The sequence below is a fragment of the Budorcas taxicolor genome, chromosome 19 (genome assembly GCF_023091745.1).
Source record: "Budorcas taxicolor isolate Tak-1 chromosome 19, Takin1.1, whole genome shotgun sequence".
Lineage (NCBI taxonomy): Eukaryota > Metazoa > Chordata > Mammalia > Artiodactyla > Bovidae > Budorcas > Budorcas taxicolor.
In genome coordinates, this window is record NC_068928.1 from 38864791 (window position 1) to 38934558 (window position 69768).

The 69768-nt window shown below is 56.7% G+C and overlaps 1 protein-coding gene across 1 annotated transcript; it reads right to left on the bottom strand.

Annotated features, from left to right (window-relative positions):
- Window positions 1-201: 201 nt before the first annotated feature.
- On the bottom strand, window positions 202-58444 carry SRCIN1 (SRC kinase signaling inhibitor 1). Its single transcript, XM_052658381.1, has 19 exons — window positions 58321-58444; window positions 34340-34641; window positions 31200-31298; window positions 24543-24566; window positions 20427-20622; window positions 19628-19826; window positions 19103-19196; window positions 17737-18587; window positions 16592-16684; window positions 16297-16340; window positions 15808-15995; window positions 14501-14676; window positions 8092-8222; window positions 7827-7974; window positions 7263-7509; window positions 6582-6816; window positions 4637-4791; window positions 4186-4338; window positions 202-954 (listed from the first exon to the last, which is right to left on the bottom strand). Exons 1-19 carry the CDS (start codon window positions 58442-58444, stop codon window positions 202-204), a joined length of 4212 nt encoding a protein of 1403 aa, XP_052514341.1.
- Window positions 58445-69768: the final 11324 nt, after the last annotated feature.

Genomic DNA, 69768 nt, shown 5'->3' on the forward strand with positions numbered 1-69768 from the left:
CCCTTGAACAACTCCAGGGACCAGGCCTGCCCCGAAGGGCTTTGGGGATCCAGAAGCGCAGGCAGAGAAACCACAGAGACAGAGAAAGTCAGACAGGAGAGGAGGAGGGGAGTGTGGGGATGGAAAAGGGGGAAAGAACTTTATTTGTTGGTTTACAGATACAGAGCAAAGGGGAGAGGCCCTGGTCCCCACCAGCGCTGGTTAGGCTGATCCCTGGGCAAGCCAGCTTCCCAGCCTGCCAGGGGCTCTGCTTGCAAACTCAGCCTGGCACCAGGCTCCCGGAGGGCGGCAGGGCTGAGAGAGGCTAGAAGGAGGAGGGGGGCTGGCGTGGTGCTCCTGCAGCCCCCAGCTCCCTCCAGCTCTGAAGACAGAGAGACTGGAGCGGCAGGCAGCCACCTGGGGACCAGGGGGCAGAGGTGGGGGGCTGCCAGGGGGCCCCGTGGCAGAGGCCAGGCCCATCTGGCTCAGAGTGGCTTCCAGCTCCCGGAGTGTCTCCTGCAGGCTGTCTGTCCGCTGGGTGATGGCAGCACGCTGAGCCTTGCACTCCCCACTGCAGGGTGGGGTGTGGCGACCAGAGTCCTTGCGGGTCTCCTCTGGGGGCATCTCCGCAGTGGAGGGTTCTTGGGTCCGCTCTGGGGCAGGTCCCAAAGGACTGGGGATCCCGGCTCCTCCCCTTTCTGGGCTGCAGTCCCCTGTCTCCAGTGTCTTCAGGGCCGCCCCTTCCTTCTCTAGCATCGGGCTGTTGCAGGCCTGGGAAACCACAGCCACCATCCCTGGCGGGGCCGGTGGATTATCCCGGCCCAGGAGGCCGCTGGCCAGGGTCCGGGGTCGTGGGGTGGGGGTTGTTCTAAGCCCGGGTTCCTCAAGCCTGGTCTCTGGTGGGGAAGGAGGGTTGGGGGCACATTCCGTCAAGATGATCCGGGGGACAGAGAAGGGCCTCGGGTCTGCAGCAGCCTGAAGGGAGAAGAGAGATGAGGAAGGGTGTGATTCCTGTAACCAAACACCCCCGCGCTGGGAGGGGGGTGCATGTGGGTGAGCCCAGTCCCTTCCTGTTGCAGACGGGGAAACTGAAGCAGGGGAGGGTCCTGACTGAGTTCACCCAGCAAGTTAGAGGCAACGCTGGACTAGAACTCAGGCCTCTTTTCACCACACCCTATCGTCTCCACCTCCTGGCAAAGATGCCAATTTACTTAGAAGCACAGATCCGTGCGCGCTAAGTCACTTCAGTTGCGTTCGACTCTTTATGGCCCTATGGACTGGCAGCCCGCCAGGCTCCTCTGTCCGTGAGGATTCTCCAGGCGAGAACACTGGAGTGGGTTGCCATGCCCTCCTCCAGGGGATCTTCCCAGCCCAGGGACTGAACCTGAGCTTCTCATGTTTCCTGCATTGGTAGGTGGGTTCTTTACCACTAGCGCCACCTGGGAAGTCCCACTATACATGTTTACTTCTCAGCAGGCATGTTAAATTCTGGGAGCAGGTCTCATGGTTACTGCCAGGAGTTTGCCCATCTGTGCGATGGGGTAACAATGACACAGGGCTGGTGGAGGATGAAATGAGCTCACGTGGGCATGTGCTTGGAACAGTGCCTGGCACGGTGTAAGTGTTTGATAGATGTTAACTATTCGTTACATAGAACTGAATGTCCAAGACCCGCAGCCCCATGAGGGTGGAGACCAGGTGTTGGCCTCTGACCTCAGAGAACAGGTCTGACATCCTCATCTTAGGCCAGAGATTCCTCGTTCCCCCACCCTGCTTCTGGAGCTTTCTCTGAGGGCTTCACAGCCACAGTGGGCAGGGCTCGGCCAAGTCCTCTGCTGCTCCAGGTTGGGCAAAGCTAGAGCACCCGCCTCTGTATGAGCGTCCCTGGCTCTGGCTTGTACGGGGGCACAGAGAGAGGCCCCCAGTCACCCCTACCACAGCTGAGTAAACTCTGATCTAACTCAGCGGAGTCTTACACCAGCAACTGCCACATATGCCTTCATCTTTAATCCTTTCTGTTCCCCATGAAATGGCTACTATTTTCACTTTACAGATGAGCAAACAGGTGTGAGGGGGTGTCCTGTAATTTACTCAAGGTCACTTACCCACAGCTAGCTAGTGGCAGAGCCAGGACTTGAACCCAGGAAGTCTGACTCCAAGTCCAGTGCTCTTGCCAATAAAATGAGCCATGGGGAGATATGTGGGGGGCAGCAGGGACCCCCAGCCCCCCTCCCAAGGGAACCCACCCAACTCTGCCGCCTGCTTACCTGGATGTGGGAGGTGCAGAGTGGGAAGTCAGTGAGGGCGGCCCACGCCCACCCGGCTCCACTGCCTGCCGGCGCCGGATGCAGGGGGCAGCCAGCCCGAAGGGCCAGTGGAGGGGCTCTGCCCGCTGGGCCCCTTCAGGAGCTTCCAGGGCCAGAAAGGAGTAATGGCTGGGTGCAGCATGCCCAGGTGCTGAGGGCACAGCAGGCCCAGTGCAGCCCTGCCACACCACTCACCCCCAGACGGCTCCTTGGACTGCTCCATGCCCATCCTCTGCCCAGCAGACAGCCTGTCTACCTGTTCACTGCCCATCTGCTCCCCCTGCCAGGGAGCCAAAGCACAACCAGGCCTCAAGCCAGGCTAGCGATCAGGTGAAAGCCAGCACTGTGGGCCCAGAGAGCCACACAAGACAGGTGACCAGGTGTGTGCTTCCCCAGACCAGAGGCCCTCCTGCTCCAACCTGACTGGGCAGAAGGAGAGATGCTCAGACCACTGCCCCCCGACTCCCCCTCCCCAAGCAAGTCCCCTGGGGTGCAGACAGTAGGTTACCCGCAAATTCCCAACAAGGAATAAAAAGGAAATAAGTGCAGCAGGACAGCAGCAAGGACTGAAGTTAGAGTGAAGGTAGAACTTCCCAATGCTGAAAGACAGAACCAGCAGCCAAGGAAGCGCATGGATTTCTTCCATTCCAAGCTCTCTGACCAGGTGGGGCCACGGGGTGGGGAGAGAGGCTGTAAATGAGCCTTCCTCCTGGGTGTCCTGGCCCCGGGCACAAGGCATAGATTCTACGGGGAGAAACAGAGCCCCCGCCTGGCACAGGCAGCAGAGTGGGGAGATGGGGGCAGGGACTAGGCAAGAGTTCAAGATGAAGTCAGGTTTTGAGTTGGGCCTAAAGTCATGTAGCAAGCAAGATCCAAACTTCAATCTTGGACCCAGGCAGAACCTGGGCTTCGAGCCAGACCTAAAACTCTGGCTGTAGATCAGAATGAAATACCCAAGCCACCAGGGACCAGGCTCGGAATCAAGCCTGTAAGGAAATGCAGACCCAAGGGGCCACCAGATGCCAGGCTGCTGGAGTCTCGAGAGGGAAGGAAGGGTGATGCCCCTGTCCTGGGAGCGGGGAGCGGTGGTCCACGGGGTGCGGCTGTGGCAGTGGCGGGACTTGGGCACATGACACATTCTGGCGGGTTAGCGTGAGAAGTGAGGAGAGGAAGCGTGGAGGCACAGGCAGAGAGAGCGCTGTGAGAGGTGGGGGGCAGCCCGTTACCTTCCATGTGGGGCCCGGGGCTGAGCCCCTGGGGGGGCCCAGGTCCGGGGGGGACAGCAAGGTGGGGATCGGCTGGCGGCGGGGCGTGGGGGGGAGGGGAGACACTGAGCTTCTCTCAAACACCTGGGGAGCAGAAGGTGGGGGCAGGTTTGGAGGAGGGGGTACAGGAAGGAGGGGTGGCCTGGGCGGGCACGGGGACCCTAGCCTCACTCCTTGGCCCGTCATCACGGCCACTGGTCACTCTGCCCTGCGATTCACCTCTTCCCAGAGGCCCTGGTGGTCCAGGTCTCCAGCCTCTCGGGGAGGGGCGCTGAGAACACTTGAGCCTGGGGGACTCACAGCACTGAGAGCGGCTCAAGGCACACGGATGGAGATTGTTAGAGCTTCGTTCTCAGAATACTAGGGAGTGGGGCTGCAGAGCAGAGGAGGTGTCTGGGCAGTAGAGGGTCTCAGAGATTGCAATAAAAAACTCAAACATGCAGGGAGGAACTTACACCCCCTCCCTCATTGTACAGTGGAGAAGAAACTGGGGCAAGAAGGACAGAATCCAGAACCAGCCTCAGTGGGGAGTCGGGAATCCAGCCCCTCATCCTAGCCTGAGCACCCCACCCTGAGATCCACATGGTAGGGAAAGGGGGGAAGCCTGGCTGATGACATGGCGACTCCTGACCCACCTCCAGCTCTGCGATGATGCGGTCCTCATCGTCCTCATCCTTGATGGCAGAGGCCATGATTGGGGGCGTGGAGGCCGGGCGGGCCACCTCGGACACAGTCCGGCGCAGCTTCACCTGGGGCTTCTGCACCTCCAGCTCCTCGGACTCAGCCTTCTGCAAGGCCCAGGTCTCATTAGACCAGGCTCTGTCTGCCTCCAGCCAGCTCACCTCTTAGGTCCTATCCCTTCCAGACCATCTCCCACTTGCCCACCTAGCTCCGCATTATCTGCCTGGCCCCTTCCCATGGAGGAAGCACAAGCCAGAAGCAGAGTCGCCACCAGCCAGCCTCCTTTCTTTCCTTCCGCTTCCTCTGAGAGAGGGGACCACTCCAGAGGGTCTCCAGAGGTCCTCTCAGGCATCCCTCCCACTCAACCCCACGTACCTGTCCCCTACCCAAGGTCGGGGGTGGTACCTTGATGAAGGCCGAGTCCTTCTTGCTGGTGACCACGACCTCTCCAGTGCGTGTGGTGGTCAGGCCATGGGAGGAGGGGAAGCTCCGGCGGGGAGGGGGTGGTGGTGGGGACTTGGAGGGCTTCTCGGTGCGGTATCGGGGCACTGTCAGCTCATCTGTGGGCAGCCAAGGGGCTGGGGTCAGCCCTGGAGTCTGTGCACCACATCTGACTCCAAGGTTAGGGTAAACCTGGCTTCCTCCTCCAGGGAGGAGGAGAGGGGAAATCTCAGGGAAAGGACACAGGCCCTCTCCTCCTCACCTATGTCCCCGTGCAATCCAGCCCCAAGCCCTGTCACTCTTCCGCTTATAGCACTCATCCCTTCTACTCAAAGCCTGGTCCAGGGAACAAGAGCACTGGCAGCACCTGGAGCTTGTTGGAAATGCAGAAGCTCAGGCCCCACCCCGAGCTGCTGAGTCAGAATCCACATGCCAGCAGATCCTGGGTGATTTCACATGAACATTCAAGTCTGAGAATCGCTACTCTAATCCACCACTTTCCCGCCCACCCCTCAGCTCTGCTCTAGCACAGATCTTCATCCTTCCTCCATCGAGAGAGTAGTTAGGACTATTGCAAGAGTCTGACCCTGCCCACCAGGCTCTCCCTGCCCCCAGTTCTTCCTTGGGGCTATTTCCTGGGCAATCTGCAGAAAAGTCACCCAAGCCTGACATTCCTCGCCCTTTGATCCCCCAGTGATTCCCCACAACCCCCAACCTCTGTGCCTGCCAACCTTTCAGCTTCAGCTCTGCTTGCTACTCTCGGGCCTGGACCCAGCTGAGCAACACCAAACACATACCTCCAGGCATTGGTACATGATGTTTCTCCCTGGAATGCCCTCTCTCACTGGCCAGGGAAATGCAAGACTCCAGTGAAAAGCCCCCTCCCATGGGAAGGACTTCCTGCCCTCTCAGGGTCTCCTGTAGAACAGCATTTAGCAGCTGCCTCCTATTTCTGGTTTACACACTGGGTATGGCCTGGGACAGATTACTTAACCACATGGAGCCTTAGCATCCTCATCTGTAAAATGGGAATAATTACTGTATCCACCTCCTGGACTTGTTGCAAAATTATAAACATTAATACACAGAAAGCATTTGGGGCTGTTTTTGCCACACAGTAAGTGCCTGAAACACAGATGTCAGTATTATTCTCCTACTACATTTTAAGCTCCTTGAAAGTAGTCATCTCCTTATCCCCAGCACCTAGCCCATGTGTGTGTGCATACTAAGTCACTTCAATCGTGTCTAACTCTTTGCAACCCTACAGATGGTAGCCCGCCAAGCTCCTCTATCTGTGGGATTCTCCAGGTAAGAATACCGGAGTAGGTTGCCATGCCCTTCTCCAGGGGATCTTCTCGACCCAGGGATAGAACCTGTACCTCTTATGTCTTCTGCACTGGCAGGCAGGTTCTTTACCACTAGCGCCACCTGGAAAGCCCTAGCACACAGTGGACACTTAACAAATATACAGGTGGCAAGAACAAATAAATGAATGAGTGACAACTGCCGTTTCCTATTTGGGTTTCTGCTTCCCCTGTGAGCTCACAGGCTTGGGGAGCACAGGAACCCCGTCCACATCACTCAGGGCTGCACCCCATCTCAGCACAGCCTGGCTCCTGGCACACATGCTTGGACAAAACGTGCAGGGGGATGACCCTCTGGCTGAACTTTCTCATCCTCCCAGTGTGGTCCTCTCAGCAGTTGTGGGAAAATCCCTGAATGCAGTCCAGCACTATCCCATCCATCTCGGTCTCCCCTGAGTGACCAAGGGTCAGGCCAGCACCGTCCTTCTCTAATAGCCCACCCACAAAGATTTTCACTCCCAAGCACCTCCCTCATCAACCTGAGAGTTCCTGAGGCTGGGGCTCCCCTCCTCTGGGCTCTTTGCAACCCCCTACCTGCCCCATACCTGAACCTCTCCTCCCACTGGGCTCCGTCCGGGGGGCTGCCTTCTGGCCATGGGGGGTCTTGGGGGGTTTGTGGTCCGGGGTGGGGGCTTGGCCTGGGTGGGCCTTGCTCGCACAGTCTAAGTCAGGGATGGCCTTCAGCAGCTCCGCCTGGGTCTCCTCCAGCAGCCGGTTGATGTCCTTGGCGCTGTACTGGGTCAGGGCTGCCCGCTTCTCCTCCCAGTCCCGCTCAGCAGCCTGGAGAGGAGGGCCAACAGTCAGCACTGAAGCAGCTGCCCTGCTCCTGGACTTCTGGGGCCTCAGTCACACATGCAAGGAATGCAAAGGAAGCCTCCCATTTGATCCAAGCCTCGGGCTTCTCTTGAGTATTACATGCCTTTGCTGCGAGCCTGGAATGCCACTTCATAACCAAGTACTCCCAGGAGAAATTTAGACCTGCTTTTAGACATTCTATTCTGTTTCATTGAGCACATAATCTTTTCTTGTGCTAACCCCGTACTGCCTTGATTATCATAGGTTTATGATATGCTTTCCTGCCTAGCAGGACTGATGTCACCCTCAGTATGCTTCTCAGAGTCCCTTGTCCCCCAGGAACAAGTCCCCATGTGTCGGCACTGGCCAGCGTAGGTCAGTGGTGAGAATGTGTGAGCCTAGCTCCGGCCCCCCCATCCCGGGCCCAGCACCTCAACAGACACAGCCTTGTCCACGCTTCTCTTGCCAGGAGCGTCCAGGCCTTTGGTGGGGTTGCCCGCCTTGGGGGCTGGAGGGGCCCCCTCAGTTGGCCCACTCAGCTCGTGGAGGTTCAGCGGAGGGCTAGGGGGTGGCATTTCGAAGTCTAAGCTCTTGTTGAAGTCCGTCTCAGCCGTCATCTTCTTGGGGGACTGACTCAGGAGGTTGCTGGGGGGTGGCCACACACCCTCGTCCACTTGCCTGGGGTGGGAGAGTTGGGGACAGCTGTGAGGTCAGCAGGGTCGTGGCTCCCTGGGAGGGAAGCCTGGCATGGGGGAGGCAAGGTGTGAGGGGGGCTCTGGGATCTTGCAGGACAGATGGAAAGGCCTGGGGAGGGGTGACTGCATCTGGGAAATGGGAGCGCCAAGCCTGCAACATGCAAGGGGTCACAGGTCAAAGTGCAGAGCCAGTCAGCACACCGCTGACCTCTGTGGTGAGTCGGGATAAGGGATCTGGGCCGGGTGTGTGACCCCATGGGAAATCGCAGGTCAGAGATAGGAGGTCAGGGATAGAATGACCTTCGGATCTGGGCCAGGGTGTCCGTGACCCCCCGGCACCGCTTGAGTAGCCCATCCAGGCGCTGGGGCTCCTCCTTCAGGAACTTCACCGCCTCCACCTCCACACGCAGCACTACCCGCATCTTGCTCTGCAGGCCTGGGAAGTGAGCTGAGGCGAAGGGAAGGAGTGAGCGGGAGGAGGGAGCAGCTCTGGACAGTGGGGAGGACAGGCAGTGGGGTGGGGGTGCAATGCCTGGGGTGGGGCTGGGGGTGCCCCCAGGCTCACCCTTGAGTTCGGTCAGCGTCTCCCCGAGCTGCTTCAGCACCAGCGCCTTCTCTTCCAGCTCGGGCCCGGGCACCAGTCGGTGGTTGTGGGACACATCCCTCTGGATCTTCTCCACCGACTTCTCCAGGTCACTGCAGTCACAGAAAGACCTTTTCAGCCCCTCAGGCCCCAGCCCAGCCCCTTGAAACTGAACAGCTGGAAACAAATCAGGCCACTGCTCAGATCAAAAGTAAAAGCCATCCACCAGGCCACAAGCCCAGGTAAAATCAGAAAGCCAGACCTCAGAGATGAGACTTCAGAAGCACTCCGTAACAGGTGCCCCAGGTCCTCGTGTTGAAGTTCTCATCTTTGGCAGTATCAGCCAGAATCTCCCTCCCTAGGACTCACACCCTCTGATTCTCATTAGCCAAGGACATAGCAGAGAAATTGGCAGCTTTTCAAAGAACTGGAGGCAGGTGTGTGTGCTTTTTGGGGAGGCGTCCACCTTTTCTCAAATGATCCAGACACAGCCTCTTTCCTCAATGACAAAGCTGCTTCCTATTTTCAGATGGCTTATGCTGAGCTTGTGTCATTTTAACACCCTACATCTTTCTGAAATGTAAATCAGACCAAGCCACCACCGCCTGTGTTGAACCCGAAATGGATCCCGACATTCTGAGGGTAAAATCCAAACTCTTTAAGTGCAGCCACAAAGGGCATGGGGGTAGTAGCTGAAAATTTGGGTCTGGAGTCAGACAGATCCACATTCCAACCTGCACTCTGCGTGACCCAGAAGAGATCTTGGAGAAGTTACCGACTGTCTCCAGATCTCAGCTTCCTTATCCCCCAAAAATGGGGATGGTAAGAGTTCCTCCCTCCTGGGGCCACTATGAGGATTAAATGAGCTGAAAAGCAATTAAATGAGCTAATGCGTGGGGTCAGTCCCTGGGAGCTGCTCTTATTTCCTCTCTAGCCACAACCATTTCCTCCCCATCTGGTTTGCTTCTGTTTCGAACCATCCAGAATTTCTCTGAGGTCCCTGTATGTGCTGCTCTCCCTGTTGGTCATTCTTGTTGTTTGCCACGCTAGGTCTCCATTGCGGCACGCAGGCTTAGTTGCCTTGACCAAGGATCAAACCCAGGCCCCCTCCATTGGGAGCGTGGACCTTATCCACTGGACCACCAGGAAAGTCCCTCTCCCTGGACTTCTATGATGCCATTTCCTCTGCCCAGAACACTTCATTACCACCACCTCCCCACCCCCCCCCCCACACACGTGTGACTAACTCCCACTCATCCTCCGGTCCCAGTGGGAAACTCTCCCCTTACACTTGGTGTTGGGGGTCTGCTTCCTGCCTGGAGCTCCTGTTTGCTGGGCTAAGCAGTTCTAGGCAGAAAATAAGATACCCTGTCTTTCTGATTCCTCTCTGATTCCCAGCACCTGGCAGGGTGCCTGGAGCAGAACAGAGGTCTGGTAAGTAATTATGGAAGGAATGAATAAGTGAAAGAAGGAATTACTGCCCAGGTAGGTCATCCCAGTCCTGCATCTGAGTCACTGATATCCCTGACCCACATGCAGGACATCACATACATTCCTGTCAAATCCCATCTGCTGGATTTCAGCTCAGCAGTCCAGGAAGGAACAACTTTTGAATCTCAGTTCTACCATCCAACAGATTTGCTCCCCCTCAAAGCTCTGTGTCATCAGCAAATCTTATCAGCATGCTTTATATATCTTCATCCAACTAGTGGGTGAAAAAAACAGACCACACTGGAGCCAAGGCCAAAATCCTGTGTGTCAGCACTACCAGTTAAAGAGGTATCTTGTACTAAGTGCCTACAGCATGCCAGGCGCACATTCAGCCCCTCACTTTATCCTCACAACAAATCCTGGGAGTGGGAACCATTGTTACCTCCAGTTTACATACAAATAGTAGCTCAGAGTAAGAAATAGAGGAAAACAATAGAATGGGAAAGACTAGAGATCTCTTCAAGAAAACTGGAGATACCAAAGGAACATTTCATACAAAGATGGACACAATAAAAGACAGAAACAGCAAAGACCTAACAGAAGTAAAAGAGATTAACAAGAGGTGGCGAGAATACACAGAAGAATTATACATAAAAGGCTTAATGACCCAGATAACCACGATAGTGTGGGCACTCACCTAGAGCCAGACACCCTGGAGTGCAAAGTCAAGTGGGTCTCAGGAAGCATTACTATGAACAAAGCTAGTGGAACAAATAGCTCCAGCTGAACTATTTCAAATTCTAAAAGATGATGCTGTTAAAGTGCTGCACTCAATATGCCAGCAAATTTGGAAAACTCAGCAGTGGCCACAGGACTGGGAAAGGTCAGTTTTCACTCTAATTCCAAAGAAAGACAATGCCAAAGAATGCTCAAACTGCTGTATGATTGAGTTCATTTCACATGCTAGCAAAGTTATGCTCAAAATCCTTCAAGCTAGGCTTCAACAGCATATGAACCGAGAACTTCCAGATAAAAGGTAGAGGAACCAGAGATCAAACTGCCAGCATCCACTGCATTATAGAAAAAGCAAAGGAATTTCAAAAAAAAAATCTACTTCTACTTCATTAACTACACTAAAGCCTTTGACTGTCTGGATCACAACAAACTGTGGAAAATTCTTAAGGGGATGGGAATACCAGACGACCTGACCTGTCTCCTGAGAAACCTGTATGCAGGCCAAGAAGCAACAGTTAGAACTGGACATGAAACAATGGATTGGTTCAACATCGAGAAAGGAGTATTTCAGGCTGTATACTGTCACCCCACTTATTATTTAACTTACTTGCAGAGTATACATCATGTAAAATGCTGGGCTGGGTGAATCACAAGCTGGAATCAAGATTTCTGAGAGAAATATCAACAACCTCAGGTATGCAGATGACACCACACTAATGGCAGAAAGTGAAGAGCCTCTTGATGAGGTTAAAAAGAGGACCGTGAAAGGTGAAAGTCAACTCAGTCGCGTCCGACTCTCTGCGACCCCATGGACTATACAGTCCATAGAATTCTCCAGGGCAGAATACTGGAGTGGGTAGCCTTTCCTTTCTCCAGAGTATCTTCCCAACCCAGGGACCAAATCCAGGTTTTCCACATTGAAGGCGGATTCTTTACCAGCTGAGCTATCAGGGAATCTCTTGATAGAGACTGAAAAAGCTGGTTTAAAACTCAACATTCATAAAACTAAGATCATGGCACCTGGTCCCATCACTTCATGGCAAATAGACGGAGAAAAAGTGAAAACAGTGACAGACTTTATTTTCTTGGCTCCAAAATCACTGTGGATGGTGACTGCAGCCACAAAATTAAAAGATACTTGCTCCTTGGAAGAAAAGCTCTGACAAACCTAGACAGCATATTTAAAAACAGAGACATTACTTTGCCAACAAAGGTCCATATACTCAAAGCTATGGTTTTTCCAGTAGTCACATATGGATGTGAGAGTTGAACCATAAAGAAGGCTAAGCATGGAAGAATTGATGCTTTTGAACTGTGGTGTTGGAGAAGACTCTTGAGAGTCCTTTAGACTGCAAGCAGATCAAACCAGTCAGTCCTAAAGGAAATCAATCCTGAATATTCATTGGAAGGACTGATGCTGAAGTTGAAGCTCCAATCTTTTGGCCACCTGATGCAAAGAGCCTACTCAATGGAAGAGGCCCTGATGCTGGGGAAGATTGAGGTCAGGAGGAGAAGGGGACAACAGAGGATGAGATGGTTGGATGGCATCACCGACTCAGTGGAAATGAGTTTGAGCAAACTCCAGGAGATGGTGAAAGACAGAGAAACCCGATGTACTGCATATGGGGTCACAAAGAGTCAGACACAACTTAGCAACTAAACAACAAGTAGCTCGGATACTAAACTACATTCCCCAGCCTCCTTTGCATGTAGAAGTGCCATTCAAATAAGGTCTAGCCAATGGAATATGAATGGAAATGGTACATGCTGTTTCCAAGTCTGGCTCCCTAAAATCCTCCCATGTAGGCTCCTCCACACTCACTTCCCCTTCCTGTTGGCTGAAAGACAGAGACCCTGTGGGTAATCTTGGAAGGCACATATTGAAGACGTGCCTTATTGGAAGGCATCAGGCTGGGTCCCTGAGTGACTGCAGGGAGGAAAGCCACTAGGCCCCCCTCAGGCTCAATTAGCACCTCAGTCTTCCTATCGTACAATCCACAAAAGTTTGGGGGCCCATAACCTGAGCAGGCTCTGCAAGAAAATCCAAATCAGAGCAAGTCTAGACATTGGGATCAGAAAGTGGTGGGGTTTTCCAGACCCAGGTTTAGTTCTGGAACAGTTGAGAGGTGAGGACCAGGGCAGAACCAGCTACAAAATGTGAGGTGGCAAAGCAAAATAAAGATTTTGCCCCTGGTATAAAAATTAAGAATTTCAAGATAATGACCGCAGAGCACTGAACCAAGTACGGGCCCTCACAAGCATGGGGCCCCGTGTGAATAACAGGTCACATGCCTATACAGTTGGTGCTGGGCTGGGCCATGTTACACTGCAAAGGCCAAAAGTCTCAGTCAGCGGAGGCTGCCTCTAAGGGCAACATCTAAACAATGCGCTTGGCTAGAGCTACAGGTGAATAAACCAAGCTGAGTGGAGCACAGAACCAGCTGTAACTTCCAGCAAGATGCCAGGGCAAAAGGAAGGGGTAGAGTGAAGCCGAGGAAGTGGACAGAGGCTGGTAAGCTAGGGCAGGGGAAAGGATGGGCCAGCAGGCCATCCAATGCCCGGGGAGGCTATGGAAACTAGGCAAGGAGGCCCCTCCTGGTCAAGCCAAAGCCACTGCAGCACTGGTGTGCAGCCCAGTCCAGATTCCACCCCAAAAGCCACCTTCGAAGTAGATTGAGAATCCTGCCGGAAGCAATGTATCAGCCCCCAAGCTCTCTAAAGTGAGCAGTCAGAGCAATGGGTTTGATAGCAGGGCAACCCATAGGGAGACTGTGTATTCCTGGAGAACTGAGGCCCCAGGAAGCTGAGGACCAGACACCCATATGACAAGAGCATAAATACATTCTTTCATCCTTCCTGCCTCCTCTGTACTTTTATATTTCCTTTTATTTTCCTTTAATGTCTCAGTAAAGTTCCCTTTGAAAATTCCAATCCAGGTCCTCTGTGCTGAATAAAAAAGGGGGAAAAGAGGACAGGTACGTTAGGTAAATGGAATTCCCTGGATGAGGGGGGGGAGGTGGTGGTAGCCATCCGTCTACTTGGAGATCTGACCGGAGCTGTCACTCAGCTTTCACGGCAGGGGTGAAAATAAGCTGCCACACCAGCTTATTTCCAAGTGAGATGTCCCCTTCTTTCATTTCAACCACAAGGGGTCGTGGGAATCTTGCCCTGTGCGTCACTGAAATGAACATGGACCTCCAGGCTGTATGGGATCGAGGCTGAGGAGCAGGGACCCTTCTCAAGGAGCCCCTTGCAAGTGATACAGCCAATTATGACTTTGGTGAGGAAGCTGGGTTCCTCTGAGCAGTCCTCTTTGGTTCTGAGTCATTGACCCGTAGAAGCCAAAGCCCCCTCTGGAAAGAATTGTGAAAAGCTTAACCTTGGGCACAGGTGATGAAGCTGAAGCACAGAGAAGGGCAGAAACTGCTCTGATGGCCCAGCTGCTCAGAGCTGGAGCTGGAGCTCGGCCCCTCATGCCCTGTGCTGCCAAGAGGGAGACCAGGCGAAGGAGCAGGGCCTCTGTCTCAGACCCAGGGACTGACCAGGGAAAGCTGCAGGGGGCTGGGACTGCTCACTCAGTGGACGGACAGCGGACAGCGGAAGGCAGCCTCTCCTTGCATCCGGGCCAGACAATGGAATCTTGGCCAGACAGCTATTTACTAAATTTGGATCAGAGGACTGTCTTCTGTTAACCCTTGCATGTCTAAGTCTTTGGGGGCGGGGTGTTCTCTATTCCTGGAGCCCTGTTTCAGCGACAGTGGGATGGGAGGAGGGTTCTCCTTGGCTACATCTGGTCTAAGAGCTGGTGAGGGTGGCTACAGTGACCAAGCTGGCCCACCGGAACACTCTACTCGAGGATCAGTATGCAAGGATCACAGGCCAGAACGAAAGCAGGCAGAGGACAGAAGTGAAATCGGGCATCTGGAAACATGAGAGTAAGGCTGCAGGCCATGGGGAAGCCGGACCTTGGACCATTAGGGAGTAAGACCACAGCAAAAGCAGGCATCAAGCCAGAACAAAAGAAAATAGGACTCCTGCCAGATGGTCAAAGGTTTGTGGGTCACAGAGACATCAGACCACAGAGGAGATGAAAACCAGGCTTCAGAACAGAGCCACGTCACCTGGGAGTCAGAAAGAAGGGAGTTGCGCCTCCCCGTGATCCCAGGTTGCGGGCCAGCGAGGCGGCACTCCCAGCCCTCCCCGCAGCCGCTGCGCCCAGCCTCACTTGAGCTGCTGGGTAATGAGCTCCTCGTCGTTGAGGTAGCGCAGCCGCTCCTCCTCCACCAGGGTGCGCTGCCGCTGCAGCGGGTCCTCCTGCCGCCGCGCCGCCTCCGACACGCGCATGCTCAGCTCCGCCTCCGTGCCCTTCAACAGCGCGCGCAGAGACTCCAGGTTCTGTAGCTGCGGGACGCAGATGGGCCGGTGGATGGGGGTGCGAAAGAATGGAGGCGCGCTGCGGGGAGAGGGCTGGGAGGAGGCGGGCAGAGGACAGCCCGACCGCGGGGCGAACTCCACGGACGATACTGCTGCTCGGCTGTGGCCGTGAGCAGCAGCGAAAGGGTGGGGTGGTAGGGGTTACAGGCCGAGGGTTACTTGCTGGGTAAGCATAGAGGCAGGAGGAGAATGGCTTGGGGATGGTGGAGGGAGACAGGAGTGCCAAGTTGGGCAGTGCAGAAGGTGCGGCTGCTTCGCTGTGGCAGTTAGCTGCAGCGAAGGGGTCGGGGGAAGAGGACAAGGTTTCTGGGGAAATATAGAGGCCGGAGAATGGGGTAAGGGATATTTGAGGGCAAGAGATGCCCCTAACAGGGCCCTGCCCACCTTGGGACTGCATGGCTGTGGCTTCGATGAAGGACTCAAGCACTGTGGTTTGACAGAGTTTCCTTGGCTGGGACCGGAACATAACTCTAACACTTGAACCTAGTTCTAAGGCCGAGTTGAGGCAGTGGTGGGGGGGCAGCCGACATCTTACCCATTGCCCAGATGGCAACTCTCTGCCCCTTCTCCAACCTGTCTCTATTCATTATTCTCACCTGATGGGCCCCGGGGCACTCTCGAGGAGCGGGCACACGGATGCCAGGCTCCTGACTGGTAGGACCATCTGCCAAGCAGAGTAGGCTGGGGAAGGCTGTGTGGGCTTAGGAAGGTAGCGCTGAGGGGATCTGGGGGAAAGGCTTCCGCCCAAGGGAGGGGAAGGGGGAAAGAATGGGAGAAGGGAAGGGGCTGGGACTGCCCTGAGGGATACTGACAGGAGGAGGGGGCTCAGTGGAGTAGGCTAGGGCTCCAGGAGGGCGGGAAGGATTCAGGGAAAGGGAAAGAGGGCACGCCGAGGGGGACACGGGCCAGGGGTGGTGGCTTGGTGAGGGAATAGAGATTCAGCGAGGTGACGGGAGTTCGAGGAAGGTTTCGGAGAGCAGCCCAGTAAACGGGACTCGGGACTCGGGACGGGGCAGACTTGGGAAGGAGTTTCCGCAAGTAGGTGGGTTCTGGTAGGGCAGGGTTTGAGGGGGCGGGGCCCCGGAGAGGTGGTGGTACCTGGAGCTTTCGCAATTGCTGAAGCTGGCTGCGCAGGTCATTCGTGCTGTTTTGCAGGCCACGCAGGTGCAGCTGCATCTGCAAACGGTTGATGGCAGTGGGCTGCCCCGCAGGGGTGCTGCTGGCCGGAGGCGGGGGAGGGCCGGACACTGGGGTGGCCCCGCTGCTCCGGCTGCCTGACCCGCAGGCTGCAGACAGGGACCACAAAGATGGGAGAAAGGGAATAAACCGTGAGCTGGGAGAGATCGGGGTAAGTTCTTTCCCACTCGTGGCCCCACACGGTAGCCAGGGAGAAGCATGGCTCTGGCTCCCTGTCCCAACCAGTGGCCAGGCTTTCTGAGGGGAGCAAAGCACCAGGTGAGACATCTTGGGCTAAGGTGACTACTCATTTACCCATTGAAGCCTGGTGACGTAGCCCCTTTACCGACTAAAAGACCAGAGAGGCTAAGAGGGCAAGGACCTCTGGGGGAGGGAGAAAGGGCCACTCACGTGCTGAGGGGGTGGCTGCTCCATTGGAGCCTTCAATCTTCTCACTGTGGTACAGGGAAAAGATGGCCATCACGCGGTCCAGGCTGGCCCCAGACCGTCAAAGCTGGGTAAGACTTCAACGTAAACTCCTCCAGTCCCCTGGTCTCAGGATGGAGTCCCCGAGAAGGGAAGGATTCACCCCAGGGACCATGATGAGACATGGGAAGAGCTGAGTCCAGGGCTCTTGCTGCTCACTTTCCCTTCCTCTTGCCCCAACCACAGGCCTTTGGCAGTGGTGTTGGGAACAGAACCTCACCTGGGGGTCTCAGGCTCCGAACCTCGCAGTAGGGCGCTCTGCACCAGGCCTGTGAGGCTGGCAATTTGCTTCTCCATGGCCTCCATGCGCTCCCTAGGGAAGACGGTAGCCTTGATCAACCCCATCTCTGGGCATGGGGTCCCTCCTGCCCAGCCCCCCTCTCCTAAGATTGATAATTAGACAGCCACCAGCACACAGACAATTCAAAGGGCCTCAACACCTAAGGATCAAGTCCACAGCCCTCCCACACACATAACAATGGAAATGCCCTTCCCCATTTGACAGTAACCCTCTCCCTCTCCAGACTCATCTCTCATCACTAGCTCCCTAATGGGCCCCACCCAGGCCTCTCTGGACCTCTGCACATGTATGCCTCCTGCTAGGCACGCCCTTCTCCCTACCTCTTCTCTGAAGTCATCCCAGAGTACCCAACTGCCTTAGAAGTACACCCTACCAAGGGAAGAACTTTTTTTTTTTTACTGTGTCTCCCCCACTAGACAGGGCAGGAGCTGGGTTTGCCCAACTTGGCGTAAACAGTGCCCAGTGCAGTGCCTGGCACACAGGCCACAAGAAAGCTATGTGAATGTATCATTTCTCCTCACCTCTCAGTGGTGCTGCTTGAGGGCAGAGGGGGGCAGGTCAGTGCCATGGTTACCTCCTCCAGCCTTGCACCCTTAGCAATAAGCTGGATGATAGGCAAGAGTTCCCCAACTCAGAGGCTACTTAAAGAAATGTGCCCCTCTCATCCCCACTTCTTAAAAGCACCCCCTCCCCAGTGAACTTCAGCCGGCCTTGTGCTGGACAGCTCTCATGGCGGCACGTTTCGTGCCTGAGCAGGAAAGGCATTAAATAACGAGTTCTGCTTCAGCCTCAACTCTAATTGGGGAAACTAAGGCTCAGGGACCAGATGCAAATCCAGGTCTCCAGGCCCCTTGTCTGGGGCCCTCTCATCCATCCCATGGGGCTGGCAGATGAAATGTCTGTCCTGTGCTTGCCCTGCCGCAGCCAAGATACTCTGGTGACCCCGCAAGGATACTCCGGGTCTAGGACTCCCGGGTCTCAGACACAGCCCCGTCTGCCACGGACTCTGCCGTGCCCCCTCTCCCCGCCGCGCAGCCCCGAGCCTCGCTAGCTCCCTCCCTCACCTGGTTTCTGTGTCCTTGGCTGGCGCAGGCGGCCCGAACCCAACAAGCGGGCGCTCCCCAGGCCCGGGGAAGAGCTCGGGAGGGGGCGCTCCGGCCGTCGAGGAGCCCCCGGTGCTGCGGGTCTTGCCTCCAGGGCTCTCGGCGAAGACCGACGAGGAGCCCGAGTCTTTACGGAAGGACTGGCGCACCGGCGAGCCGCGGCTGGGCGGCCCCGAGTAGGGGCTGTGCGGCGGCGGGGGCCCACCGGGGGGCGCGGTCACGTCGGCCAGCTTCTGCGGCGACGAGGGCGGCAGGCGGAAGCCGTAGCCGTCGCCGTAGAGCGGGCCGCCGCCCGCCGCCTTGTACAGCGAGTCCTCCAGGTCGGACTGCAGCGCGGCGGCCGAGTAGGTGCTGAGCGAGCGTACCGAGCCGCGCTTGTACAGGCCACCGGCGCCCGGGTAGGCGAACGGGTCGCCGGCGGCCGCGGCCAGGCTCAGGCGGCCTTCGTGGAGCAGCCCGTAGGGGTCGGCGTAGAGGCCCTCGCCCTTCACCAGCACCATGCCGCCCGCCTTGCCCGCCAGGTCCTCGTCCGGCTTCACATCGCGCCGCTCCAGGATGGCGCTGGGGCTCGGGCTGACGCCCGGGGCGGCGGGGGCACCTCCCAGCCGTTCCGCCGCGTGGTGCACCGGGCTGCCGGCATAGGAGGGCGGGCGCCCCCCGGCGTACGAGAGGCGCGAGCGCGACGGCGAGCCCGACGGCAGCCCCGATGGTAGCCCCGGCGGCGGCGAGCCTGAGGCCAGGTGTGGCGCCGGCGACAGGTTGTTGAGGCGCCGAGTGGGCGACGACTCCCGCGACGCATACACCATCTCTCTCTGTGCAGAAGACAATCCCAGAACCCCACGAGCCGGTCACAAAGGGGATCCCTTGCCTCCTGCTTAAGGAGTCAGCAGCTCCCCGCCCCAACCAGACGCTGAGGAAGTCCCTTCTGTTCTCTGCCTTCCCACCCTCCTGCTGCATCTTCGACCGCTTTCCCATCTGGGCTCCCAGGACGGAAGAAGAAGTGGTAGAGGGCCAGGCACCAGAGAGAAGAGCAACCTCCAGCTCACCCCATGGTGGGGGATGGAAAGCAAAGAAGGAAGGGGCGGTTCCTGAGAGCTGTCTCCTAGGATATTTAGAGGCAGATTTGAGAAATCCTGATCTGACCAGAGGGAAAAGTGGCAGATGAGGCGAGGGACACCTCCAGGACTCCACAATTAACGAAGGCCATCCTCTGCCTCCACGTTCCCTTCTCCAAAGCTGTCCCTGGTCCCTGGTGACAAGTGGCTAGACTCTGCTCCTGGACCCATCTGCCCAGCCTCCCCCAGGCCCTGGGCCACCCCAGCCATACCCGAAGGTCCCCGTTGGTGAGGTGTGAGCCAGGGAAAGCGGCGTAGAGTGGCTCCTTCCTATAGATTTTGATAATACTGCGATCCTGGATGTCCCTAGGGGGAGGAAGGGGTGCAGAGGGTCATCATCCCCCAGCCCTGCGATGAGAGGGGGCACCTCCAGGCAAAAGGGAGAGGGGTGGCAAGGGGGGCCGCGAGCTCCAACCCCTTAACTCCTTACTCAGCGGATCTCAGGCTGCCTGCCATCAACACACAACCAGCATCTTCCACCCCGTTTACCTCGGCCTCACGAACTGTTTTCAGTTTAGCTCAAGCCAAGGCCAACCAGCAGGGGTGGATGAACTAAAGGGGAGGCGGTGGGGCCCGAGATGACCGAAGAAGGGGCGGGGCGGTAGGGCTCCGGGAGAAGAGGGGAAAAGGGCTGAGGCTAGGTGAGGAGGCGGCTGGGGAATGACCTGTGGCTTCGAGCCCCCATCGGAGGAGGAGTAACGGGGAGCCCACCCCATTCCCCCCGGGGCCACGCCCACCGGACGTCCTCCAGCTCGTAGAAGACGTTGCGAGCCTCATCTTTGATAAGGATGGCTGTGTTGGGCGACTTCAGCATGCCCATGGTGAGCTTCTGCGGGAACATGTGCGCGATGAGTGCGTGCAGCGTGTCCAGGCTGCTAACCTCGTGCGTGATGTGCACGCGCCGAGTCTCCTCCCCGAATTGCAGGAACAGCACCCCTGCAAAGGAGACGCCACCCTCGGTGTCGGGGCCGCCACCGCCACCACGCCGGCGGCTCGGGGAGCCTTCGGGAGTCCCGCTGGTCCCGCAGAGGCAGGGTCTGAGGCCGGACGCCGCCCCGGAGTGCAGGTGCACCCAGGCACTCCTCATGCTGCTGGCCTCTCAAGGCACCCCAGGCAGGTTGGAGTCCAGACGAGGAAATGGAATTGCGGGCCGGAGCAGTTGGGGCAGAAACTGAGAGTGAGGGGGAGAGATGAAGGAAGCGGCGAATGAAGGAAAGGGGGGCCGCTGAAGGGGGTGGGAGAGGGGAGGCTTAGAGAGGGAGAGAGGGACAGGGAAGGGGGTGCGGAGGCAGAGAGAAGTGAGGGAAGAGAGGTGGAGAAGGCGGGTGAGAGGGCAGCTGAGGAGGGAGAGGCCCTGAAGGGAGGAGATTGGAGGAGGAGGGGTGGGCGGGAAGATGGGGTGGGGGAGGCGAGCCAGAGTCTTCCTAGAAAGGCGGTTGAGGAGAGACGAAGCGGTCAAGGAGAGGGGGAGGATGCCGGGATGAGCAGAGCAGAGGGAGGAGCCAGTGGCCAGGAGGGAAGATGGACAGGCAGTACCTGGTGAGCGCAGCTTGGTCTGGCTGGCTGAGCGGGAGAGGGGCAGGCTTTGTCGGAAGCGGTTCATCCTACTGAAGCCTAGGGGGAGCTCGGCCTCTGACATGGTCTCCAGTGACTCGGCTGAGGCGTAAGACAGCTTGGCCGCTTGGTCGGCCAGCCCAGGCTGGGCTCCCTGAGTGTGGCGTGAGCTGCGGGTCTGCAGGGATGGGGTGGGGCGAGAGAAACCAGGCATGAGCCCCTTTTGCTCTGCCCACTGCCCCCATCCCAGCCTGGGGAGCCCCAACCAGCCAGCGAGAAACACACACACACACACACACACACAGGAGGGTCTCCTGGATTTCAGACTTGTGTGGCTGCAGGAGAGTTCCCCAAACTTTTGGGGCCTTGGTCTCCCCAGGACACCCAGCAGGTAAGGACTGGGCAGAGGACTCAGGCACCCTGGGAAGCCAGATAAGAAACCATCTGAGCAGGGAGCCATGGGCACGCCTGCTATTTTAAGCTTCCAAAGAACAACAACACAAATTTGTCACCGAGGTGAGCAGCAGAATCTTTGAGCAAATTGGGGCATTAGTTCCAGACATTAATTAAGCGGCGGTTTTGTGAGTGATGAATTTATCCTTCGTGGAGTTCAGAGGGGTGGGGTGGGGTGGGAAACAGGGTCCAGGAAGGAAGCAGAGAGCTAGGGACCCCAGGATCCCAGTTCTGGGAGGCATGGTGCCTCACAGAGCTGGGCACAATGTCCTGGACCTACGGTGACTGGAAGAACCACCCCAAAACCCCCCAAACCAGTTGGACCCCAGTTTCAGACTACCTGCCTAGTACATGCAGCCCACATCACAGCCCACACAAGCACATGGCCTAAGTGCCAGGCCTCAGCCCCTCCCTGCATGGAACGTGCTGCCACATGGCCAACGTGCCTGGCTAGCCGCCCAGAAAGGCCTCCTCCAGTTCATCATAGCAGCCCTTGTCCTGAAGCTATATATCTGCCTGGGGCTAGGGAAGGGTGTCACCCAATGACCATCCCCTGCCCCAGGGACAGTTCGATTACCCTCTCTTTAGGAGAGGGGACACCCTGATTTCAACTGCACTTCAAGAATCTACTTTTGGCTGAAGGGCTGGAGCTCTCATTCAGCCACAGTTCCTTCCAGTCTGCCCCAGCTCCTCCCCTCAAACCTGGTTGCTGTCAGAAACTCATTTATTTAAGGGAGAAAGATAATGAATCAGATCTACATCATTCTGTTATGCAACATTATATATATATGAGATGTATCACATATATATGTTATCAAGAAAAAGACCATGTTGCCCAGTTGTATTTTTTTAATAAAATAAATTGCCTATTTTTAACAACCACAAATCATTCAAAACCATTAACACTGGCTATCTTGGGGCTGAGACACACCTTTCTCTTTACTTTATACATTGCCTGGCTGTGTCAACTTTATACAATTAGAATTATAATTTTTATATTTTTTGTTTTTTATAATGCTAGTGTCTTTTAAAAATATTTATTTATTTGGCTCCGTTGGGTCTTTGCAGCATGGGGGATCTCTCACTGCAGCGCTTGGAGCTCTCTAGTTACAGCTCTTGGGCTCAGTAGTTGCGGCATGCCCGCTTACTTGCCCTACAGCAGGCGGGATCTTAGTTCCCCAACTAGGGATCAGACCTGCGTCCCCTGCAATGGAAGGTGGATTCTCAACCACTGTACCACCAGGGAAGTCCTCATTTTTATAATTAAAACAAACAAACAAACAGTAAAAGTATCTCTAAAAAGGAATTATTCTCCTCCTCAGCTCCCTCCTTCCGTAAATCCTGATTAACCCCTAATTCAGCTCCATCTTCCTATTAACTCAATTTAATGTTCCAATCGGATTAGCACTCTCAAAAGAGAAAGTATCTTCTGACGAGCAATGTGCCCAGTGGTCCCCAAAGTGGCCTCAGAGCTTGGGGATGCTGCAGGTCAGATTTGCGGACATTAGTGGGCATCCAGCTTCAAGCATAATGCTTTGATCAGTAGGTGGGCGTGGATCTGGGGAGAAGGGAGGCTGCGTAGGAACTGGGCCCACTTGGGGGATGCCTGGGCCCCAGACTTTGGAGCCTGCAGTTCAGTTCTAGGCTGATCACCAGGGCTGGCCTGTGCCCTTCTTTCCTCACAGTGTGGGGAACCAGGCCTGGTCTGGTGGTCATGAGGTTGCCAGGCAACTGGAAGGTCAGTGGTTGCCAGGCTAGTGTGGATGAGGGGCTACAGAATTCAGGGCAAGATGAGGCAGCTATCGGGGATGAAGAGCAGGGGGTGGCCACAGCGCCTCAGGGGGACACAAATGAGTTGCCAATAAGAAGATGGAACAGGAGCCAGAATGAAGGGGAGTAGGGATCCTAGGGACTGAGAAGGCAGCCCCTTGCCCAGGGAACCCTGGGAGAAGACACACCCTCATTCGCTGCCCCACCAGTTCCAGTCTCCATCCTGGTCTTCTGGGCTCTTATTCCATTCTCACAGCCTTTGTAGAAAACCCTCTTGAGAAGAGAGACAGTGCAATAGCGCCTCTCTCCAGCCCTGAGCTGGGACAACAGTGCAGAGAAAAAGTGAGACATCCAGAAGGACTTCCTGACTACAAGGGAGATGGGAAGAGAACAAAACAGTAATTCAAACAGAGCTCCGCAAAGATAGGAAAAGGCTTCCCAAAGATGGGAAGCAGTGAGCACTGGTCCTTGGAGATGCTCCAGGGAGGAGCTGATGACTCCTAGTCAGACATCAGACGGAGGGAACCTTGAGTAGGGGTGGTCAGACTAGGATCTGAGGTTCCCAAAGGCTGTCCACAGATGGGGGCAGAATCACCTGGGAGCTTTTAAAAACACTCTCTCCAGGCCTCACATTCACTGAATCTGAATCTCTGGAGGTTAGAGCCTGGGGTTCAAGGTTTTTGACAGTTCCCAAGGTGATTCTGAGTGGAGAATCACGTCAGCATCCATGATGCTAACAGCTAATGAGGTAAGGCTCCCCATGAGCCAGGCATTGTATTTAGGACATGCAGTCTCTTGTCCCTTCACTTTATATCAACTCTATGATGTAGATATTGCTCCATTTTATGGAAGAGAAACCAAGGCTCAGGGAATTTATGTAACTTGCCCAAGTCACTCAGCTAGTTAGTAGCTGACTGGAATTCACCACCCGGCAGTTTGGCCCTCGGCCACATGCATTGAACCACTATGTGGTACTGCTTCCTACAAAAAGCCTATAATGCCTGACACCATGAATCTACAATTCTGTGGTTCTCTGATTCAAGAACTTCTCTTTGGGAGGATGCGTGCAAACAAGATGTTTGGAGCAAGATGGCACTGGCAGAGTGGAATGTATACCTCCCACCCCCTGTCATGATGCCCAGGATTGGAGGAACCGGGAACTCCAGGATGCAAGCAGCAGGCTGACATGGTTCAGTTCTAACTCTGGTGCCAAAGAAGATGGGGAGGTCCCAGAGTGTGCTCCCCCAGGGGTCAGCAGGATGTCCTTGGAGGGCACAGACCGATCTCCAGCTGTGCATGGTCCGAACTCTCCAGAGGAGGCAGGAGAGCACCATCCTTGAGCTCAGTCCTCCACTTGGGCAACAGGTATGGGGGGTACAGGGCCGTGAGTCTCTTGCCTGGCATGACCAGCTCTCTCCGTAGTGGAAAGTAAGAAAGGGATGAGGGACCTATTGTAGTCATGGGGCCTCCCATCTGGAGGGGCCTTCCTCCTCCAGGCTTGGAAAATGAAGTCCGAGTTCAGAGGACAAGGCCCTCAGTAAGATCATAGGATCCAAGTCCCTCCCTCTGAGCCAGCTGTCTCTCCAAGCAGGGGAAAATACCTCTCTCATTCCTAAATGCCCTTGTGTCTCAGGGTAAGCCTGAGCATCCCCGACCCAGATTCCCAGTAGGGATGGCCCAAACTGCCACACTGGCTCCACAAGCCCCTGGCAGGCGAACCCAGGCTCTCTCAAAGTAGCAGCCCCAGCCTGCAGCCCACCACCCACACCAGATGGTACCCTGCAGACGCACACCCCTGTGCAAAGCATGTGCAGGGAGGGGGGAGGGCGGGGCAGCACATGCAGTTGTCACAGAAGCAGAAGCACCACCACTGACCTTGAAACTCCAGTAGTTTGGCTGCTGATGGAAATAAGAGAAGAGATGGTTATGTGGGGGCTGGGAGAGGAGAGCAGGGCCAGGGGTAGGTTAGAGACCCTTGGCACTCAGCTTTCAGCCCTGGGCCCTCCACCCTCCCAGGAACAGGAAGGAAGCCATGCCTGGTACATCCCACTCTCTTTGGAGACCGGGGATGGCCCTGAGCAGGCTCCAGGCGTGCTAGTGGGGGAGGGGAGAACCAGTCCAGATGTTTCTAAGTCACGCAATCTAGTCACGGTAACAGTCCTCGGAGAGTTACAGGCAGAAAAAGAGGCAGATGACCATGATATGAGAACACGTGAGATGCTGGCAGGGATGAATCAGAGCTGCGGGATGAGAGAAATGGCATCTGCTTGTGCCAGCTGAGGGAAACTTCCCGAAAGAGGTGGCATTGGAGCTGGGGCTTAAACAAATGAGCAGCTGGAGGTTGGGAGGAAGGGCATGGGCAGAGGGCCTGGGGCAGGCATGTGCTGGGTGTGTTGAGGGGACAGTCCAGTTTGGTTGGGGCAGAACCTGGGAAAGTAGCATATTAAGCTACAGAGGGGTTTGGGCTAGAGGGACACCCTTAAATGCTGAGTGAAAGAATTTAGACTTAACTAAACGAGGTGGACAAGCAGAAAGTATTTCAGTGAACCCAGGTGGGGTGGGAAGTGGACCACAGGAAGGTTGATGGGGCAGGGAGTGGAAGAGGGAGGCAGGGAGCCAAGGCCAGGGCAAGGAGGCCTGTGTGACATGATGGACCCAGGTTTCAGAGAAAGTGGACAAATGCCTGTCACCCCACGGCCCTGGGCAATGGATGGGAAGCCACAGGCAGCAAGGGATCGTCGGCGATGTCCTGTGGGCAGACAGATGAGAGAGTAGGGCTCCTTGCTCCCCCAGAATGGGTGTGTTAGGTTTCTCCTCATTAACAATAACCTAGAGTCACCCTGCCTTCTCCGGAGACCAGAAGGCCCCTCCAGATGGCTAAGGACAAGGGAGGAGTGGCCCGGAGGCTGGGCTGGTTCTTGGCAAAGCTGAGGGCACCCTGCTGACCGGTGCCAGCCTCAGCAGGGAGACAGAGGCAGCAGATGGCCTGGCCCTGGGGTGCCTGGCACCAGCAGATGAGATTCCCTAGGCCTCAGAGCCACTGGCAGAGGAGAGGGACACCAAGGGTCCCTGATGGCAGAGGGCACCACGGTGGGGTGTCCTGTGGACCTGAATACTTGATGGCAGGGAGGAGCCAGAGAGGGATCCTGCTGGGAGGAGGCTTCAGACCTTTAGGGTGGGGATGATGCCACTAGGGCTGGGATGAAGAGGATTACTCACCAGGACCATCCCATTTGGGCCACAGCCTCACCCCTCCCCCCAGCATTGTCTCCAAGAGATGCAAAAAAATAATCACATGCCTGGCAGAGGAAGGGGACAATGAAGTCTGTGCCCTAGCCAGTATCTAGAACCATCTATGGACACATGCCACCCATGGGGGCTGAGTGGAGGGTGGGGTGAGGGGCTGGAGTAACAGGCTCTAGCCACAACTGCCTGTGGCCTGGGGAAGGAAGGGGGAGCAGAGGGAGTGGACATGTGATCAAGATTGGGGCAGGGAGGCAGAGCCAGGCAGAGGGCAGGGGAAGGTTTATGATGAGAGTCATGTCTGCAGCCCCAGTGGTGATGGACGGCTCTGCAGAGAAGGCCACCGTCCCTCATCCAGCTGCAACGTCCCCAGTGTGCAGACCACCCACAGAGCTGCGCACAGACTCTCAGACAACCTCCCATGAGGACATCACCACAAACACACCCAGAGCAACAGACACACCCACAAAGGGACACAAACACTTGGAGAAGAGCCGGCCACGGTCAGAAACAAACAGAAACTCAGAGACAGAGATACCCATAGGTGGACCAACCCCATCCATACAAACATGCACCGCCCATTCCCACCCCCACCCCACACCAGACACTGACCTGCTCACACACACTTCTACAAGCAGAATCACAGAGGCACCCCCACCCCCCACCAGCCTTAGCCCCTAGGGAGTCACGGAAACACACAGAGACATGGATGCCCACTAACACATATGCATACGCATACACAACAACTGCAGAGACACACAAAGCAACATGTGCGCACACACACACACACACACACACACACACACACATACTATGCACACACACAAAGAGAGAGTCGCATGCCTCCCTCCCTCCCCCGACTAGCCGGGTCACAGTGTCTCTGACCACCTCAGCCACTGTACCGGGCCTGTGATGTCCCAGACATCATGTGTCAGGTAGGACAATCATGTGTCCTGATTCAAAAGAAGCAGAAAATGCCCCTCCCCCCCAGCCCCCAAAGTCAACATACCAGGCTCAGTATGTGACTGGTGCCCACCTCACATCTCTGGGAGCGGAAGAGGGATGGGTCCTGGCTACAGCCATGCTAGCTGTACCCCCAGCATGGGCCTGCCTCGGGCAACACTAGGCACATCCCTGGGGCACTGAGACCTGGGGAGATCACTAGCTGGGGCCACGGGAGAGGACTGGGTGGCACCAGTGCCACAGAACGGGCCAGCCAAGCCCCACAAGCAGGTAGAGGGCAGAGTTGCTGTCTTTGTGCTTGGTGAACTTGGAGTGAGGCTGGGACCAGAGTCCCGGGACTCGGGGCGCTGGCTGGTAGGACACGCAGAATGCTGCCCCTCCGTCACCTCTGGAAAGTGGGAAGGATGGTCCTCTCAGGTTGTCCCCACCAGGGTGAGACACAGTCTCCTGGCAACTCAGTGTCCTTGGAGAGGAAAACCGTGGTAGGGAGAGGGCCTTGGGGATGCCGTGCATCCCTGTCTGGCTCTTTCCAGGGTATTAAACCCCTGGGACAGCCTTGGGTGACTGAGAGGAGCAAAGGCTCCTCCTTTGCTAAGGTAGGGCTCTCCTTGTCCAGTCACCAGCACCTTTTCCTCTTCACCCTCTTCCTGGCTGTCAGCTCCTCCCGCCCTGGCCCACACGGTGCCTGGTATTAAGAGGGCCTCTCAACAAATATTTGGCCACAAACCATTGCCAAGAACTCAGGACCAGCCATGGGCAGGGGGTGGGGTGGTATATCTCTGCGTACTCTTCCCTGGCACCACTCTCCATCTCCTGGCACTCCGCACTGCTCAGCCTTCTAGGTCTTTTCCCTGGGAATTGCCCAGCACCAGAAACCCCTGGAATGAGGACAGGGGGCAGGAAGGGCCCAGAGAGATCTGGCTCCCCAACCCAAGGGTAAAGTTGTCTCCCTCCCCCCAGACTCAGAAAGGGGGTGTCTCATCTTTCCAGAGGACAGTGAGACTGTGGGGAAAAGGAAGGGTTGCACAGGAAAGCTACTTGAGGGTCATCACGTGTAGGGAAGAGTCAGAGGGGAGCAGGGGCAAAATGAGATGGCTTCTAAGAGGATAATATGGAAGGGACCAGGCTTTCAGTAATATGGGATGGGAGCTTCCTGGAGATCCAAAGAAGCAGTGCCAGGGGATCCTCAAACTCTCAGGTGAGAAGAGGAACCAACTTCTTTCCTGCGGGGGGGTGGGGGTGGGGGTAGGGCTAAGGAGTTCACACACTGCCTCCTCCACCCTAGGCACCCTTGTGGGGGAGTGGTTCTTCCCTCCCCCTGCAGCTGGTCCTTTCTCCCCATCTCTTGCCCTGGGAGGGCGGGGTGTGTCCCCTGGGAGCCTCAGCCCTGCCAGCTGAGATCTCTCCCCTCCCCTGGGCAGACGTCCCCTGCAGGCTAGGTGAGTACATGACCCCTCCCTGACCTCAAGCCCCGACGACGACGCAGCCTCCGGAGAGGGATGGGACCCTATGGGTCGCACCCAAGTTCCAGTCCCTTGGATCCTCGTGCAGCGCACACACCCACCTCTCAACTCCAGTGAACACGCGTCCACGTAAACACTCGCCCCCGCCACCCTGCCCCAGGCTGAGGCTCTTTAACACCCCCCGAGGGCTCCAGCCTCTCACCGCGACGCACGTGCCCGACTCCCCTGTGAACCCGGAGGCCTCCTACCCCTTCCCCATGCAGAGTGTGGGTGGGGGGCGGGGGAGGTGGTGCTGCGGGCCCGGCGCTGAGCCGGAGGCGAGGGCGCACCCCGAAAAGGTCATGACTTTCTGAGGCTGGGGGAGGGGGCGCCAGCCGCATTTCGGGGTAGGGGCCGGTCCCCTGCGGAAAGCTGCGAACGCGATGGCGGAGGGGAGGGGGCGTTTCTCAGGGATCGGGAACCTCAGCGGCCTGCGCGCCCCCAGCCCCAGACCGCCCCTCCGAACCGGGTGGGAGGGCCTCCCGTCTCCGCGCCCCCGCCCCGCGGAACCCGAGGCGGCGACCCCGGCCCCCGCAGCCGCTCCCCCTTACCTGCGGCCACAGGTGTATATGCGGGGGCCCCCAGCCCCCGGTCGCGCGTCGGGCGAGGGGAGAGAGGGCGGCCCCCTACTCCCACCCACCCGGGCTCTCCCCTCCCCCGGCCGCCTCCGCAGCCGCCGCCGCCGGTGCCCTTTGCTGCAATGCGAGAGCCGCCGCCGCCGAGCCGGCCCGGGCCCCGGTCGCCCCGGTAACCGCGACTCCACCTGGCGCGGCACGGCGCGCCGCCGTGCACATCCTCTCTCCGGCCCCCTCCCCGGCGCGGCCCCGCCGGCGCAGCCCCGCCGAGGAACGGAGGCTGGTGGCTGCGTCGCCGCGGTCACCCGATACGCCGGCCCGCCGCCCGGGACTCGGGTTGCAGCAGGAGAGAGGGAGGTTAGACAGCTTAGTGGAAGCGGGGGAGGGGCTGTGACTTGGGAGTCTGGCCTTCGGTCCCCTCCCAGGGTCTTCTTCAGGCCTCCATCCCTAACGATCTGGCCTAGGGTGGCGGGGAGAAGAGTGGCCCCTCTCTGGACCAGCCACCTTCTGAGCTTACAGCCTCTCCCCACCAGGGTCTCCGCGGTGCACCGTGACCCTTCTAGCTCTCCAGTGATTCAATTCCCAGCCAAGCCTGGGCGACCTAGGATGCCTAAATGTCCTCGGTGACATCTGATCCTGCCCGACTTTGTGACTCTGGCATTTGCTGAACGTCTCTGGTCCTGCACTTCACAAAAAGGGGCCTCAGACACAGCCATCCGGAAAAAAGTTCGATAAGGACTAGGTATAAAGTGATGACAAGATCCCGTTCACAGCCACTGTTCTCTGTACTTCAAAACCCTGGGGTGAAGACCCCTTCAAGCTCTCCCCTTCCTTCCAACAGAGTAGATTCCAGATGTGGACAGGCCTGGGGCCCCATAACCTGGGACATCAAGTTCACCAAATCCAGCCTCACTTCCCTCCATCACTCCAACTCAAGACATTCCATCTGCTCCACTTGGGGCTCACACCTCCTCCCCATCCCTGTCCCAGTCTGACCTCCATCGCACATGTGACCACTCTAGATGAGCCCATTCCACTTGCTGTCTAGCCTTGGGGGTAGACACATCTCTGGTCCCTAAGGTCAGTCAATACTGGGCCAAGAGCTGGGAAGGGCAGTGAGCTGGGTGCCCTGTGAATGATGCCGAGCATGCCAATCTCACGCTAGACTTGAGTCACACACAGCTAAGAGTCCCTGCTCTGGAGCCGGTTCCTAGGCTGTCACATTTTTCCTTCTCCTCATTCTCATTGAAAAACTCAAGACTTCCTGCCCTTCTCTAGGGGAAGGAAGCAGGATGCACAAGGAAGAGAAATGGTTCCCTCTTAGATTCTCTGCCACAGAACCTCCTCTGCCACCCTCAAATCAAGGCCTCCTCAGGGCTGCCCCTGGCCTGTTGCAACTCTGACTCTCTGGTCCCTCCTCCCCTCTGGGGCTTCAGATGCCTGTTTTTCTCCCACAGAAATGTCCAGGCCTGAGCTGGGAGGCTGAGCCCTTAAGATACTGTCTCAGGGTGTCCCTGTCCATCTTCCCATCAGGGAAACTGAGGCTTGATGAAGAACCAGGCAATCAGTTTAGAACAAGTGGCTAGATGCCAAGGTTGTCTTCAAATTTTGAAATTAAGCATCGGACATAGCGAGAGGGGTGAGAGAGAGACATCATGAAGGACTTCCTGCTGATGAGACATCAGGGAAAGGCTAGGTCTGCTCAGAGATGGAGGGTGGGTGGGGATAGCGAAATGAGATGGCCTGCAGTGGGGGCGGGAATCGGGCACAAGAGATTCCTGAAAACCAGTGGGGGAGGGTAGGAGAGACATACTTCCGTTTAAAAGAGAGAAGAATTTAAAAAAAAATTTTTTTTAACCTATTCCCCCTCAAAAAAATTCCTTCCCCAGAGCCAAGCTTTGGCACAGGTTCGGGGAGGTAATTGGAGAAGGAAATGGCAACCCACTCCAGTATTCTTGCCTGGAAAATTCCACGGACAGAGAAGCCTGGTGGGCTACAGTCCATGAGGTCGCAAAGAATCACTCACAACTGAGTGACTAACACTTTCCCTTTCCCTTTAGGGAGGGTACGCTAGGAATTAGACTATCAGGGTAGAGTACAGGGCATTGGAGTCTTCTGAAAATGCAAGCTCCACATAAGAGAAAGGGGTGCAAAATTAAAATCCTGGATCTCCCCTTTCCAAAAAAATATTCTCCCCAAAGCCCAAGTCTGCTATGGGTTTGGGGGGTGAGAGGAGGCGGGTGACTCACCTGGGCCGGCTGGCCAGCCCCGGAGGGGGCGGAGTCGCCATGGAGGTGGGAGCAGAGGGAGCTGAGGAGGCACACGGGGTCCACGGTCCAGCCGCCAACCTGTGTGTGCGAAGGGGGGGACACCCCATTAGGGGGAGCGGGCAGGAGCCGCTGGAGGACTGTGACGGGGCGGGGAGGGGAGGTCCTGGGGCAAGTTTGGCACTGAGCTCACACTGCAGAGGGACCCTGCAACGGTGGCTAGTCCCTTACCAAGTCTAGGTCCCCTCCATCTGTTTCCGGGTCAGGCTGGGGGCTCTCTGAGCCCAGGTCAAAGCCTTCCCCAGCAGATACTCCTGAAGTCCTGTTCGTCAATTCTTCACTGCCTCTCTGGACATTCTGCATGGGAGCTGCCCCTCACCTCTTCCCTCTTCCAGCTCTTCACTCCCTCCTGGCTGAAGCCAGACATGGGAAGGAGGGGGCCTCACCCCAGTGTACCTCTGGCCCTGCAGCACGGCTTTCCTCCCTGCCATCTCAGGGAGGCTGCTTTCCTCTCCCACACCACACCGGAGACTGGAAACCCATCCCCCCCTGGTTCCTCCAGGCCCTCTTTCCCCTCAGCATCCTCAAAGTCGTCCATCTCTCATTTGGTCACCCCACAAACATGTACAGAGCCCCAGCTAGGCTTAGCCTCTGCGCCTTAGATACAAATGAAACGTCTGTAGGTCCTACCCACTTGCGTGCATGGCAGGGAATGAGAGTGAAGGAATAAAGGCATGAATCTGTGAGTGGCTGTGCTTTGATTGATTCACTAAGTATTTACTGAGTGCCTGCCCTGTGCCAGTGACCGTGCCAGGCACATAGGAGGCCCTCAGACATGCCCACATCCTCTCTCCCAGGCCTGCTGCCCCTTGAGGCTGCCATCCAGTCTGTCTCCATGTTTTTTTTTCTGGCCAGACCTCCCCAGACAGGTCTGCAGCCCAGGAGTCCTGTTCCCTCACCACCTCCAACCCCTGACACTAGCCATTCCATTATCCTGGCTTCAGAAAGGAGTTCTCTATACCCTATGGATCCACAGATCCTGGATGGTGCCAGTGGCTGTTTCCAGACTTCAGAAGTGCAGAGGGCCCTCCTGCTGGGCCTTCTGCCCCTTCCTCAGGGATATAGGACATTCCTGGTCCCCTCTCCCCATCCATCCTGGGCCCTCTCTCTTCTCAGACTCCATTCTGCCTTGGTGACTACGCTTACCCCAGGTCCCACTTCCATTTCTGCCCACCTCGTGCTCAACCCCCTTTCTAGAGTCTTGAGTTGTATATTCAGTGCCTAGCAGACATCCCCGTGAAACACCCCTATGTCTCCTCTAACTCATCTCCCCTCTTCCAGTCCCTCACCCTCCCAAATGTTTCCCTCCCAACCATCTTATTTCCCCTGAAGCACCAACAACTCCCTGTCACCCAGGTTCTTCTGTCTTTGCCTTCTGGATCCAGACAGCAAACAAGCCTTGCTCATCTTCCTTCCACCCCACCCCCACCCCATCCCTTTCCCTTCATCCTCCCTAACACACTCTCTTCCTCCTTTCCTGCCCCTGGCTCCAGCCACTCCCCCGTCCCCTCCTATTCACCATCTAAAAACAACCATGGCCCTCCTAGTCTCCACCATCTGGCTCCCACACCTCCCACGGCCTCCCACCCTGAGCTTTCTGCATCAGCCTGTTGGACCCCTATGCCAGTCCGCAAAGCAACTCAGATCTATACTCACCTCCCATCTTCCTACCTCCTAAAACTGTTCTTCCTCCATGACCATTCAGACCCCTTTCATCCTTCTAAGCTGAGTTTAAGTACCTCTTCCTCCATGAAGCCTTCCCTGACCAGGGCTGTCCACCTGATCTCCCTTCCTTCAAACCCCCTTCGACTCACTGTGCTCCCTATATTTAAGTCTCACCCCATCTAGATCACAAAGGGCCTTGCCCCCTCCTCCTAAGCCAGAGCAGCAGAAGGAATCCACTGAGAGGGACCCCTGAGGGGGAGGGCCTGATGTCTTTCATCCGCAACTCTCCCTTATCCCAGTTGGAACTCTGCTCCTGGGAGGGCTCCGGAGAGGGGAAAAGGTAAGAGCTGGACAGAACTGGAGGTGATATGAGAGGCAGATAAAGTACCAGATATGTTCCAATGTATCCTTGTTCCCTGCAGTGAAGATGGAGGTGGGCACAGTCTTCCTCCTACCCAGCCACACCCAGCAGTACTTGGAAAGGGGGACAGAGACAGACAACTGTGGGAGCAGGGACTGACACCCCGAGGCTTGACTGAAAGGATGCTGGCGTGCTGATGGGAACAACTCCCTTCCCCTCCACTCTTTCCCAGCTGAGTCTCAACAACCAGCATGCAGCAGCTGTCAAGGCCCCACACCAATGTGGGACTGTAAGTAGAAGGCCAAGACAAGACAGGCCTTACTTGTAGACAAGAAGGCCTTACTCAGATGCAGAGGTGCATCCAGGAACCAAGGGTCTGGGAGAGCTTTACAAAGGAAGCATCGCACCTCATGTAGAAGGAGACAAGTCCTGGACCAGGGAAGCTGGAGTCCTGACTCCCCTCTAAGGCTTACTGAAGACAGGACCGAAACCAGGCACAGAGTGGGGAGTCCTCTAGCTCAAACTCACACAGCAAGTCTTGGGGGAAGGAACAGGGTGAAGAATGGGGGAGGAGGGAAAGGCGCCAGGAATGCTGGGCTCTGTTGGGGCACAGCCCACCCAGCCTTCTGAAGCTCCTCCCAAGGTCTGACCTTCCCTTAGGGGCCACATCACAGAGGTGCCCACCCCAAGGTACTCCAGCACCAGATGGACCCTCAGAACAGTCAGTCCTGGAGGCTGTCCCCTCTTCCTCCCCACCACTCTCTTGACCTCCCAGACAGCCTTCCCTCTGCTCAGCCTACCAGCCCCAGGTGGAGGCTGAGCTTTCTCTGCCCAGTCCCACGCTCCAAATTCCAAGACTGCAGGCAGAGGTCTGGGCTCTGAGCCCCCATCTCTTTCCTCCTCAGGTTCCCAAGAGCCAACTAGCAGATTTCGGCGTCCCCCCTCTTCCCCAGAGGCGTCTCAGAATCAGGATGAGCCTGGCGGCAGGGCCGCACAAGGCAGACCCCCTCCCCAGCCCGCGGCCGGCCCCACTCACCTGCTCCCGCATCCTGTCTTGCTGACCCCGCAGGGCTAGGGCATGCTGCGGGTACTTGCTCTTCAGGTGGTCCATGAAGGCATCGCGCTTGCGGTCGGCATCGGCCTTCTGGAGCCCGCTGAGCGCCTCCAGGCTCTGGGCTGCGATCACCGTGTGCCGCCGCTCAGACGTATGCACCAGCCCCACGTTGGAGAAGCGCCGGCCCCCGCTGCCCCCGCCGCCCCCGCCCCCCAGGGTCCGGTACTCCCGCGGGTACTCGGCATCGTCTGCAGACAGCATGGGGGGGCTGCTCCGCTCCGGATCTGCGAGAGGGGAGAGGGGGTTCGGCGGGGTCACGGTGCGTGCTCGGCCTGGGACTGCCCATCCCCCACTGGGGTCGCTGCGAGGAGGGGCTGACCTAAGGGGGGCGGCAAGAGGCGCCTGGGGTGAAGCAGGGGCTGCCCGACAGGCACTAGGAACAGAAGAGGTAGAACGGGGGCTCCAAGAAGGCTAGGGGGCAAAGGCAGTGTCCAGCTTCCTGCTCTTCTGCAGGGTTTGGAGGATAATGATGCGGGTTAGGCGCTGGCCTTAGGAGCCAAGGAGGGGTTGAGAGCAGGGGTCCCAGGCACCTCTCCAGCCGCACATCCCCTTCCTCCTTCCTTAAACTGGGGTGAACAGGGGAGGGAAGCGGGGTTCCTGTTAGATGCTTCCTGCAAACTGTGGAAAGGAGCCTGCACTATCTTTCTTTCAAGAGCATCCTCTTGGGAGTGGGGTGGAGGCTAACCTCCTCCCTCAGACTAGCATGTCTAGGACACACGTGTGTTTAGGCTGGGGGTTGGCTTGGAAAAGGGCCAGGACTAGGGAATAATGGGGGTGGGGGGTGGTGAGGGCAAAAATCACCCTTCCAAGAAGATGCAGGTCCAGGGTCTGGGGCTTGGGACCCCCTTTTCCCTCTCCACCCCCCCACCCCCCGAGACAGACAGACAGACAGACAGGAGAGGCTGGGCACAGAGAAGACAGTGAGAGATGGACTGGGGACAAACTCAAAGAAAGCAGACAGAACAGCTCAAGCTTTCCCCGCTGGGACCCTCCCCCCGCCCTTCCTTCAGTCTCCCTCCCAACGTACACAAGTTCAAGACCTATAAGGGACGCACAGGGGACAACGGACAGTACAGAAGCGAAAAAAAGAGAAGGCCGGGGGTTGAGGTCTCCATGCAGAACTCTGAAGCCCGCCCCCACTTGCCCACCAGCCCTAAGCCCTCCCCTGGCCTCCCCGGGCCCAGTTCTGCAGTCTCGCACCCTCCAGCCTCCATGCTGACCTTCCCATAGCCCAGCAGGGACGGTGGTTCCAAGGTGCCACCCACACCAGGGATGGGAGGGACTGCTGGGGCTTACTTGAGCCATATTCCTGGTCATAACACGCATTTGCCCTCCCTCGTTTCCAGAAATCACCCACTTAGCAGACAAACACGGTTTTCCCGGCATACCCCCAGCCTCACAATCCACTAGTCTCAAAGGTGAAATCCTCAGGGTAGCCTCGGTCTGGAAGCATCAAGCACCGTAGCAGACACAGGCAGCCCAACGCAGGGGCTAACTCCCAGAAGCCGAAGGGGGCACAAGTGCGGGGCACTGAGGGTTCTGGGACCCGACCAGGTTCCCTCCAGTGCAACTCTCTTGGGCCCCTCCCTCCACACACCCACTGTTCCTCAGGCCCCTCCTGTCCACCACAGGAGGCAAGAGGACATTCAGCCACATTCCAGAGAAAGCCGCCCCTCGCCCAACACACACATACACTCCTCCCGGGATGTGGCCGAGGCATGAGTTCTCTGGCAGCCCCAGTCGGCTCAGCACCTCCCCCCAAAACCAAGGGAAGAATGGCTCCCATAGACCCAGAGCTCTGAAATTTCCAAGGGTCTGACTGATCACTTATCATAGCCTTCAAACCTCGCTGCACTGCTGTGGGGGTATTACTGTAATCCCACTTCAGAGATGGGACAATTGAGGTCAGTGAAGTGCAGTGACATGCCCAAAGCTGCAGTAAGTGGTAGAGGCCAGAGCTGACTCCAATATTTATTAGATTCACCTCACCCCTTCTCACCACACCTTCCTGGCCAGAGGAAAACTGTTTGCTGATGGAACAATAATACCATTGGCACTCCTTGTTTACCTGCTGTCTCCCCACCCTGGCACTGGGTCTGGGGTCCCTCCCTCCCCTAGACGTCTGTCCCTTGGTTGTACTCCCCAAAGTGAGGTCCAGACACTCAAGAGATGACTATGGGAGGAGTGCTGTTTCAGAGCTTAATAGTTATACTTTAATTTTCAAGGATTAAAAAAGAAAAAACAACAAGGCCCAACTCCTGATTTCAGGGGTATCATTCCTTGGGATGGCAGTGAGCTAAGGTTTCCTTTTAAGTGAATGCATTAAGTTCAAAGTTAGTTAACAAAGAACAAATTGAGTTTGCATTAATACAGTATGAAGGTTCCCTGGTAGTGAGGAAATTCCTGAAGCTGGCACCTGCCTGAGGCTGGGAGCCCCAGGGCCATCCTGATGGGGATCCAGCCCTTGCTCTTAAGGCGCCAGAGGCAGCCATGGTGGCCAGTGAATATGGCTGAAAAGAAGTGACCTGAAAATCATCCAGAAGAAGGATGCCCGGGATGAGGGGCTGCTCTGGGTGCTGGAAAAATAGCCCCAGCTGGAGTCAGGGGATTGCCTCCCATGACCCTTAAATTCTGTCTTCCACTCACCCTCACCACCAGCTGGAGGATTGCTACCTCACGGGACCAACTGAGCTGGAAGAGACCCTCCATGGCGGAGCGCCCTGGATACTTTGTTATCTTCCTTTGCCCAGTGTGGGGTGGACTCTGCCCACAGCCTCACTGCTGGAAGCCCAGCTTTCAAGCTCAGCTTGAGCCGTGCCTGAGCCAGAGGGCACCCCCGACCCCCTGCCTGTGCCAGCCAGCCAGGCTCACTGTGCCGCCTAGGGCTCTGGATACCTAGGCGCACTGGGAAAGGTCAGTTCTCATCTGCCTTCCTGCCCTTCCACGCCCCTGGACTCAGAAGAGCTCCTCATGCCCACCTGCACCCTCTGTGCCAGCTGCTGGGGAGCTGTGCCAGCGTCCTTCCCTGGCTTCTATGCCAGTGTCCTTGCCTGGCTCCTGGGGGTGGGGCAGGCGGTATGCCAGCCTGAGAGAAGCAGGGAGGGTGGGGAGGTTCAGGGTCACCCAGGCTCTCCCAGGTCGATTAAAGGGGCCGAGGTGGGGCTGGCAGGGAGGGGTCCGGGCTGCCAGAGCAGGCAGCGGAGAGGCAGAGGCTGCAGACAGTGAATGTGTGCCCACAGCCCTACTGACGACTACAGCCTGTAAACCTCAGGAGTGGACGGCACTGAGGGTAGGGAGGAGGCTGCTGAGCAGGCCCAGAGATGGTGGAGCAAGGACCAACTCCTCCCTGCCTCCTCCATGACAGGGCTCAGCCTCAGGTGCCCGGACACTGGCAGGTGCACGCAGGGCCATGGGTGAGGCAGGACCTGGATTCTAGGGGGTGGCAGGGAGAGAGGAGGAAGTAGGAGAGACAATGGGCTGTCTCTGAGGGGAGGTGGGGCTTTGATTTGAAATCTTTAGGCTCTTTTGAAAACTAAGAACCTTCAAGATCCTTGGCTTTCTTTAACAAAGAAACTCAGGGAAAGAGGTGAGGTACCTGCCTGACCCAGGAGTCCTAGCTCCCTGCTCTGTGCAGAGTTCTTTCCTCTCTGTGGGGCCCCAGTAGGCTGAGACAACTGGCCTGGGATTCTTGGTCAGGGCACCATCCTGTTACCTGGGGATAAAGGGCCTTTGGGGGCTCAGAGGGCTCAGGCAAGAATTTATCTGAGCCAGAACACTGGGAGAACAAAAGCCCAGACCAGAGACCTCCTGGGTTTAGAGTCAGCTCTTCCTCTGCGGGGTCCCAGGTTAGCCATTCTTTCAGTTCTCCACCCTAAAAGCCTCTTCTCTCTCAGAGCCTGAGGGTACTGATCTGTAAAATGGGGACAACATCTCTAAACCCCTCTCCTGGGCAGTGGGTGAGAAGCTAGCAAGACAATGAGGAGAAAGCACATTTTGAACTAAAGACATTCCTGGCATGTGGGCTGTGAGACAGCAGGACAGCCTTCTCATTGCCCCGGGCCTGGTCCAGCCACCACCAAGGCCTCAAGTGGCCCTGACCCTCCCCAGACAGAGCAGCTCGGTGAAAAGCCAAGGAGATCAATTCCAATCTAGCAAGCAGTGGCTCTGGGTAGCAGCGGCCCTGAGCAGATCGATGCTTCTGTTCACCGGCAGAGGCTGCTGAGGGATCTATCTGGGCAGGAGTCTTGTAGGTAGGGGGACCTGGGGAGGCAGATGGGACAGGGAGGCCTGAAGGCGGTAAGCACACTGGATTCTGCTGGGGCAGGGTGGAGAGACAGGGGATGCAGGGGAAAAGTGGGAGACCCTGGATGGAGAAGCAGAGCTGGAGTACAGCTGGAAGGGGCCTTGGGACAGACAGCCCCTGAAGCGTGGGGGTGCGGGGAGTTGGAGAGATAAGTTGGAGGTCTTGCTATCTCTCCAAGAATCCTCCGTGTGCAAGGCCAGCTATAATTTTTGAGTCAGAGGTTCAAGCTACAGGAGAGATGCCCAGGACTAGCAGAATCCAGCTCAGAATGAGGGGAAAGGGAAGGTGGAGAAGGGGGTGCTGTCGCCTCCCTGAGCTCTGCCTTCCCTGCCTGGGCAATGGGGAAGTGAACCTGTCTGGAGGCTGGGATGACCAGGGAGCAGTGGGCGCCCCCAAGTGGCCAGCTGCGGATAAAGGCGCAGGTGCTTGGGAAGAGAGCGACATTGTTATTTGCTCCACCAATTCCAAATTCCACGTTTATTTATGAGCCCAATTTATTTTTATCCTCACTGCATTCTTTCACATGAGATCACTGTAACTCATGATGAGAATTAGGATCCCAAGGTTTCAGTGACACTGTCTTATAAGCCATCCAGCCCCTCCCCACCCTGCATCTTTACCCCAGATGTCACCACCCTCTGTCCTCTGGCTGCCACTGGGCAACAGTTACACATGACATCATCTTCCGAGGAGGAGAGTGTGGAGAAGGGGAGGGGGGAGGGAGAGGGAAGAAGAAAGAGGAAGGGGAGGAAATGGAAGAACAAAGCCAGGAGCTACAAAAAAGAGAAGGGTCTCACTGGGGCCCCTGCTGGGAGGACCAGAGTTTAGGTCTCTGGGTCCTTCTCCCCAGAGATTGGGAGGGCTGGACAAGGCCCCTCCCGTGGGGACCTGAGGTCTCACAGGCGTGACCCCAACTGGGGCCTGGGCACCAGCTCAGGGAGTCCAGAGGGCCTGGGGCGAGATCCCAGTGAGGTCGGGAGTCAGGGCAAGCAGTGGGGAAGGGGGTGCATGGAGACTGCCAGAAAGGTGGAGGGCCTGGCTCAGACCCCAAAGTGCCCCGTCTGCGTCCACACACACACTTGAATGCTTACGGCCCAAGTCCCACCATCTTCAGCCAAAGCAAAAGGAGCCCAAGTCACCCTGAGGAGCCCTGAGGCGACTGCCACCATCAATTGTGCCTGACAATTCCATCCTGCTGGGTGGCTGGCTGCGCAGTCAGGAAGCGCACTGTGCTGGGAGGTCAGAGGCCAGAGGACAAAGGTCAAGCTTGGCAGAGGCTTCAAGAACCTGGATGAGGCGAAGGGACCCTTCCCACCCCTCCCTCGGTGAAGAAGCTGACCCCTCAGTCTCCAGGCACCCCTGGCTCTGGCCCCCTGTGTGCCCACAGCCCTCAGTCAGCTCTGCCTGTGGGTCCTTGGAGCAGAAGCCCGTCTGTGTCTGTTTTCTAAAACCATCTTTTCCGCCCCATACCACAGCAACCAAAGTCATTTTCCGGGCAATTGCCTTTCTGTAAACATTCCTGTGTAATATCCCCCCAAATTGCTAATGCCCAGCACCCTGTTGAGTCTCCCCGTCACTCCAACCAAAGCCTCCGAGGTGGGGGCGGGCGGAGGGAGGAACAGGCATCAGGGGGAGAGGATTAAGGACAGGGCTTCACGTCCAGCTCCTGGCAGGAACCCTCACACCTGCCCCCACTGTGTTCCCCCATTCCCCACCAACCCAGCCCCACTCCCCTGAAGGTCAGGCCTCCTCAGGAGACTCTGCCTGGGCCAGGAGGCATGACAAAGAAGAAAGGGGAGGGGATCCTATGGCAGAGAGGCCTGGGAGGAAAGGGAGAGGGCTTGAAAGCATGCGGGCGATGGTCAGACAACAAAGGTGACTCCCTGGGACCTGGAAGCACAAGCAAGCTGTCATCGCTGGGCCCCCAGGGAAGGCAGTTCCCTTGTTCCTGAGGTGTTGAGAAGGAAGACACAGATGTGGGAAGAGGCCAGGTGGAGACCATCCCCATGATGGACCATTTCCCCAAGGCAGGGCAGTGCTGGGGGACAGGTGCAAGGCGAGAGGGTATCAGAGGCAGGATGGTCCTTGGCTGGAGACACGGATGCCCCCTCCCCACCCCCCAGCACTGATCTACAGAGCCACCCTAGAGAAGGGCCTGGGTTGGGTCGATTCTCCTGGCAGTACAGCAGGGAAACTGAGGACGGGGGAGGCTGAGTGAGTTAACTGTGTGGACTCCCTTCCCCGGGCTGAGGAAAGAGGAGGAAGAGGACTGTGACCCCTCTGGACTCTTCTAACTCCTTGCTCAGGGAACCCTGCTCCCCGGCTCCCCAGCCCTGAGGGCATCTAGACTCTAGGGGGGCGTGGGGTGGGGATGAGAGTCTGCCAGGGAGGGAGCCAGGAGACGGGGCGGGGGTAGGGCACTGTCAGTCACAGCTTCATGCAGGCAGAAAAACACGAACCAATTTGCACAGATTTAAAATCCACCAAAGGCCACTTAGTTGGTAAACGAGTCGGAATCTAATTAAAGGACCTGTCAGGCCTGGGGGAGGGAGAGCTCACCTGCCTGGGTCTCAGCTGCTCCCAGCAGGGCTTCTGGAGCTTTCCCCAGGGAGAGGGCATCTGAGAGAGGGAGGGTGTCAGGCTCCCTGGGGGTGGGGCGGGCACTGCCCCAGCCAGAGGCTTCCTGAGCCAACTCTTCCCTCCCACCGTTCCACAGGCCGACTCTGCCCTGTGACCCTGTCCACTTGCTCAGCCCGGGAGCGCCGCAGGGCAGGGCTTCTTCCCTCCAACTGGGCACATCGCAGGACAGGGCCCATGCCTCCTCCCTCAGACTGAGAGCCTTTGTGTCCCCCCCTTAGACTGGGGACACCCCAGAGCAGGGCCCCTGTCTCCCCCATCAGACTAGGGGCTCGCCTAGGACAGAGCCTTGTCTCCCCTTAGACTGGGCAAGACCTGGGCCTCCTCTTTGGGGGCACTAGATAGGGCCCCCATTTACCCCTTTGGATTAGAAGCTCCCTCAGGGAAAGGCCCTTGTCTCCCCCTTAGACTGGGGCCTCCTTGAAGGCAGAGGTACCCCCTCCCCCACCCAGACTGGGTAGTCTTGCAGGACAGAATTAGGTGGGGTGAAGAGACTCACAGGCCATCTCAGGAGTGGGGTGGGGCCCAGGGACAGAAAAAGATGCCAAGCTTGACCTCAGTGCCATCTCTGCCAGTGCCCTGGCTCTGCGTGGCAGTGGCGTCCTTGTCCCCTTCGACCTGCAGCCCTCTCTCCATGACTCCCCACAACCATAGGACAGCCCTCTCCCTGGTGAGGTGACGGCTCTTCTCTCTTAGCAAAGCAGAGTGATGTCTCCAGACTGTTCAGCTAAGCCCGGCCTGCGTCTGCTTTCACTCCAGCCAAATGCCTCTCACGGGGAAGGGAACCGAGGCACGGAGAGTGAACCCGAGTCACGCAGGAGCTGGAAGCAGAGCTGGGAATGGAACCTGAGTGTCCTGGCCCCCGGGGACAAGGACTGTCCCAGCCCTCTCTGCCACTTCCCAGAAAGCAATTGGCAGGGGATCCCTTCTCCAGGCCCCAGACCCCAGGAGGGCAAGACTAACAAGCTCCTTAGGAGAGATCAGCAGCAAGGAGGCAAACGCCATGGCACCCTGGGCCCCAGAGAGAGACGGGCCATGAGGCACAGTCCAGCCACCCTCTCAGGTGCCCACCCCGGCCCAGCAGCTGCTCACCGCACAGAAACCAGGGTCCCCATGTGGCACCTGAATCATACTCCTCAGACAAGACCCCCTCCTGGCGAAAGAGCTGACAAGCCAGCCTCCTGCTCAGAATTTCAGATATGCAACCCTCCCCCACTGCAGGTGAAGCTATGGCATGACCAAAAATCACTCAACTAGGAGGGGAGAAAGAGCTCTGTTCAAACCCAGCTCTGCCACTGTCTGGCTGTGTAACCTTGAGAATGTTAGCAGCCTCTTGGAGCCTCAGTCATTTCATTTGTTTTTGTTTTTTTAAAAAGCTGTTAACACTCAGATGGGTGTGCAGGTTGCACACTGCACAAAGGCACCGGCTAGGGGCGTGGGTGGGGGACAGGCTCTTCCTGATCTGCCCAATCCCTTGATCTCCTTTCACTCCACAGTCATCACAACCAGGATGGTAGGGGGTTGCATTTTCAGTGACTGATGAAGGTCTGGCTAATTGGTTTCCCCAGGAAGGGCAGGGGCGGGGATGCAGAGGGGAGCACGTCACCCCTAGTCTGAAGCCCTCAAGCCCTCGCTGGAGAAGCTGGGAACAGCCCTGGCGTGTGCCCACACAGCCCGCGCTAACAAGCTAACTCCTGCCTGGCATCTCCACCACCATCACGCGCCCAGGGAAGGTGTCCTGTCAGCCCCACATCTCCTTGGAGAGGCAGCAGAGAGGAACATAGGCAGGGAGGAAGGGAGGGAGGTGGGGGGAGGCAGGAAAGCAGACGCCTGTGCTCCAGCTCTGCCACTGCTCTGGGGAGGCTGCCAGAGCACCTTCCATCCCCTGAGGGCGGGGGGATCTTGAGCCTTGGGGTGCTAAGGCCTGGGCAGCTGGTGTGGGCGAGGGGAACTTTACCATACCCCTGAAACTGCCTTGGGCTGAAAGCAAGCCCAAAGGGAGGCATCCTGTTCCCAGGAAGAGGGACCCCAGTCTGCTGGACGCGAGGGAGTGGAAGCTTCACCATGCACCCCAGCTCCCCAGAGGGAAGTGTCATCAACACCCAGGCTTCCTCGAGGGTCTCACAAATGTTGGACAGGAGCCCCAGCCCAGCTGGATCCTTCCACATCCTCCTCTGAGACACCGCCCTTTGTGGGGTCAAGTTCTCTCAGGGAGCTTTTCCCAGCCCCACACCCCAGCACCCAGACAGCTCCCTCAGCCACCAGGACGACGGGGTCCTGGTGTCTGCAGTCTCCAACCACAGGCCACGCTTCCGCTCGTCAACGCCTGAGCCCCGTGGTGCAGGTCGACATGCCCAGCACAGGCTCACAGACCCGTGCCCAGTCACGAGGGGCTCCCCTGCACCTACCACAGGCATCCACACACAGAAGGGCACACCTGGCCCCGCCGGGACTGGGTCACCCCAGAGCCGCCACCCTGACCCACCACTGTGCCATCTTGGATGCCATGCAGACAGACAGGGCACGGTGCCCAGACACACACTGTGTACATTTACCATCCCCTGACAGAGTCACTGCACGTGGGAGCTCCCTCGAGTGTTAGTCTCAGGCATCTCCAGTTTGGACTGAGAGACACTGGGAACCCCACTGGCCATCCTGAATCCAGCCACGCCTTCTCAGAGACACGATTTCCATGGCCCCTCTCTTGCTTTGCCAAGTTCAGGGTCTCTGAAAGTGTTTACACTTCGTCTTGACATAAAAGCCACTCCACTCTCACCAATGTTTACCCAGCCAGGCAATGCCAAGGACCGAGAGGCCGCTTCCAGACCTGGTACGCCCAGCCCTGTCTCCCTGTACAGGTTCTCAGCCTCCTGCAAGGAGCTGGCGGGCCTTGGACCCACTTCCACCTGCTGCCGGAGGGTGGACAGGAGTGCGAGTTTCAGCCCTCACCTCACAAGGTAATTACTCTACTGCCCTGCAAGCCGACTGAGAACAAACAGCAAATGTGCATCCCATCAGGTTCCCTCCCTAGGGATGCTGAGGTTAGTACTGGGAGAGACTCTGGAGGGTGGAAGAGGCGAAGCCTGAGAAGGCAGGAGGAGACTCAGGGTTTCCTGCCTGACTGCTGGGTCCACACTGACCTGGAAGCCTGCTCAGATTCCAGGGGCATCTTTCAGTTCTCCCTGGTGTCTAGACTGAACTGTCCCACCAGAGCAGCATCTGGGAAGGTGGCGCATGAGCTGGAAGGCAGGGGAGAAATGCACAGTCTCGCCTTCCATCTGCAAAAGACTTGAAAACTCCAGCCTCCCATCTCAGTTAAATCCACCCATCTGTGTGGAGTGACGAGATGTGAACTCAGCACCAGGCTTGCTGGGTGCTCTGGGGGAAACGGACCAACCGTGAAAGACAGCACTCCTGATTCCCTCCCTCCCACCAGGCATACACTCAGGACGGTCCCCAAGGAGCTCTGAGAGCCACTCTTCATTCAGTTCTCAGATACACCTTGTGAGGTTCTCCCCCATTTTACAGATGAGAAAGCAGAGACTCAGGAAGGGGTGACTTGCCCACGGTCAGAGCTGGTAAGTGGAGAAGCCCTGGTCTCGACTCTGGGGTTCTCAGCCAGGATCCCCCTTCCCTCCTTGATGCCCTGCTGATTCATCCCTGAATCTTCGTCTCAGCCCCTGGGCCAGAGCTCCTTATATCCCCTCAGTCTATCTAGCTTCCTAAGAAGGAGGAAGCTTCGAACAGCCCCCTCCCTAGTGAAGCACAGAGACCCTCAGCACCATCCTTTCTGGGGAGACCACACACCAGAGGAGCAGGGAGCCTTCCCTAGGGCAGGGCTGAGAGAGGGTGAGGCGCAGGTAGCAGGGCAGCCCCAGGGCCCCCGAAGCCCAGGATGGGAAGGAGGCCCCACTTTTCCACAACCCTCCCCCATACCTCAATTTGGTGCAGAGCCCCTCCCCCCCCAGCCCCTGCCACAGGCTGTGCCAACACCAAACTGCAAGTCCTCCATATTTCAGGAATGCCATCCAGCAGGGGCTTGGATACCTCCAGAAACAGAGAGCTCATTGTGTCTAAGGCACCAGATACCTTGTGGAATCCCTCCTTCCTTAAAGTGAGCCAGAGTCTGTGCCCACGGCCCTCAGAGGGACCTGGGGTGGGTCACGACTTCTCCCTTGGGGCCAGAATGAAGGCTCCTGAACCCAAATCTTCTCTCCCCAGCCCGACACCTCAAGTCCCTCCGTCTGTGGCCTGGCTTCAGCCCTGGGCTACCTGCACTGCCCTCTGCTGGGTCAGCCTCATGTTGTCACCTTTCCTGTTAGCTGGTGGCCTTCAGAATGGCTCCAATTGTCCAGACGAGGTCTGAGCAGCCCAGGTGACCCCACTGCGTCTGCACTCGCCAGCCCTCCTCCTGCCCCCAGCCTGTGGGCCAGGAGAAATCAATGCCAGGGCAGACCCAGCCCTGCTCTGGGACTAAGATGTACCTTCCTTGTCCCCTGCTCCTAACTTTCAGGCCTCCCCTGCCCTCGGGCCTCAGGGCCAGCTTGACTCTTCCTGCCAAGGTTGGATGATTCCTGGCAAAGTGAGTTCAACCTGCTGGCTCCTTCGAGGCACCTCCCTCTGCCTTCTGATGCCTGGCCTCACTAATGTGGTTCCAGGAGTCTGCTTGGGGTCTTAGCCCCTTCCTAGCAACTATGGCCCTGTCAGCCCCAGCCAGGCGTACCCAGCTCCAAACACCAAAGCCTTTGCCCAGGAGTTTGAGTGGGCAGCCTGCTCTGCCCATAATTCTCTGGTTAGTGGCCTGAGGCCCTTGATACCCTGCCCAGCAGCCAGCCATTGCAGGGGTGTGTCCAGCCACTCTAAGGACTGGAAAACCACAGCCCACACGATAACATCTGAAGCATGTTAACCACACAGTGCTTCCTCCTTGTTAACCTACTTCCTCCTCACCAGACTCTGCCCTACTGCCAGAGGGCCCTGGATTGGAAGGAGAGGCTCCTTCACCCCCCGCTTCTTCCAGCACTCTGCCCCGTATCTGCATGCCACGCTCGCACGGTGGCTAATTCTGGCATCTCATCAGACAGTAATTATGGGGGAATCAGCAGCACTGTCATCTCTGCAGCTCGGCACCTGTCACCACGCCACCATCCCCAGGCTGCTGGGCTGGGACCGGAAGCTGAGGGAGGAAGGGTTTACTGGGGTGAGGGGCATCTGCTCCCTCCTCGCCTCCGCAGCCCTCACTTCCTTCAACCCTACCTCCCCACAGGTGTGCAGCGCATGTCAACCAGGTGGCCAGTGGCCACTCCAGAGCTCCCTGTTAGCCAGGCCAGGTATGGAATGCACGTGCTCTGGGTCACACACAGGTGTGTCGAGGAAGGACACAGCACGCCGAGGTTCAAATCAAAAAATGCCCCTTCCCATAAGTGTGACACTGAACAAGTTGTTTTACTTCACTGGAGATCAGTTTCTCTAATGGGGAAAATAGTGCCCACCTTGAGCAGAGGGGAAGAAATAAATATATAGAGTATCTAGCCCAGTGGCTGGCACACAGATGATCATGTATTCATTAATAAACAATGCATAATAATAAATTAATAAACACACCTACTGTGTGCTGGGCAATATGAAGATGCCAAGGTAAGTGAATCGCAGTTTAGCAAAGACCACACTGGGTCTAGGCATGGGTCCTGGCCACACTGGGGTGTAGGCATTTTGTTTCGCTGGTAGTGTTTTATTTTGTTTCTTTGATTTTTAATGCCTTTAAGGAACATAAGCACGTTTCGCTAAGGTCCTTATCCACTGTTCACTCATTTCCGGCCCCTGAAAGAACTGGATTTGCTGCCCCAGGAGCGAGTGTGAACTCAGAGGGGCGATACCAAACTGCAAGTCCTCCCTATTCCAGAACGCCACCCAGCTGGGACTTGGACACCTCCAGAAACAGAAAGCTCATTACATTTAAGGCACCAAACATCTTGCAGTGCTCAGAGGAGCAAGCCTGGAGGTGGTCAGGGAGGGACACTTCAGGGAGGAGCAGAGGTGGGAGGTGACAAAGGCAGGGCCTTCCTGGAAGAGGAGGCGCAGGAGCAGAGGGTCCCAGAGGGAAAGGCGAAGCCCACTCGGAGCTGAAGGAGACAGAGGCATCTCAAGGGGTCTTTCCTGGTGCCGGATTTCCTCCTGGCTGCAGCGCCTCCGCTCCTTTCCCAGGTGGGTCCTGCTGGTGGAGCTATGACATACGAACACGTCCCCTCGCCCCACGAGCAGCATCTGCTGCCCCAGCCTCGTCACTGGGTCTCTTCCCTGGCCCCAGGCAGCCCACCCTCACTAGAGTGCAAAAGGACTCTGGCTAGAATCGAAAGGAGGTATGCACATGAGAATTCTCTAACCTCCAATCCACTTCTGACCCCGGACTTCAGGGTCAGGAAACCCCCACCCCCACCCCGACCCACCGAGACTCCCACAGGGGTGGACCCAGGAATGCAGTAGGGGGAGGGAAGTGGATTCCCAGTGGCTTGAATCACAGGGAACCGTGCTTGCGGGGGTGCAGAGAGTGAGGCAAAGGCACAGCCCTGAACATGCAGCATGAGGGACAGAGGCTCGACTTCAGGTGGAAGGCACAACGGCAGGAGGGGGAGCGGGGCTGAAGTCACCACGGTGACCCTGGGCATGTTACTTAACCTCTCTCGTCTGTCACCGCCTTTGTAAAACAGAGACTACAGCATGGAGCTCACATGACAGCTATGAGGATGAAATGAAGGGACAGAGGTACAGGGCCTGATCCAGCATATGGCTCATACAGTTTTGAGCAAAATTCAGTAAATATTGGTCATTTGTATTTTTATTATCACCAGGAATACTTTCCCCCCCAAACTCAGTAATGACTAAATGAACCCCCCATACCTCTCCAGCCCTGCACTCCCTTGCTCTCGCTGAGCCACAGAGGGAGCGTGGAGGTATCTTCTAACCAGAGTCGGCAGAGAGGAGCTGACCCCACAGGGCCCACTTCCAAGGAGGCCTCTGGACCCGGATGATGCCTGCCCCACCACAAACAATCTAATAACCCTTCACAGCACATTTTCAACCCCCCTCCCCACATGTTATTCCACTCTGGGTGGTAAAGCCAGATAGGGGTTGCCCTGGTTCTTTACAGATGTAGAAAGTAAGTCTTGGGAGGGACTGAGCTAGCTGTCTCTGGGAGTATTCTGGAAGAGGGTAAGTGAAAGAGGAAGACATTCAGTCTTTCCTCTTTTCCTAGTTCCTGACCCTCAGCCTTGGCCCATCTGTTTGTGTGCAGAAGTGGGGCGGCGGGGGTGGGGGGTGGGTTGTGTGACCAGGACAGGGGCCGAGGGGAAAGGCAGCAATTTCAAGTCACTTCTGCCTTCTCCTGACAGCAGCCACTGATAGGGGAGGGAGGGGAGCAGCGTCGTTGCTCTTTTAGGAAAACGGTAATTTTAATTAAGAGGCAGACAAACGAGCGCTCTGCAGATTGTCTCCAAGCAAAGTTATTAAAAAGCCATCAAGGCGGCAGCAGCCACAGTGGCAAGGAGGGCTGCCTGCCCCATCTGCCCGCCCGGGGCCGAAGCATCCCTCAGAGAGTGGAGAAGGGCTGGGGGACACGGAGCCTGCAAACAGCCAAGACAGGGACTCTGCAACCCCTCTTCAAGGTGAGACAGGCGCAGCACTCAGACACTACCCGGCTGGAGCTGCCCCACCCTAGGGAGGGGCTGGGGGAGGTACAGAAAGGGAACCACAATGGGGCAGCCCCTGCTATGGGCCAGGCTCTGGTCCGGCTGCTGCTTTTCCTATACTCTTCTCAACAAGCCTGCCATTTTATAGGCAAAGACATTGAGGCTCAAAGAGGGAAAGTGGCTTGTCCAAGGCCAGCACCTCAAATACGGCTTAAGTGAGCATTTGAACCCAGATCAGGCTGACTCTCAAGTACAGTGCTCTAGGCTGCTGGTCCTGGGCACAGAAGTGGGAGGTGGGCTCCCAGAGGCCCTCTGAAGTGGCCTCTGCTCTGGCCCAGCAGTGCTGCTCACAGTCCCCAGGTTGCATGGATTGAGACGTCCAGTCACTGCCTGCTTGGCGGGAACACACTAGGAGAGGAGTGCCATTGGGATGCTCAACGGAGACATGCAGTGAGGAGCAGCCGCCAGCAGGGGGAGCAGGGGCGGATGGGCATCAGTGGACAGACGGTCACTGCCCTTTAGAGTCAGGGGGCCAGGCCACAGCCTCAGGCCCCAAAGCCAGTGAACTCTGCCAACCCCTTAACCTCTATCCCCACACCACTTGAGTAACAGAAGAACTTTCAGTGTCTTTGTCACTGTTGGCCTCTGAGCCTAGCCCAGTGCCTGGCACAGAGAAGGTGTTCGATAAGTCCATATTGAATGAAGAAATGGATGGATAAACGAATAAACGATTAAATAAATGAAATGAGATCACAGATTTACAAGTACCTATAAACGCAACAAAGCTGTACTGAGGTCTACATGGTCCCATCTTCTCCCATCCCCCTCTGCTGGCTGATGCTGGAACACGGGTTGTCCCCCATAAGAAAGGCCCCTTGCTCCTGACCCCTCTCCCCAGGGCTCCAGTTCCCTCGACAGAGGGTTCCCTCCTCCTCCCCCTGCCCAGCCCCCACTGCATGGAGCTTTGCAGCGAGCACACACATATACGTGCACACGTGTTTGCTCGCACATACTAACTCACATGCACACACGTGCACACATAGACACATTCTCTGCCAGGCAAGGTGCCCTCCCCAGAGTCAAGTCTCTGCTGCCCTCTCCCCAAGCAAAGGCCTGGGCCCACCAGGGATAGCCCCCTCCCCCATTTCGCTGGGGAGCAGTGGGAGGCAGGATGGTAGGGAGAGGCCCCCCTCCTGGCTTACCAACCTGGAGACTTTAAACAGAGGGAGCAGAGTCCTGGAGCCTTCCCTCCCGCTGCACGCTGGAGCCCTGGGCGAGGGACAGGAAAGGAGGAAAGTGTGAACGGAGGCCCAGAGCCGGAGGACAGGAGCTGGAGAAAGGATGGGGCGGGGGCGGGGGCGGGGGCGGGGCTCCCACATCGGGATGGGCCGGCCGGACAGGGGCCTTGGCCGTGGGGCAGGAGGGGACAGGGACAGAGCAAGGCAGAGCCTTCAGAGCTGCCCCTTTGGGGGTCCCTGAGGGCTGGGGGGCAGGCAGGACAGAGATGGGGTGCTGGGTCAAGAGCTGGGGCTGAAGGGACAGAAACATTGGTGGGAGACAGACAGGAGACAGACAGCAGGACAACACAAAAAACATGGGGTTCCTCAGAGTGGGGTCCCCAGGACAGACAGCCAACAAGCCAGGCCTGGTTCTCCTCCCAGAAACGAGGACAGCCTCTTTACTGGGGGCCCACACAAGACCCCAGATGAGAGCACCTTGGAGGGCCCATCTGCCTCCCCCAGCCAAGGCCACCCCATTCAGGAAGGTTGGTGGGTTCAGAGTCTGAGGGCCTCCCTTCATTGCTCTGCTGAAACCCCCTCCCAGCCCAAGAGACCCCCATCGGCTCCACTCACCAACTAACCTTGAGGAAGGCCCCCTCCTCTGTCTGTAACAGAGGAAGCAGAGGTTCTTCATACCCGACAAGCGCGCGCACGCTCGCTGTGATGGGGACCGTGCCGGAAAATGGCACCCCTGCCCATACCGCCCAAAGCCCTGTGCCCAGCTCCTGCTTCCACGCTCGCCCAATCCTCAGCCTGCCAGAGCAGGGTCCCTCTCAGCTGTGCATCCCGCTGCCTCCCTCTCACTCGCTGGAAGTCCTTCTAACTGCACTGCCTCCCCCCCGGGCTGCGCTGCCCATCTTCTGCCTTGCATCTGGGGGTGCGCAGCACTACGACCTGCCTGCCTGGAGACACTGTGGCCTGGACGTCCTCTTGGGCCCAGCTCTCACTGGGCTGGTTCAGACCCATCCACGCCCACATCACGTCTGGCTGCAAGCATCCTCAGAGCCCCCTGCCAATCTCATGGTTCCAATTTTCCCACTGATTACCCAAGATGCAGGCACCCTGGGGAGAAGCAACTGTTGTACCCAGATGTTGGGACCTTGGCTGGGTGAAGAAATCAAAAATGTTCACTAACATATCTAACCCCAGAGGGCTTCCTGGACAGGCAGTGGGGTTAGGGGTGGGGCAGAGAGGGGCACCAGCTGGGGCACGAAGGCTCAAGAGCCCTAGCTCCCTCCTTACCGCTAGCCTTAAGTGGCAGCTCCAGGGGCCCAGCCCCAAACAGGCTGAGGTGAGAATCTGGGTTTTAAGGAAGACTAAAGAGACCTTCTCATATATGCCCCTTCTTCCTGGGGGAACAGCCACCCATTTTTCACTCTCAACTGGACAGTAAGGAGGAGGATAAGAACAAAGATTACTATTTACTGAAAGTTCACAATGTGCCAGGAACTCCGCCTAAATTACCTCATTTAATCCTGGTCCACCCTGTGAGGAAACCACCGTGATCAGCCTCAATTTACAGACGAGGAAACTGAACTTCAGAGAGGTGAGGTGACTTGCCCCAAGACACACAGTGAGTGTCAGGGCTGGAATGCCAGCCCAGATCTGTCCGAATCCAGAGCCTGAGCTCTTGACTGTAGATCTGAACGGCTTCCCATCCACCCTCCCCCAGGATTTTTCTGTCTCCCATTCAGTACCATCTGGGAAGTTCTGCCTAGTCTAACTTCCTTCCATCCCATGCTCCAATATAAACTATCTTTCATGGACGGTAGGGGAAGAGAAGGCTTTGCTTCCGTGCCTTTCTGCCTCATCCTAGGAATGGGAGGCAGATAACTCTAACTTTCGGCTGCAGATGGACCAAGGATCAGGGGAAGGGGATGAGCTGTTGGGTTCAGAAGCGGGTTCAGGATCTCCCAAGCTTCATCATTAAATGACTTCTGGCTTTCCAGGAGCCCTTTCCTACTTTCCAGTCGCCATGATGGAAGAAGCTCCAGGAAGCCCCTCAAAGGTCTCTTCTCATTTTAACATCCAGAAATCCTCCTGAGCACCCAGACTAGGGAGTGTCGATAAAGTCAGGGGCAGCAAAGCGAGAGTCACTGTCAGTCCTAGGAGCCCTGGCTTTTCCTCAGAGTTCCAGTTTTCAACTTAGAAGGAGGCTGAGGCAAGAATGGGGACTCATTCAGGCCAGCCTGACCATGGGGAGGGCTGGACTGGCATGGGGACAGCCCAGGAGAGGAGGCAGAGAGGCCCGGATGTATCTGCAAGGGCTTCAGTGAGCCGTGGCATGCCTTCCCAGTGAACTGGGATCGTTAATTCTTCCCCAATGAGGCAGATGCTGGGCCTGGGGTGACGCCACAGATGCCTGCTGTGCCTGCAATTATCAGTTGCCCTGGGGTGGAAGAAGGCAGGACGCACACCTTCTCTGCCTCCTAGGCTTTGCACAATCTCCAGCTAGGGCCGCTACATGGGGGTCTCTGGCTCTGGGCCCCCCGCCCCTGATGTGGGCCCCTGGGTCTGAGGTCTCCAGCACGCTCTGTGGCTAGGGTGGAAAAGAGGCCAGGGTGCTGGGATAATGATGTTTGCCAAGGTGTGGCAGGCAGGCACGTGAAAAACCCAGCTCCTTCCCAGTCTTAACGCCACTCCACTCCGGGATATGCAAGCAACTGGGCCAGGTGGCTGAGGCTACCAGGAACCAGGAAAAGGTTGTGGGGGAGATGAGCCACCAGCTGGAAGTGCCTCCACAGAAGAAAATATGGACTGGATTATAGTCCCTGGTTGGAATGGAGTGCAGCAAAGCCTTTCTGGGGTGGGAGGAAAATGGACGTAGCGAAATCCTATAGCTTCTCCCTTACCCATCCTCTGGGCCCAATGGACAGATTTAGACAAGGTGTGCCTTTGGAGCAGGAAGGACTGTTTGTAAGACATGTGCAGGCACACAAAAGCACCAGTATTCTCTTGGGCCAAATCTCCATTTTTCCTGGTTTTTCTGGAGCTGGGAAGTATTATTCCCACTCTCTGTATGGCAAGGCCTGTATTATCTCAGGAGAGAGGAGATGGGTAGAACCTGTGACAGCTTGAAGGGACCTTGGATTTTCTAGTTCCATCCTTTCTCACACCAGGGGCACTGAAGACCAGAGGAGGCAACTAACTTGCCTGATGTCACACAGCAGTAGGGAGGCAGGCAACCTGGCACCATGCAATGAGTGTTCTTCACCGTGCACTTGACCTCTCTGCCCTGGGGGGTCAAAGCCGGATTTCCCTGTCCCTTCTCCTCCCCAGCAGCTCTGAACCCCCCTCCATCATGGCCCCCTGCACTCTGCCAGCCGCCACGGCCACACGAGATTGAACTGGACCTACCAAGCTACTGTCACTAGCCCAAAGGTCATCTCAAAGGTCATATTAACCAGTCCCCTGCACCTAGGTACAACACTAGCCTACTTGCGTTCATATATTCCTATCATCGAGGGAAAGATGCACACACAGCACCTCAGAGCAGCCACCCTTCATGCACTGGGAGATTTCCTTCCCATCTAACCTCGATTCCTCCTGCTGCAGCGTGGGCCTGTTTCTTCTCAAGCTGTCCTGAGCAAAGACAGGGGGAGGGGAAGAAGAACAGGATTCCCAGCCTCCAAACCCTCTGTCTGCCCACCTACAGCAGAGAGGATGAGGGCAGAGTGTCCCAGGGTGGCTGGGCCCTGAGCCCAGTGCGCTGTGCTAGGGGCAGGAGGGCTGCGGTGGCAGCTTGAATGTGGGAGAAACAGCTCTTCTTGGAATTGTCCTTCCAGCTTCTCATTCCCTGCAAACTCCTGCATCTCGCGTTAGGGGAGGGTCTCCACTGCGTTCAGAGATAGCCATCCCCTCCCCATACCATTCATTGTTTCTTACGTGACAGGCACTGTGCTGGACATTTTCATCCGTTGTTTTCACTTAAGCTTCACAACAATTCTGTAGTCAGAAACTAATTTGCCTGCTCGGCCAGTTCCTCCCTGAGACTAAATCTAACCTGGATCCCTCTTGCTGCATTTCCTCTGGTCTGTCCTCCATGGCGGTGGAGAGGTGATTTTTGCTCCTGTCTTCAGAAATCCCATCTTACTCAGTGGCCCACCTTATCTTGCCCAGGCTGCCAACCTTTACCCCAGTATTGCCCCATGTGATGGGCATTATGAGGGGATGGGTGAAAGAAACTGAGGCAGGTTGAGGGTTGAGAAGCAGGACACTGGCCTGTACCAAACACAGCACTTAGCAGGCGGCAGGGGAGGAGGCCTGTGAGGTCAGGCAGTGTGCTGACTGGGCAGCGCCCGACATGCAATGATCCTGGTCTCAGTGACCATCTCTCAGGTCCAAGTTCCTACCCACATATACCTAAAGCCCAGGTGCCTGAGCAGAAGTGAGTAGGGGCATAAGATGGCAGGACCTGTCCTGGGCTGTGGGAGGCAGCTGAAGCCAGAAAGAGGTACTGTTACACCTAGCTAAGCTCCTGGCATGTAGAGGGTACTTAGGCCCTGAGAACAGAGGACGGAGACCTCCAAGCCCCTCTGCCCATCTCACTGGGGTTTCATACAACTAGTGGTAGCCACAAGCAACTGCAGTGAATTCACACCACTTGGCTTTCCTGTTGGACTTCTCGGAGCAGGACTGACAAGGGCAGGGGTCCCCTCCACTAGGGCTACCCCCTTATTCTGCCTCTAGCAGGGCTGGAACACAGGAGCCACCTCCCTAGGGAATTCTCAGACCCCAGCTTCCATCCCTCTGGGAGATTCCCGCAGTGACAGCCTGGGCCAATGGGCAAGGGGAGTCTGAGTGGTGGGTTGGGCTCTGGTCCCTGTGGGCGGCACCCTCCCCTTTCAAGCAGGCACCATTAATGTATGCAAAGCATATGCAAATCACCCAGAAGAGAGACACAACATCGGTGGAATGACAGAAGAGACCTTGGAGAGGAGCCAGCCCGCCCCCTTTTTTCACAGGTGAGGAGAGGCCCTTGCCAGGAAGGGACTTGCTCAAGGTCACGCGGACATTTGGGCGCTAACGAACGAAGGATCCTAAGAAGGTCTCTTTACTCAGCCCGGTGCTCTTTCCATGACAGTCTTGTTTTCCATATGGGGGGCTTACAGGATGGTGCAGGGGTCTCAGGGTCTGTACAGGGTTCCCTTGGCCACCTCCCTTCCCCATCTGAGCCTGGGTAGTGGGTGTGGGGGAACCGTGGGCCAGGGCGGCAGTGATGCCTGGGGCAGTGGGTGACCAGAGGGGTGACAGGGCCAGAGGCGCTGGTTTCCCGTCAGCCAGACAGCAGTAGGTGGCAGAAGTTGAGTGTCTAAAGCCCAATGTCAGGGCAAGGTGCCCGCTGTGTTCGGGGAGGGGGACAGCGCCCTCACCACACACACATCTCTAAGTGCTCTGCAGCCCCCTTCCGCCTGGCCTCTGGTAACTATGACACCTGACAGACCATAATAGTCCATTCAAGCCCATCCCTTCTGTGGCTGCAACTCCCCTTCCCCACCCCTCCCCACCAACTTGGCTTCTCAGCCTTCCAGTCGGTCCTAGAAAGCAGGACAGATGCTATGGAAAGAAGACAGACAGATCGGAGGGGGCAGACGGGGAGAAAAGGGGAGACTTGGGAGTCAAGTGAGGGAGACAAAGAGGAGAGAGCGCAGGAAGGGCAGAGAGGGAGAGATGGAGGGGCGGAGGGGACGGGGGAAGAAAGCGGAGAGTCTGAGAAGCAGAGCTGTTCCTGAATGTAGGAACGGTGAAGCTGAGGGGCCCCTAGTCTCCAGACCTGATGGGCAAGGCTGGAGCCCGGCTGAGGGTCATGGGAGCCCCATCGAGGCCCGAGGGAGTCTGGGACCATGTCCCTGCCCCTCTGCCCATCTCCCCAGCAAATCCCTCGGCTGCCAGGAAATCGGTCCTCCCTTCTCTGCCTCCCTCCGCTCTCCTCCCCTCCCTCCCTCGGGGCAGGCAAGCACAGCTTCCCAGCCAAATCCAAAGCCTTCATCTCCGCTTTTCAGAGCTGGGAATGAAAGAAGGGGAAGCAAATGCAGCCCTCAAACCCGCTGACGGCCAGATTTTTATTATCTTTGCTCGAATGGGCCCTAGGAAGCCAACAAGGGATTCTTCAAAGAGCATCTGAGTGGCTCATTGAAGCCTGCACCTGCACCAGCCCACCCAGGACAGGCAGCCAGGGCCTAGGGGGGCACAACCTGTCCCCCACCTCCCACCAAACCCAGAGGCCAGTGGGAGGCTGCCAGGAGCCTCACCCTCAGCTCCCTGTGCCTAGTCAGGGGCTGTTCGGTCAGACTGCCAGGCTCAGAGGCCAGATGCCGGCCCACTGGGCCTCGGAGGCAGTCTCTGTCCCTCTCTGGACCTTGAAGACACAGACGAAGGAAGAAATCGGATCTCCTTGCCAGGGGTTGGAGGAGATAAGTGCTTGGGATTCCTCGAAAGCAAAGCTTTCATGGCAAGCTCCAGATCCATCCCTGAACTCTCAGCCTGCCCGCTCAAGGGCCTACTGTCTCCCTTCCAACGGAGCAGCCCCTCCCTTCTAGAGCCTGGCCCCACTACTCGGGATGATTCTCGGACTCCAAACACAGCTCCCTCAGGTCAAAACCCCGTCTCCTTTCCTTCCCCAAGACCTAACCTGGAGTAGAGACGGGACTAAAACAGATGTGATACCTCCAAGAGCCCAGCCCCCTCTCTGTTCGAACTGGGCAGCCGTGCCACCATTAGCCCCAGCTCTGACCACACCGGTGAGATCGATGCCCACAGCCAAAGAAGGAATCAATGGTTCTAATTAAACCTTTTTTCCAGGGTGGGTCCCTGGCCAGAGAGAGAAAAAGAGAGATCACCTGAGGCTTTGCATCACAGCACCCAACTCTGTACCCTGTATATATTTAAGAGACCTGGAACCCTGGATTCCCAGCAGGAATCAGGCCATGAAGACCCCAGACACCATCCCCTCCTCATTAGGCAAGGAGAAAAGGAGGCAAGCAGAAAGAATGGAGCGGGGGACAAGCCTCCCAATTCCCAGGGACTTTCCCCTAGGAGGGCTCCCGGTCTCCATTCAGCACTGCCTGAAGACCACAGCTGCTTCTTCCAGATCTCCAGAGCACACTTGCATCTCCATCCCAGCCCTGAGGGTCATCACAGAGACCTGGCCATCGTGGTAAGGGCGGAAGGAGCAGGGCTGGGGTGGGGGGGCGGCACTGGACAAAGACCCTCTTGTCCCCAAGGCACGGTGGCAGGAAGCCAGGGCAAAGCCTTTGCACTCGCTGCCAACGGTGCCTGGGTGCCAGGCAGTCTGGGTGGAGGGGGAATCTTATTCTTGGAACACCCTCCCCTTATGCCTTATCCCTTGCTTCTACACTAGGCCACCAGTTAAGTCTCTGCCTCAACAACTCCCAGCTTGCCCAGAGCCTTCCTTCCTGTATGAATGCAGGACCCTGACACTTGCCCACAGTGGCCCCAGCCAGCAGAAGACCTCACACATAAACCACAACTGCCCCCCACATTCGTACACATGCACAGCCATGCCAGAAACCACCACCACCACAGCTGCCACCAGTGACGACGGAGCCCCACATTTTCACAGTGACAGTCTCCATCAAATGCCTCATCAGTTCTTTAAGACAGCAAGAGGGACAGGGAAAGGAATATGAGAAACTGAGGCACGGAGTTAGACAGCAAAGCAGTTGGCTCAAGGTCACCCAGACCAAGATATTCAGAGTTGGAAAGAAGGCATCCTATCCCCGCCCCAAAGTGCTCAAACTCAGCACCAATTAATATTCAGACTCACAAGCCTGGAAGTCTGATTACCTATCCCCTCTCCCAGCCCTCATCTGTTTTTCCCTTCCCAAAACAACAGGAGTTCGAACATCTTCTGTAAGGCTCCAGCCAGGAACCCACTTCCCTTCAAGTTGGGGGCTACAAGACCTGCTGGTTCCCTAGTATTGGAGAAGAGGGACTGCCAGTCCCGGATGTCCTCGCACATTCCCTGTTCTTGCTCACCTGGCTCCCCTCGGCCCCCGGGGTCCCTCGGTCCGGCCTCCTCCCTGGGAGATCGGGCTCTGCCCTCCGCTGTCCTCTCCCACCAGGCCAGGGCAAAGCGCCGGAGGCACTGCCAGGGCTGCATGGGGAGGGGTGGGGCGGGGGGGCTTGCACCAGCAGCCGCACACGCCCCGCCGGGCCCTGCCAGCCGAGCTGCGGAGGCACCCGGCCGGCCCCCTCTGCTTCCACCAGCATCCTGCTGCCCCCACCGACAGGACTCGGAGCTGGCCCAGGAGCTTCTGACGTAGCAAGGGGGTGCGTGGGAGGGGAGGGGGGAGCTTAGCGCGGCCCCTCCCCAGCCCCGCCCTCTGCCGCTCAGCTTCCCTCAGTCCCTACCTCCTCATTCACCCTAGACACTCTCCCCAGCTGGGGGCGCCCTCTCCCGCCCCCTGGCCTCTTCGCCCCGACTTAAGAGCACATGGCCCCTCCCCCAGTCCCTCCCTCTCGGGCCCCTCCCTACCCGCCAGTAGAGATGGGAGCGGGTCCCCAGTTTCTGCAACTGCTACCTTGCTACCTAGGCTCCCAGGTCTCCAGGGCTAGGGCCTCGAGGTGACGGGAGGGTGGGGAGGTGTTGGGGGGAAGGAAAGGGGAAGGGGGCGGGAACACAGGCTGGTATCCTGGCAACACAGCCAATCCCAGAATACATTCATCCCCTTCCTTCCCTGGGGGGCTGGCGCAAAGCGCCTACCACCACCATCCAAGGGCGTGCACCTGATTCTGGGACCTGGGGGGAAAGAGAGGCTCTTGATGCTCCCACCACCTCTCCATCCCCTTCGCCTCTCGGCATCCTCCTCTTCATCCACCTCGGATGGACCACTCCCTCCCCCACTCCCTTCACCATCCATCCCCCTTTCTCTTCTCTCCTTCCTTCCCTGCCCCGCGCAAACCTCTTTAAAATTGAACCCCCCACCTCTCCGGGGCTCCCTTCCCCGGGCCTCACGAGGCCCTCCCCACCCGGTCTCCAGCCTCGCCAATGCCGGACCCCTTCTCTGGACCCAGCACTCCTCACCCGGTCCTTCTCCGGAGCCCGGCACGCCGCGGTCCCCTGCCCCCCAACACACCTGCGACCCGAGCACCCCTTGCCCCGCCGGCCGCCGCCTCCCCGGCCCGGTCGCCGCCCCCGCCCCCGGCCGAGGGGAAAACACACAAAGAAAACAGAAATACCTTCCACTTAAGCATGGAGGCACATTAGGAAGGAGAGAGACAGGGACATGCCTTGGGACGGAGCGTTCCCCATCGGGCGGGGGCGCGGGGGGCGGGGGCCCCGGGCCGGCCTGCCTGGCGCTTGCCCTCTCGCCGCCTCGCGGGCTCCTCGCTGGGCCCCAGCCCCGGGGCGCGGTGCCAGGCGGGCGGGCCGGGGGCGCGGGCCCCGCCGGGGTGGACCAGCTGGGAGGGCGCCGGCGGCCGGGCGTGTGGGTACGCGCGCGCGCGCGCGGGCGTGTCACCGAGTGTGCGAGAGCGAGTGTGTATGTGTGTGTGTGTGCGCGCGCGCGGGGGCCGGTGCGGGTGTGTCACTGCGGGCGGGAGCGCGCGCGGCGCGAGCACGCGCTTGTGGCTGGAACGTACAAAGGGCCTCTGGGGTGGCAGGGAGCTGGGAGGGGAGGGGGCCGGCGCCTCCAGCCCTCCAGTTGTGCGGCTGGATCCCGCGGCTCGCGGCCTGGCCGCGGATGCGGGGCGCGCTCAGGCCTCCCCCCCGCTGCACCTGCTTCTCATACCCCGAGCAGTCCTCAAGCCATGATAGAGACAATTGCCTAAAGCCGGGAGCCGGCCTCGAAGGAGGGGGGTGCATCTCGAGGGTGTGGGAACTTGTTCTCCAAGCCCTGGCGCTCCGTGGGATGAAGAAACATTGGGGGAGGTACGGGGCAGGGAGGGACCAGGGGTTACTCTTCAGCCAAGGTGACCTCCTAAAGCCACAGCTCCCTATGCAGAGAGAGTCTGGATCTTCCTCTGCCGGGACGCTCCCCTTGTCCCCTCCTTAGACCTGGCTCGGCCAAGGGGACCCAGTCCCCCGGCGCCCCCTGCTGGGCTGTCTCCTCCCCCCTCCCCCCAGCTCGGGTTGCGGCCCCTCCTGCAGGCGTCTGCTGAAACTGCAGGGGCCGGCGCTGTGAGTGAGGGGAGTCCCTGCCCATCTGCCAAGTAGGACCCCAAAAGAGGGCGCTCCAGCTCCTGCCCCTCTCACACCTCACTTGGCGACGTCGTAGTCACCTCCAGGAAACCTGCAAAGCGCCAGCTCTACCCCACCCCTGCCGTACTCCCACCCCCTCCCTGTCCCACCATAGCCTACCTGTTGGTTCCACAGACTTCTCCAGGTGACTCTGTCCCCTCCTCCCGTCCTGGTTGCTTGCTACCTCCCTCTCTCTGATTCTCTGTCCTGTCCCCTCTCTTCCAAACTTCTCTTGGGGAGGGGAAAGTGGGCCAAGACCCCTGCCCCTTTTGCTTCCTCCTGGCATTCCCAAAGCCAGCTTAGATGAGCAAGGAAGGTACACAGTGCCTCTCTTCGCTGCAGGCCACCAGGCAGAGTGACAGGCAGGCCGGCCGAGAGACAGAAGAGGAGACCCCACCCCAAGTGGCCCGAATGACAAACCGGTTTCCCCACTTCCTGGTCTACCCAGTTGCAGCCTTAATCCAGACTCTCTCTTCCACTTTCCTTCCCGCCCCCAGGCCTGCCCTGAGCCAAGCACACTGCCTGGCTCAGGGCAACTCTGATGCCCCTTAGAAATTTCTCTCCAGCTACAGTAACTTAGGTGGCCGGGCCAGGGTAGGAAGAGGAGGGGCTCCAGACAGACAGCTCAGGAGGGCAGCCAAGCGCGTCCTGGACACACCGTCGGGGCACACGACCCCAGCAGTCGGCTCCCTGACTTCTCCCCTCCTGGGCCAGCTGCCTCTCCCTCTGCCAACTGGACGGTGCCCATCTTTTTGCCTTTGAGCATGCTGCGGGCACTCATCCAGCTCTCGGGTTGGCTGCCTGCCCAGGATGGGCATGGGAGGCAGCAGGCCCTGTGTAGAGGCAGGGTCGGCAAGGGGAGGGATGGTTTCCCTTCAGCTGCATGGACACCACCTCCCAAGCCTCTCAGAGCCCAGAGGCTAGGGACTGATGCTGCTGCTCCTCCTCCTCCATCCAGGCCCCCAACTCAACCACACAGGATGCTGCCCCTCCCTTCCCCCTCAGGTTACCCCCCCACACCATGAGACAAGGTCTCCTCTCCTCCATATTGTGCCCACCTAATATGCGTGCATGCTAAGTCAATTCAGTCTTGTCCAACTCTTTGCAACTCCGTGGACTGTGGCCTGCCAGGTTCCTCTGTCCATGGGATACTCCAGGCAAGAGTACTGGAGTGGGTTGCCATGCTCTCCTCCAGGACATCTTCCTGACCCAAGGATCAAACCTGTGTCTTCTGTGGCTCCTGCATTGCAGGTGGATTCTTTACCTGTTGAGCCAAAGGGGAAGCACCCCCCTCCCCGTGCCACCTAATATGCTTTATTCATGTTCTCTAATTTCAGCATCTCAACAACCCTGCAAAAGTGGCTGCTTTCAGCCCCATTTCAGAGAGAAAGGAGTTGAGGATCAGAGAGGCATAACCGCTTGCCTAATCTAAGAGTAGCAAAGGTGAAATTCAAATCCAGACATGCCTGACTCCAAAGCTCCCAGCCTCCTTTTATATCACCACCACCATCTCCTTAGCCGGTGGGCTGCCTGAAGGTGAGGCCTAACATCTGACACACTCTCATGACCGTAAAGGAAAGGAAGAGAACTGGGCGCAGGAACATGACTGAAGCTTAAAACTAGTTATTTATGTCAGAGTTGAGGAACTGGGCATTATCTCCTGGATGAAGACTGGAAAGATGCTTGTCTTGTCACATGGAGGATTTTCTGGCCTTTACACTACATTGCAATAAGCCACGGGCTTGGGGACTTGGGGAGGGGGACTCTGTGAATTAGCCCCCAGAAATTGGGAATAATTTCAAGCGTGTTAGCAGGACAATGCATCCATCAGTCATTACCCTAAGGTGACCTCCCACATGAAAGCCACTCCATAGTGAGGGGCTTAAATCAGATTCAGGTATCATTTTTTGTGTGGCTCACTTGTTACAGACAGATCCTAAACATTTCTGATCATCTTCATAGCTGTGAGCTCATTTGAACCCCTCCTTCTCTCAATCCAGGATTTCCTCCACTTAATCCAGGACTCCATGGGTCCCGTTGAGAGGTGAGAAGGAATGCAGCTGTGAATGGAAACACAGACCCTTGAGGCCCGAGTTGAGCCGGAGAGCAGATGGCCTGACACCAGCCACCCTCATTGACCCCACCCAATCCTCTAGTATCACCGACTCACTGGACAGGACTTTGAGCAAACTGCTGGGAGATGGTGAAGGACTGGGAAGCCTGGTGTGCTGCAGTCCAAGGGGTCGCAGAGTCAGACTTGACTTAGCAACTGAACAATAGCAGCAACAAATTCTCCGTCCCCACCCCCCAGGGAAGATAGGTGCCTGCTCCCCTTCCTACCCAATCTCAAAAGCCAAGGCTCCTTCTCCTAGGGAGAAGTCTGGAGGAAGCCATCGCCTCTGATCAGAGCGAGAGAAACACAGGTATTATTTCTCCAGCTGAGAAACCAGAATTGCTCCTGGAAGCTGGCGTGGTGCCCAGGCACAAGAAATGTGCCAGCTGCCTCCACCTGAGATGCTTCAGGTGCCACCCCACCCCCACCCTCATTCCTCAACAGGTAACTTCTCTCTGGCCTTCCTCCCCTGCATCTCTGACTACCTCTTGGTTGAAAGGGGGCTGCTGGCTTGTTTGAGATGTTGGAACAGCAGATCAGCAGATCAGCAGCAGATCGTTAACCACCTACCTGGCCCTTTTCACTCCACCCAGACCATGGGAGCAAAGTTAAGAGGGAGCACCCTAGAAGTGAAAATTCTCAGCATCACTTCTCCTTCCCCAAGGGTGTTCAGAGCCAGGGTTGCACCTGGACAAACATCTGGGCAGGAAGAGGGAGAAGGGGCCTGGTGTGGGCTGAGGGGCACACGGGCCTCTAGGGAAAGCCACAAGGGAAAAGGTGATGTGAAAAATGATAGTGGGAAACCCCAAACTGCTCATTCAGCCACCTTGGAGGCCCCCAGCTCAGATCCCTGAGAAAGCCCCCTGCCAGGAGGGTGACTGTCTGGCTAGGGCACATCATAAGCCCCATTTGGATCATCCAGACTCCACCAGGGTGGCCCAAAGGCAGTGAGGGGGCTGTGAAGAGCCCTCTTCCCAGGAAAGAATGACCAGGGCAGTGAGCTGGCCTCTGGTTTGGGTTGGGGAGCCGAGGAGGTGGAGGCTGCTGACTTCTGACCACAGCCAAGTCTCCAGGAACCCCAAGCCTCTCCTCCAGTGTGCCTCACTCTCCCATCCCCCCTCCCACCCCAAGGAAAGGAGTCAATGGCAGGAAGTTTTAAAAGACCCTCCTCTGTTCCCTGCGGTCCCCTCTCCCTTGCTTGTTATTGTAATGAATGCTAATGAAGCTCAATAATTGATGTCCTCATTAGCACATCAAACCCGCTTTCTGAAGAATGGAGAGAAAAAGTGGAAGAGAGGGGGTTTCTCTGGGGTCCTAACTGTAGCCAGCTCCCTCCAAAGAAACTCATGGTGGTGCTTCCAGCAGGGAGGGACCCCACTAGAGGGACTTGCACTGAGAAACCTAGATGTCCCCTTCTGATTGAGAATTTTCTGAGCACAAGACTCTGTCTTCCCTGTCAGATGGTCAGTGAGTGTCCTGTCTCTCCCATCAGACTGGGAGCATTGAGTCCCTCTCTGTTAATTAGGACTCTCTCTCAGGGCAGGGCAGCAGTTCTTAAATCAAAGCAAGGATAAGAATCACCTGGAGGACTTGTGACAAAGTTCCTGATTCAATAAGTCTGAGGAGAGGCCTGAGAATTTGCATTTTGACAAAGTTCTCTAGTGTGGCTACTGCTGATGCTACTGCTGCTGTGGGGGAACCACACTTTGAGAACCAGTGGGGTCGAGACCACCTTCTTGCTTGCCCAGTTTCAGGCTTTGCCTGCTAGTGGAGCTCACCTGGCAAGCCACCGCAGGGCCTGGTGCACAGGGAATGTCCAGGAGAATTCTGTAACACAGATGAATGTACCTCCCCCTCCTTTCCTTAAACCAACACCAAAGCCAACCCCAGCCTCCATAAGTGCCCCTGGTGACGCCTTCCTCCCCCAACCTTGACCTTTGAGGGCTGGAGATGGCCAGAGCTGGATCTCCTGCTCCCCAGCTGCATGCGCAATGCTGGTGCTGCAGAAGCCAGTGGGTCCCCTCTCGTGGGAGAAGGGAATAAAGGTGAGGGAGAGGGGTCCCAGCACCCCATCTCACTTTGGGATGACCTCCTGGGGCCTAAGTAGACAGAGGGGCTTGTGGATGGAGTCCATGAACATGCATGTAGCATCCCATGTCCTTCCTTCCTACTCAGCTGTCTAGACACAGAAAGCAAAGAGAGAAGCAAGATAAGACCAGACTAGAGCAGGGAGAAATAAGGCAGTCTGCATCTCTCCTTGAGAGGACGTATTGTGAGCCACTGGGGCCCAGGCGGACCACAAGCCCAACTCCTGCAGGGCCATACCCAGCTGGCTTTTAGGCTCTAGACTTCACCACCTGATCTACCTGCTTTGGGAAAGAAAGGAAAGACAGCCTTCCAACTCTAGCCAGCATCCTTCCCAGACTTGCCAACCAGCCTTATAAGCCTATGGTGGGCACTGGATCCATCCTCACTTATTTTATCCATGGTAGCACCTGGAAACCCTCTCCACCTTCGAGGGTCACAGAATTACCTATTTATAAAAGAAACTCATCTATTGCTGGTGGGAATATAAAATGGTTCAGTAGCTATAGGAAACTGTTTGGCAATTCCTGAAAAAGATAAACATATAATTACTATATGACCCAACAGCCCAAATGTCCTTCAATGGATGAATAAACAATTTGTGATGTATCCATAGAATGGAGTACTATTCTTTCATAAAAAGGAATAAAGTATTAATACACGATTCAATGTGGATGAACCTCAACATTGTGCCAAGTGAAAGAAGCCAGATGCAAAAGGTCAGGTATTGTATGATTCCATTTATAGGAAATATTCAGAATAGGTAAATCCATAGAGATTTGTCTGGAGAAGGAAGAAATGGGGTGCAATTGCCTAATGGATATGGGGTTTCCTTTTGGGAAAATGTTTTGGAGCCAGGTGGAGGTGGTGGTTGCTCAACACGGTGAATGCACTAAACGCCACTGAGTCGCTCATTTTATAATGGTGAATTTCATGTTATGTGAATTTCACCTCAAAAAAAAAAAAAAATGTAGTAGGCATTTTTCAGGGAGTTCATTAAGTAGACCCATCTGCAGATTTCAGAGTCTACTTTTTTTGGAAACAGAAGCTCGTGCCCACATGAGTTACAGCCACTCCCCAGGGTTTGGGGCACCAGGCATCCACTCTGAACACTTGGAAGATGCTCACAGGACCCCAAGATGCAGTTCTTTTGGACCCAGACTGCATCTTGACAGCCTCCTGCTCTGCCTGGCTCCCATCCCAAGGGAGCCTCCCTTTCAGGTTCCTGCTTCCCAGGCAGGCAGCAGATGCCTGATCAAGTGTTGAGGAGCTCAGCTTCCCATCTTCAGCTAACATCGTGCCATCTGCCCTCGAGGCTGGCCTCCTGCTCCCTGATCATCTTGCTCCAAGCATAGCTTGAAAAAGTCCTCCAGTTTTCTTTCCCACAGATTTTAATTACCCCCTAAATGGGCCCCTTGTTCTCTGGCATCTTTCACTCCCCCCCAAATCCTCTTCCCTTGAGCTTGGCCCGGGCTAGCCTCTCTGGGTATGGGCAGGGAAGGGAGGGGTCTCAGGCTGAATCAGGCACATTTTCTGCTCCCCTCAGCTCTAAAGCCTCACTAGAACATTCTGCTCAAAGACCTTCAGTGACCACTCCCTAGAGCAGAGGGTTGTGTCCTTTGGAGATCTTGAAACTTTTGAGGTCCTGACAAGAGTTTTGCCCCCTTCCCTAAACAAATGAATATACATGACCAGCTGCAAGAAATCTGTGGGCCTCCCTGACCTCTGCAGCCCATCCTAGGACCCCTAGGGCAGGGCTTCTCAAAGTGTGGTCCACAAGATGAGTACAGAAATGAAGGCTCATCTTTGAGAAACCTTTATCATGACTTGACGTTGCCACACAACCTAGGGCATGATCATTTTTGCGGTGTTTTATAAAAAACAACCTGAGTTCACGGCTGGAAATGTTTTGCTCTAGCCCCATTCTTTGCAGCCTCATCTCTGGCTACCTCCAGCAATAATACTCACTTACACGCACGTCCTGTGTCTTCCCTTTACACTCCATGCCCTTGTCCATACTGTTCCCCACCTTGGGGTTGTCCTTTCCTTCCTTTGCACCTGTGGACATCTGACATCCACTTCCAGGCCCAGCTCAAGTTCCACGTCTTCAATAAAGCCTTCCCAATTCCAGCCCTGCCCTCCTCACACACAGGCACATGGACACAAACACATTCTAGTTGACAGTCCCTGTCCCCTGGGTTTTCTTTACACTCACTTAGCTTTATTTGTGACCATCTGGTTTGCTTCTCTGGGGGCAGAGCTTTCGTTCTCTTGGTCCCCCTGTCTTCTCCACCCTCCAGAGCTTCTGTGCTTATGGATTCAGGGCAAACTGCTGCCCTGATTCTCTGGGGTCCTCCTGTGGCTGCGCCTCCATGTGCCCCCCTTCCATGCTGGAGGAGCTTTGGGCATCTTCCCAAGATAGGATCCAGGCCCATATACCACTCCCTGCACCATCCATCGCTGACTTCACTCTCCTTATTAGAGGTCAGACTTTCTCAGTAAAAACCACTGGTATATGACTGGGGCCAAATATTAATACATACAAGACTTTAAGGGCTGGGAAAATTAATTTGACTGGTTTTCTTGTTTTGTTTTGTATGGGTTCTTGTTGCCCGGGTCTTCACTGCTGTGCACGGGCTTCTCACTACGGTGGCTTCTCCTGTTAAGGAGCACAGGCTCTAGGTACACGGGCTCAGTAGTTGCGAGGCACAGGCTTAGTTGCCCCGCGGCACATGGAATCTTCCCAGACCAGGGATGGAACCTGTGTCCCCTGCATTGGCAGGCAGATTCTTATCCAGTATACCACCATGGAAGTCCTTGATTTGTTGCTTAATAGGAAATTCTATTTGTATGTGATGCAAAATTCAAAAGGTGCAAAAGGAAAAGTCAATTTCCCTGTCACTGCCTCTGTTACCAGTCACCCAGCTCCAGGCCCAGAAACAAACATCATTCCCAGCTTCTTTGGTCTTTCAGGGCTTGCCTATATGTTCACAAGCATTTCTTTTGTGTTGTTTTATCCCAATGGCAGCAGACAATACACACTCAACAACACAAACTAGAGATTGTTCTGCACAAGCACATATGAAGGTGCCCTGTTGACAGATGTTTAGGCTGTGGTGCAAGAGATACCCTGCTACTTTATTTTACACAATGTGAGTTTATATGTACAATAAATTCCTAGAAGCAGAATAGCTGGATAAGGGGTATGTTTTCCCCTGACTAATGGCACATGTGAAGTGGTTCAGTCATGTCCGACTCTTTGCGATCCCATGGACTGTAGCCTACCAGGCTCTTCCGTCCATGGGATTTTCCAGGCAAGAATACTGGAGTGGGTTGCCATTTCCTTCTCCAGGAGATCTCCCCAACCCAGGGATTGAACCCGGGTCAGGGAAGTGGCCCCATAGCAACCAGTTTTTCCCAATTTGGCCACTTCTTTCTCTTGTGGTGTGTGAGCTGGAAAAACTGAGGCAGAGACGCAAACAACCTCCCCACCCCGCTCCTGGGAGAATCCAAAGTTGTGCAAGGAATCTGTAAGCAAGAAGACATTCAGCTTCTCAGAGTCAGAAAAATGCCCCAAGGATCCTGCCTATCTTGAGAAACAGGGAAAAGGGGGATGTAAGAAAATGGCAACCCACTCCAGTATTCTTGCTTGGAGAATCCCATGGATGGAGGAGCCTGGCAGGCTACAGTCCATTGGGTAGCAAAGAGTCGAACATGACTGAGCGGCTTCACTTTCACTTTCTAGCCTCAAAAGAGAAAACCTAAAATAATGATCACCTCGTACATGAAGGAGACAAGCCGGAGGACATCCAAAGGGTTCCATGTCAGCAAGAGAGACTGAAGTCAGCTCCCATTGTTAACTTCTTGTCCAAGGCACAGTCCTGGCACTAGGCAGGGACAGTGGGTGACTCCCTACTCAGGGATCATTAAGTCAGGATTAAGGGTGGAGGCCTTGCCAGGCCTGCTGGGAGGCCAAAGGCTGGAACTGGTGACCCCTTAAACCACTATGTCAGGGCACAGCCTAGCCAAGGTGGAAAAGCGGAGAAGTGGATTAATTAAGGCAGGGCCCTTAACAGTCTTCAAAGCAACCCCATACTCAAGGGTTCAAGGAGGGAAAGCAAGGATTGAGTAGCTCATTTTGCTGATGAGAAAAGCAAAGCCCAGAGAAGTTAAGAAAATTGCCTGAGTCTTCACAGGTGAACCAGGACTAGAATCCAAGCCTTCAGCCCCCAAAGTCCAATGAGATGGCCTCCACTGTCCTACCTCCGAGGCTGGAAGCTTCCCAAGAGAGGACCCAGGCCTTGGTTCCTCCACCCTCCTCCCCAGGCCCACTGCAGCCTCACTCCTCCAAGCCTGCCTCCCCACCACACCCCAACCACACGGCCCCAGAACCAGGCTGAGATGGCTGGAAAAGGTTGGAAACCCCTCTCCTGTCTAACAACTGAGCCAAGAGAGGAAGGAGGTGGGAACAGGTCCCAAGCTCCCATCTCACTCATCCTCGCCCGTCTCCGTCTCAGACTCTCGTGACAGGAAAGTAGGCCAGTTTGGAATATGTCACGGATATTTTCAACATCCCCATCTGTACTACACAGCTTCGCACTCAGCCAAGTGGGGTGGAGTCGGAGCCTTCCTGCCGGATGAAAGGTACACCTGCTACCTCTGGGGCTCAGAGCCCACATGGGGGGTGAGGACAAGCACAGGGGGCCATGGAGGGCTCTGCACCAGTGTTCAGCTGCCAGGACGGGGTAGGGGTGAAGGGGAATGGACAGGAGGCCAGTCGTACCTGTCCTCCTCCCAGAGAAGCCAGAGCTGAGCAGCTGCCACCCTGGACTCCATCCCGCTGCCCTTGTGAACAGTGTGGATGGTCAGCCTGGAGGTTGAGCAATTTCCTACAGGGAAATGGGTCTGAAAAGCTTTATTAAGAGAGAGAATTGGTACTGGAGGTGGGCCTTGAAAGGAGAGCAGGACTTTACTAGGTGGAGAAGATGGAGGAGGGTGTTCTCAGCCAAGGGGCATGCTTGAAGTGGGAGATGAGGGGTATAGAAGG

Excerpts from the sequence above, each read along its gene's own strand:
- SRCIN1 (XM_052658381.1), bottom strand. The coding sequence starts at position 58,444 with ATGCAGCCCTGGCAGTGCCTCCGGCGCTTTGCCCTGGCCTGGTGGGAG. Across the intron at positions 14,677-15,807 it reads AGCAATTGCGAAAGCTCCAG|CTACAGAACCTGGAGTCTCT; the intron begins GTACCACCACCT and ends TGCGTCCCGCAG. Across the intron at positions 4,339-4,636 it reads AGGACTCGGCCTTCATCAAG|AAGGCTGAGTCCGAGGAGCT; the intron begins GTACCACCCCCG and ends TGGGCCTTGCAG.